The following is a 72,089-nucleotide window of genomic DNA, read 5'->3' on the forward strand; positions in this document are numbered from 1 at the left end:
GGAGAAAAACAGGGACTGCCCACCCCCCCAGGCAAACCCCGGCTGGGGTCTGGGAGGAGCTTTAATCCCCTCTTCCTCTGCTCAGTGTGCTGGCCAGCAGATGAGGGTCCCAGACTGCTTGGGTGGTGTGACCAAAGAAAGCAGAGACCTACATTTACATTATAAAGCAGAACTTGTAAAAGGTGGAGACTGGAATACCTAAGAAGAGACAAAAAAAAATGCGTGAGAGTCCTGCCAAAGGTGCTATAGGTGACAAGCATACTAATGTCAAGGCACCCAAGGAGGAGCAGAAGTGCAAGTGCACCTGTAAAAACCCAAATAGAGATGAGGCTTGTGGGATCTCCACTCCAATGCCTAAGACCAATTTTTTTTTTTTGAGATTTCTTAGTTGGTCTAATAAAAGGTATCATCTCTGAACCAAGAGTTCTAGTTTTGCATTTCTTTTTGTCTCAGACCAACATGGCTACCAAAAAACCCCCTGAAATGTGGGAGATCCCAAATTTTAGCCAATTTTGGATTTAAACTTAATTGCTGAACAACAAGAAAGATTTCTACACCCTCCCTGCCTATCTGACACCACCAGGGAAGGAAACCTGTCTCATCTGCACATCAAAGAGCAACTCACAAAGACACTCCCATGGACCCAGAGGAAGAGACTTCCACCTTCAGCTTCCTCTGTGCAAAAATGAAATTTATTTTCTACCTACGGGGTAGAAAACACCATCTTTAATTTTCCCTGAGCCTGAGGAAGGGCATGTGTGCCTGAAAGCTTTCAGAAAAAGATATATATTTTTTGCAATTTTTTAGTTGGTCTAATAAAAGGTATCATCTCTCAACAAAGAGTTCTAGAGTTTTGCATTCCTTCGGGCTGTAAGGAGACACCCCGCCCCCAGGATTACATAAGATTTATGCAAGGCTTTCTCTTGTCTTTTTGGTTATTACATCCCATTTTACGATAGACTAAGTTGCATGTGCTCTCACTGTGGTTTACTGAGCTGGATCTTAGCTTAGGCAAAGATTTTGGGTTGTTCTTTTTTGTGTGCTTGAGGCTGCAAATTGCTGTGTTCAATACATGCTAACTTCAGAGTGAAGACTATTCTTGTTCAAGCTTCTATGATTTCAGTGCCACTACCTTTTTTCCCCATGCATCCCCTCCTCAGCCTGGCAGGAGCTACCCCCCCGCCCCAGCAGGCAGCAGCAGGGGGGAGCAGGGCAGAAGTCTGGCATATACTCCCATCCCCAACCCAGGAAGACCTGTCCTGGGGTCTCATGCAGGCCACAGTGGGTTCAAGGCACCCCTCCCCTGACCTCAGCCCCTGGGCTGGGGCCTGGCCATGCCCCTCCACTCAAGCAGGGATGGGGGGAAAAGCCTTGGAGCTATAGTCTCTTCCCTTTAGCAGTGGCTGGCAGGCTGGGAGGGGTGCTGTAGCATACCCCAGCTTCTGGCCTGAGCCATTGCAGGCATGTGGCTGCATTTCCTAAATCAAAAGTGAATGTCTGTTTGCTTGCTTCTTGGTTTCATCTCTGCAATTTAGTCTAACCTGCAAAGACTGAATCAATTCAGCTTCTGGCTTTTTGGCTGTCTGTATTTAGCCTAGGACACCATTATTGCTGGCATTAGGATAAAGCAATTCTCAGGCTACTTCAACGTGTTCTGGAGACCTTTAACCCTACTTCAGACATAAAACTGCATCTTAGAGCATCTCAGGATTTCAGGTTGTGCACATGCATGCATATGTATGTGCATGCACACATGTTATGACTTAGAACTAGCAGCCAGTTATACACATGAAAATCTAAATGTCCATACACTCACACCAACAATATACAGATGCAAAGCAGATGCAAGTATTGCCAAGTATAGTCACCTTATAATGCTCAGTCAAGCACGATAATGTCTAAGATGGGCCTCTGGAAAATAATTGATATTTTCAAATCCAATTGGACCGAACACATCCTACGGGCACACACTGTAATGCCTCTGCATCTGTGTTCAAGTACTGGCTTTGTCAACACCTTCAAAATATTTGTCAAGTACTTTCGTGCTAAAATACATAGACAGCACTGGGCATGTCCTAAGCAGGCAAATATCTAAGGATTTATTTCTATTCTTTACACATGCATTGTGTGCAGTAAGAAGTTATAGTTAGCACACTACAGTTTGCCTGCATGATTAACCATTGCCATTGTTTTGGGATGTCTAACCAGATTATATTGGACTTCTGTACAATTTCCTAAGTAGGCCAACTGATAGATTGATCAAGGGTAGATGAGATCTGACAGCAGAATATTATGGCAGAATTCTTCTGGTGATAGATGGGCCCACCTTGACACAAACTCCAAAGCTTTGCCTCGTAGTAATAAATCTCAGCACGAAGTCATCTGTCTCTGACCTGAAGCTCAAAATCAACAACTCGGGATACTGAAGTTTCATCGTCTTTATGAACATTTAAGTTGGCTCAGTGGCATAAATACACACCTCCTGCATTCAATCTCTTTAATAGTGGCAGGTCTTATAATATTGTTTTTGTATTTATTTATTTTTATAAAAGGAAGTGATTCACAACTGATTTTCTAGTCATCCAAAAAGATCTCTGCTAATAGATTACATTCTGTAAGATGCTTAATGGGCCATGATTGGAAATGGAGATGGAAAACAGCACTTAGAACTGATTTAGCAATGACTTGAGATAGACAGGGCCTCAACACCAGACGGTAACAAGCATTCATTCCTTAGTATCTCCACGTTATAGAACAAGCTTCTTGAGTAAAAATTTGCTAAAGGGTCTAAGTGACTTAGGACTCTGTTTAAGGTCACTTTTGAAAAGCAAAGTTAGTTTCAGAAGTCTGGCCTAAGTACCTCATGGTACAGAGAGTTGCCCCAGGGGGGTTTCAAAAGTACTGACATATATACATATATAACTCACCAAGGGAGTTATTCACATGTCAAATATTCAAAGTTATTTAGATACATATAGAAATTTAGTAGATTTTTTATAAAGCCTCAGTGCCTATTTTGCATCTGCAATCATATACACAGTATAAGATGCTGGAGTATAGTATAAAGGAGCTGTTCTGGCACATCAGAACAACTAGCCTAATTCACATGTAGCTGGATCCAAAAGCTATTCAAGCATTAAAGTGACATCCTCAGAAATATTTAGACTCATAACTCCTACTTCCCCCCTGCCTTCCAATTTCAATAGGAGTTAGATGTCTAAAAAGTTTGGGCCTACAGATCCTCCCATTATCCCAATCTATAATCCCAATCTATAAACGAGGCCCTAATTCTTAGCATATCACAAGATACGAACTCATTGCAAAATCACATCAACAAACACTTAATTCTATAAGGGGGGGGGTGTGCGTGTGTGTGTGTGTGCATGTGCATGTGCAGACTTGCAGCATGTGTGTAGTTACTCTAATAAAAGAATGTGGTTTGTGTGTGTGTGTGTGTGTATACATCTCTGTCTGTATACATCTATATTCATAGTGTGTGTGTATATATAGAAATATAAATACACACACACACACACACCCCCCCCATATATATATATATACATATAGATATAGATATAGATAGATATATAGATATAGATATATAAAGCTCCCTGAACTTGGCTTACATCTTGGCCACACATTGCCGCTCACTGAATTAATCAAGTAATGCTATCAGATGACCTACTGTAGACATTTTCATTTGATGAAGCCAGGAAATGGGGTAGCTAATAGACCATTTTGGAGTATTGTAACATCACAGACATCCCATATTTAAGGAGGTTAATATAACACTAATTGGGGACTAGGTGAAGAGTTCATGAGACAAATGAACCTACCTGAATTTTGAGAGTTTGAACAGCCTGAGCCTTAACCCATATTCATTGCTGCTTCTGAATTTTTGCTTTTTAACTAAGAAGGAAAAGACCATTACAATAATTATCAGACTTTTCTGGCTAACATCCATGGCTATATCTTCATTTCAGGGCAGCAGTGGTTGATAATGTACCAGTGTCATGGCCAATGAGAAAAAATCAACATCCTGGACCAAATTCACCTCTGCTCTGGCTCAGGGAGACCTGCTGCACTCCGGGCTTCCAGTCCCACTCATATCAAAGCCTAGAAACCGACAAAGCTTTATTATTGTCAGCCCCTGTAGTGAGGCTGGGAAACTAGAAATAACATTTAAGTAGGAGCCGAGTGAATAATTCATAGGGGATAATTTGTTTGATTAATTGACCTCCTATTTCTTTTCCTGTTCACAGCACTGTCCACAAGCAGCATATGATTTGCTCGTCTTCGTTGTTCCTCAAATTGAAAATATCTGTTGAATAATTTCTAAGAGCAGTTCTTGTTCATTAGATTTGTCCCTGAGAAGTTTACTGTCAAACTTGTGGTATCACTTCTTTTCCCTTTGGCGAGGGAGGGGGCCTAGCTCTAAGCAGTGCATTTCCATTGTGAATATTTGTATCTATGAGTCCATCCGTGTAGACTGCAAGTTCGATGGGATAGACAAGATTTATATAGTTGCCTAGTTCAACAGGGCCCCAATCCTGATAGCTCTGAGTGTCACTACAGGATTAACAACAATCACAATAAAAAGAATGGCATTAATGGCATTTCCTGTGCACATGCTCTAATAATAAAAAAAAATATGTTGCTGCCAGGAAAGGTCCTGCCCACAGATCTGTCTGGTAGACTATTTGCCAGATGCGGGCACAAAAGGGATGTCAGTTTAGGTGAGGCAAATTCAGATTTTAGATACAAATTCATGTGCTGAGCAGGGCTACAAAAATGCCTAGAAATACAGAATCCACCTAGATCCAAATTAAGTCTTAAGAGCTTGATCCTATTAATTGCTTAGCACTCTGGACCGTACCCAGGAAGGCACTTAATACATGCCTGACTTTAAGCCTGTGAGCAGTCTCCTTGCTAGATAGGTCTAAACACTTGCTTAAAGCTATATCCCACACGCTTAAAGCATTGCCCTAATACTAAGGGGGAAACGGTGCACAAGACTTCCGAAAGTCTGCCTGTTCCTACTCTTCCTGGTTATTCTGCAAACCCCATGCTGGTTTCTGAATGCTCCAGTGATCATTTGTCTCCCTGTGGCTCTCATTATCCTGCACTTACATACGGTGGCTAAAGGGATGCACATCAGCTTTGAGAAGGATAAAAAAAAAAGGAGTTAAAAAGTTTCAGGTCTAAAAGCTTTAGACACGTCTCTCTGTCTCTCTCACTTCATGCAATCAATCTTCGAAGTTTCCAGGACCGGCTGAGATTTTTAAAAACAGCTGTAATCTGTGGTCATTGATGGTGGAGTAGATTGTTTGCCAAACTATTACCATAACTGTCAACCGAAATCAGAAAAATAATCTCATTGTGCTGGACAGATGCCTTTCCTGCATTATTGATATAGTCGCTCCAGAGTAATAGAGAAATATAAAGCATTGTTCTATTTACAAAAGGAGATTGGCCAAGTCCTTGAGAGCGAGCATGAGGGACAGGCACTTACAGGAAGTGAGATATAGTCAACTCAGTAAAAGTTATGTGTCAGGGTCATGTGACCTCCATAGTCAGCAGTAGAATCTCATAGTTTTCAATTGCCTTCCCTCTCCTTTCTCACTTTCAGATTTAGTTCCAGAGCTTAATCTCATCCTAAATGAGATCTTCAGGGTTTAAGTGCAGCAGCATGAAATTTGCTGTGCTCCCCCCAACAACCCCATCCTCTCCCCTGCCCACCATCAGGTCCCCAGAATATGCAAAAAGCAAACTGTGCTAACCATGCCCTGCTCTATAGTGCGAATAAATCACTTCAGCTCACCGCATTACAACACACTTGAATAGAATTTGTTTTGTTCATAGGCAAGGTATCTCAAAAAACACTTTGCAAGGCAATGTACTAAATTGCTGGCATTGCAGCAAATCTGTAGGCAAATAGAACAGCTAGTCTCACTTAGCTATAGCACACACAGTCCTTGTGCTTACAAATATTTGTGTATGGAGTCAGGTCCAATCTTGGCATCTGAATCTGCTATCGCAGACCCTTGCACCTATGTGAAGCCCCCCATTTATAATGCTTCATAGAAAAATACATATATACATATTCATACAGCTGAAAGGGGATGCAATTTGCTTTTACTGGAGCACTGAGCCAGGCTGCTGCACAGTAAAAGTTCTGTGTTTAAATGAAGGGAATAGGCATCGACATACTTTGTTTTCCCTTTTTATTTCCAACGTTTTTTAATTTTTTATCATTGACCATGGGCTTTCATAAAACGCAAGAGGAAGGGAGGACTTATTGATATTTGGAAAAATAAAGAATGGGAACATCCTTTTAAAAAGAGGATGTTTGGAGGTACAAGTAAAGCCAACAATAATAATAACATAAAAAGAGAAATGAAAATAAGCAGTTTCACATGGCTATAGGTGCCATCGGTTTAGATTTTTGCCTCAAAAGGCAAACCCTGTAGGGTCAGATTAGTTTTTTGCTTTATCCAAATGAATGGATATGAAATGTGTATATCAAAATTGATGCTATGGAAGTAGGTTTTCATCTTGTCAAGTGAAAAAGAAAAGAAAAGGGAAGAAAAAAAAGAAGACTATTTCACCCGGGTTTAGACAAGAGTCTAAAGTGAAGGAAGCTATTGTAAATGCAAGCAAATGAATGCTCTCTGTTTAATTATGAGAATCAGGAGTAAGTTAAAGGGGGGTTAATTTAAGGACAAATTCCTCCTGCATGAACGTAGGTCAGTCTGTTGATAGCTCACACACATCACTCTAAACCTGAAATATTTGTAGCTTCCAAATGAGAACAAATTATTGCAGGAAAAATTTCCAACTGCTTTCATTCTGAAGGACACACTAACTGGTCAGGAAATGAATTCATAAAGCAGACCCAATGTCCCTGACACTGTATATGTCTTGACACATGCTATCCTTCTCCAAATGTCTGCTACGTTCTGTTCTACGCAAGCCTCCAAGACACTTTAAATCTATTAGAGCAAACTGTGGACCAGCTTTCTGCCCCAGTCCTATTGAACATTACAGCCCCGCTGTACACCTACATGTTCTACGCACGAGTGCGCACACATGCACACACACGCACAAGCAGACACCAAGCCCAATAGCATTTTTAATTGAAAAGCATAAATTTGGCCTGCTAAATCTATTAACGATTTGTTTTAATTAGGAACCCAGCTGCTTCCTGAGATTTTGCAGGCTGAGTTTCAGAACTTTAGCCATACTGAAAATGAGTCTCAAGTGACTTGCTTGAAGTCTTTCAGATCAGCATTTTTACAGACTTGTTGGAAGGGAGATGCTTTTAAAACTTTCCACATTGTGCCTGTTACCCCTCCTCTCTGTCCTTGGATGATACCGACTTACTTGGAGAATGTAAAACTGGCTCTCTCCATCTTCAAGCACATCTTAAATCCAGATGAAGTTCATCTCTCTCAATGCAATCTGTAGCATTTGACCAATTTCTCTCAAACATATTTCAGAGAGAGCCTCCAATGAGTGCAAATTTAGCTTTGCTACCACAAAGGGTACCCATCTTTCTGCCTCAGAGGAAGCACGTAATTAATGGACTTCCCAGCAAATAGCGTTGCTGTTCCTTTTTAAAACCGCTGCATGTTAAGCTCAGAGCTGAACCAACCAAGTTGCAGGATTGTCCCTGGGGACTCGCAGGTCACTGCTAATTCAACTTTTTCGTTGAAAGATTTTATTTTAATATGATGAATTAATGAACATTGGGGCCAATATGACAGCCTCCCTTGCTGTGATTGTCTATCTCCAGCCAAAGGGAAGTTGGTTGTAGGCTAACCTTTCTGTGGATTGTATTTGCCAGGCCTGGTCAATAGGCCACTAAGGTGACTAGTTCCCTACAGCCCGAAGGAGATGAATTTCCCTAATGAAATTACTAAGGACACAGAAGAGCAATGTGTTGTCAAAAAGACTTGTGAGGGTTTTTAGGAAAAAAAAAACAACAGATAAAATCCAGATAGCTAAAGTTTAGAGGACTATGTCATTTTCTTTTAACATTTCTCTGGACCGGGGCCTATGATTTCTAATTACCTGGGTGGGAAAAGCAATACCTTAAGGCTAAATAGTCTGTGCATCTTCCCCTTCTGCTCTAACTTCCACTGGTTTCTCTCACTGTTTCTACTTTTTTCTCTCTTCACTTCTCCTTTAGTATTTTTACTTATCACTCCTTTTCCATTCTGCTGCCTCCTCTGGTGTTTCCCCTACTCCATTTCTCTCTTTCACCTCCAATGATCCCTGTGGAGTAGGGACTCTGGGCGATGAAACTGTTTCCAAGGGTTGAAAGCAGGCAGCAACTTGCTAGTCACTCTTAAAATGTGGGTGAGTTAGCAGACTTGGGGCCTTCTTTATTCAACTATAAGGTGAAAATTGAGGTGATAGCATATGAAGGTTTTTGGGGGATGGAGTTGTTTTCTTGGTTTCTGCTACTCAGAGCTTTTCAAACAGCCGAGAACACTCGGAAGACGGAATTCCTTTCTTTTTCCAATTAGAAAATGTACCCAAATTAGAAGATGTACCCATCAAGCAATTGTTTACAAGATTCATAACTATATATATATAATGTTTAAGGACATATATAAGGATACATATATAGTTATGAATCTTGTAAACAATTGCTTGTGTGTGTGTGTGTGTATATATATCTCAGATAAAATAATATTAACTACCAGAGAAACAAGATAACTCTCAAAGAAAGCTGGTAAGAAATGGGGCACATTTTGTTGTAAAAAAAAGTCAATTAACTTTTCTATTTGACTGAAAAAACTTTTCTTTTTGATGGGAAAACAGAACATTTTTCAATTATCTCTACATCCCACTTGACAAAAAAAAAATCCATCATCCTTGGGTAAGCCATCTAAACATGGGTGACTGCTGCCTCCTAATACTGGAGAGGCACCAGCGGCCGATCACCAACTGGGGTGGAGGGTCCCTCAAGTAGCTAATCGCAGACCGGGGACAGGGGAGGGTCCCCCAATGGTCGATCACTGCCGGAAGTGTTGTCGACACTTCACTCAAGGGGTGCATGACCAATGTCAGGGGGTGCATATACACCAACGTGTACCCGCTTCGCGTTGCCAATGCATCTAAGCCTGGTTAAGCAGATAGGACTAAGGATTAAGCACTAAAAATGAACAAGTTCAGAGTTTGTTAAACAAAAGGAGGCAATGAATCCAGGCCCTTCAAAGAAAATTCCCCAGGCGCATCCACATCCACCGTTGCAGGATCTGTTCGTTCCAACAAGAATTTAAAGCTGTGTAAATGTTCTTTAGGGCAAAGTGAATGGATGAGTAGTGTTCCCAGGTCTCATTTTGTCATCACGATTCTCAGGTTGTTTAACGTTGTACTTGAAGTCCCACCTGCTTCACTTATGTTACTAGATCACATCTGTGATTCTCATTCAAAGGTTTGAAACCAGACAAAGAGGGACACTTTAACGGTTGAAACCTAAGGTTAAGAAAGACAAGTAGAAATATCATAATTAAAAAAATCAGCATTTAAAAAAAAATTGTTGTTTTAAACCAGTCTCTGGATTTCTAGGGACCTGATTTATCATTTTGAATGATGGCACAGATACTGAGGTATGCACATTTCATTTTACATTGTGGCTTTATTTTACTCTGTGCTCATCAACATTTTCCAAATTTTAATTTTTGATAAAGTTGTTATTGATATTTCAAGTTCTAACCAAAATAATGTTGGGGGGGGGGGGGGGGAGAGAACGTAACCATTCTTTCATGATTTTTCCCTTCATTGTTTTACTTATGCTAGATCCTGTAAAAAACTGAAAATCTCGAGCAGGAGGAAATTTCCTAAGTTTGTGATTTCTCCCGTGCATCAGTGATATGACTGGATCTGGTTACAACCCAGAATGGTCCAGGTGAAACTTAGATGACAGCTTCATTAAACTCTTTGCTCTGCTTTCTGTATGGTTTCTTGAAGTTTTGCTTAGGTTCATGAAAATTTGTTCAACCCTGGAGAATAGCTGGGATAGCTGTCAAAAGTTTCCCTGTATACCCAAAACCATAAAAGTCCCAGTCATGGAAAGCTTGGGCCCTCAAGAGAGGCAACAAATCATTTCACTTCTAAGTCCTGACAAAACTGTCCCAAGCCCAAGAAAGTTTTGAATGAACCTATACTGTTTTTGCTGCCCTATTTCAACTGGAAAGCACCTGCACGTTGCAAGCAGTTCACTTTTGTTGTGAAAATTTGGCAGCACCACATTGTTTATACACTGTCTTTCAAGCATATAGCAATTTTAGCAGTTCAGTTCACATGGAGTTTTGTAGTGGTCTGGCTGGAAAAGAGTCTATAAAAAAAATAATAAATCTGAAGATTGCAGTCTAAAGCAAACTTGGAACCAGTTATTTCCTGTGTGGGAACAAGAGTTGGACATGAAGAGATGTCAGAAACCCAAGACTGAGTCCCCAGTTCTAATGGTTAGTCTCGGCCACCACACTACCCTCCAGCTCGGTCCTGCCTGACTACAATAACTGATGCTACTGATGGCACAGTTCAGATCCCTTACCCGTAAAGGAACAAGGGGGGTGAGGGGCAGGGAGGCTAGGTCACGTGGGTACATGGGTGATTTATAAGCCCAATCTTTGCCTTGAACAAGCTGCTGCAGCACAGGCAGGAAAGCAACTAGCCTAATTCTAGTCGACTGGGCACAAGAGGTTTTCGTTTTTCTGGCCATGCGTTTCTTCATTGCCCCTGTTGTATGTTGCTGTTTGAAGACCAGTGCTCCGATCTGGATTGATGACCTCCAGGAGGGACAGTCGCGAGCGATATCTAAGGCTAGGTACCACGAGTGAGACTGGTGCCTCCTGAGTCTGGGGGGGCACCAGCAGCTGGTCACCGATGGGGTGGCCCAGCGGTCAATCGCCAACACCAGAAGAACCGGTGGCAAAACTGGAAGTGCTGCCAGCACGTCTTGCGGCAACCCCACTCCCCAGCTGGCACCAATCTCAGGGGGAGAACTGGCCAGCACTTCTCTCGGTGCCCCCACTCCCCGGCCGGCGAGGGCCAATCTCGGCAGGGGGGGGGGCACATGCCCCACCATAGTGCCCTCTCTACGTGTCACCTGTGCTAGGTACAAACCTTCAAAAAGCCTGAAGCAGAATCAATCTAATTTATGCAGTGTTTTGCAAGCAGCACAGTAGCAAACAGAACACATATTTGCTCTTTGGTCAGGAGGACAAATCTTAGACCAGGTTCCCCCATTTTTAAAACTGTCTGTGTGTGTCGACCTGTTCTGCTACTGGTATGGACCAGTTTCCAATCACTTATTCTGGTAAAAGTGTAATGTCTGTACCTGGCTTAATAGCAAATTGTCCTTCTCTGGGGAATTGTGGCTGACTGGTGGCTAATGTATGCCCCCCTTGTTCCATCTTCCTACAGGAGGGTACTTGTGGAACAGTGAGTGCCTGGTTTATAATGGGTGTGCTTATTTGAGTGGGGCTGTAGGAAGGTACTTTTTGCTTATTACTGACTATGTTGTTGAGTGTTTTGCCTCATGTTATGCATTTTTTTTTTCCCCTGGCTTCTCAGGAACCTTATCTTGAGTCTTTTCTGACTTGTTTACTAAATCTTCCCTCTGCCAGCTCAGGGTTAAGGACTCTCAACTTAGGTATGATCTTCCACTGCGTGCTTTGATTCCAGGGGTGAGTCATAAGTAGAAAACTCCTTAAGCCTCAACAAGCAGATTGAAAATTCAGTAAACAAACTGAAGAGGAGAAACTCAAGATAAGAGGTCCAAGTCCCCAGCAACACAGACAAACAAAGCCCTTTATATAATACACATTTATAGGGAAGTTTTTAGTAACATTTTGATGATTTATGGTGTGTGGTGGTGTATTCTTTTTATCCTCTCTCCCCAATCAGGGCTTGTTTTATTGACTATTCACTTGGGAGCCAATATTTCGCCTGCAAACTTTCTTTCTTAAATATGGTATGAGGCCCTGAGAAACAGTATATGTCACTGTTTGTTGTCCTAAAAGGAAATGCTATTGAGCCACTTGAGAGCCCAAATGTATTAGGAAATTAGCAAAGCAAATATGATTTCCTACAGGCCATCAATATAAACGATCTGCTTCGATCTATTTAAACCTTTTTGAGGAGACGGTTTATTTTTCAAAGGAATCGTGCTCCCCTGACGTTTACAGCTCACGCCGTGTAACATCCTGCTGATGTATGGGAAGCAGGAGGTGAAAGTGATGCTCAACAAAAAAACGAGTCCCTGCTTTCCATATCCAAATAAGAAGGGAGGGCTCAGAGGAAAATTCTTCCCAGCTTACTAATTACGGGTGCTGTTAGTGAAACAGATGAGGCGACTCTTAAAATATCTGACTGAAAACCAGCCAGCGTCCCCTTTGAGGAGCCATTCTGGTGACGCTCAGTGAAACAAACACGCTGGACCCCAGCTCCCCCACCGAGAGGAGACTTATGCCATGTTTCTCAGGAATAAGCTGCTCTTCTAATAAACACAGTTAGATACTTGGGAGAACTCAGATCCCGCAGACACAATGCGGCGGTCCTCCGGCCGCAGGCCTCCTCCGAAGTTGGAGTCTCGGTACTCCTGCAATTCTTCCTCCATTCTTGGAGCACCTCGTCTAAGGGAAGAGGGGATGTTTTCTGCTCCAGCTTGACCTCCCTCCCTCCATCCTTCCTTTAACCGCTGGAAACAGTACAATGTCAGGAGCTGTAAGCTGTCACTGTGTTTCCAGCTTCCAGCAATGGGGAGTCAAAACCGTACCGCCATGTAAACCTCAGAAATGAGCTCTCGTGGCTGGCTGATTGGACAATATTTCCCATTTACCACTCCCCTTCCCCCCCCGATAATTCTAGGGTTAATCCACTGCACCACCTCCCCAGCCCAGCCCCTCTCATATTGACACTTAAGAAACACAGAGCTGTTTATATTTCATTGGAGAGCTCATACTATCAATTTTCACATTAGTGAGTCCAGCTATTGCTCTCTTCTATCGGGATCTATTGAGTGGTGGCAGTAGAGATATCCGCTGTAGTGAAGGAAAAAAAAATACTTAGCTGTCTGATGAAATGTTTTAAATGCATAGGGTTCACCTTGGGGTTGGCTGCTGCTCAGATTTTATCCATTAATAACACACAGGGCTGCCACACTACTCTCCAGGGCTGATAGGAAAAATAGTACCACTTACAGATCTCTTGGTTTGCCTGAGGGAGCATGCACCAAATACAGCACATATCATATATTTTGGGGCTGAAATTTACTCTACAAGAAAAAAAAAAATTTTTATATTAAAAAACAAAGCATCATACTGCTAGAGCAAAGACAAAGGGAAGATACTATGTAGGCCAGTGGCTTTTGCCGACCTGCAGTGCTTTGCTTGTGCCGTCAAATGCCTCTGGGTTAAGGGGGTAAGATTTTGATGTAAAAGGGCCTTTTTTAACCTCTTGAACCTCAGGTTGACATCTGACCTTGCAGAGAGGAAAATTAGAATTGTTACAAGGAGCCAACTGCAAAGGAATGAACTCTCTTGCCTGGCCTTCATGTTTCCAGCAAAAGGCAGCTCGTTATTTATTTATATTTCTCCCTCCACCGTTGAAAGAATTCACAGGAAAATGATCATCAAAATGAGAATTGTTAACTGATTAGATTATTGTCGGCGGTCGGTACATGAATGCAGCCAAGTGCTCAAGGGTAAGTATTATTTTCATCCAGTGATGAGGCTAAGAAAGGAGTCTGTACCCAATTCCCTGAGCATTAATGATCTGAAGATATTTGGGTTGGGTTGCATTGTTTTCCCCGCTTTCAAAGCGAGCCACAGAGCGGTTTGCTGCCAGGAAGTGTTTTTTAAGAATATGAGTCCTTTTTGTAAAGGGAAGGGCATAATTAGATGGTGAGAGTTGATTATTGTATTGTTCTCCATAGAAATTTGCAAAGGAACTGCATTTGAAGAAAAGAAAAGAATGTGTTGTGTTTGGAAAGTGAGAGGTATTTGGCTGAAATATGTTCCCTACCCCCATGTCTGAAACTTTTAAGACAAATGAAAAATAACCAGGCTTTCCATAGCAGAGTGATTCTGAACCCAGGATGTATTTACCCCAACTCTGTAAATTCAATGGGGTGCCATGTTGACAATAGTATTATTTAGATTCATAGATGTTAGGGGCTGGAAGGGACCTCATGAGATCATCAGGTCCAGCCCCCCTGCTCTTAACCGGGAAAGAAATGACTGCTGTAGTCAGATGACCCCAGCAAGGTGCACGTCTAGTTGTCTTTTGAAGATCTCCAGGGTAGGTGACTGTACCACCTCTGGGGGGAGTTTATTTCAGACTCTGGACAGGCAAACCATTAGAAGTTTTTCCTTATGTCCGATGTGAGGCTATTTTCTAGCAGTTTATGTCCATTATTCCTTGTCGTCCCCTTGGGTGCCTTGGAGAACAGATGCTGTCCCAGCCCCTGATCTTCACCTCTTATATACTCATAGGCTGCCACCAAGTACCCCCTAAGTCTTCTCTTCTCCAGGCTGAACAGTCCCATGTCCTTCAGCCTCTCCTCCTATGGCCTGTCCTCCAGACCTTTAATCATATGTGTGGCCCTCCTTTGGACTCTTTCAAACTTCTCCACATCCTTCTTGAAGAGTGGTGCCCAGAACTGGATGCAGTACTCCAGATGTGGTCTCACCAGTGCTGAGTAGAGCATGAGGATGAAGCCCTTAGTCTTGCTTGAGATGCATCAGTTGAGGCATGCTAGTGTATAGTTCACTCTGCCAGCTATAGCATTGCATTGGTGGCTCATCTTCGTTCTGGGGCCCATGCGGCTTGACGCCTACCTGGCTGGGGTCATTTGAGCCCAGTTTTCTTCCTGCCCAGGCAGGGGGTCGGACTTGAAGATCTACAAGGCCCCTTCCGACCCTACTTCTATGATATGATGACCCCAAGGTCTCTTTTAGTTGTGGGTCTGGCTAGTGTAGCACCGCCAAGCCTGTGTGTTGCAGATTATTTCTCCTCAGATGGAGCACTTTACATTTCTCAGTGTTAAACATCATCAGGTTTTGATCCACCCACCTTACAAGCCTGTCCAGATCAGACTGTATCCTCAGCCTGTCCTCCAGTGTGACCGCACTCCCCCATAACTTGGTGTCATCTACAACTTTGCCAGTACGCTTTTCACACCTGTATCCAAATCAGTGATGAATATGTTGAAAAGCACTGGCCTGAGTATGACTGTGATTTAGGAGGAAGGACAGGCATTTACACTTTCACGTGAAATCACTTCTATTGAATGTAAGCAAGTCAGAGGCTCCAAACATGCTCAGAACAAAAGAGCAAGCAGAATTTGACCCCAATGGCAAGTATACGGAGGACAGGAACTTGGTACAAGCTAACAGTACAATACTACTTCCTAAAGACAAGGAGAAGCGTTGGAGCTCAGAAGGGCCACTGGTTGCTTATGTATCAACCCTGGCTTGGAGTTGCTCCTAAAGACACACTTCTGCCCAAAGTATAACCATTGCAGGTGTTCATGATGCTTTTACTGGTAGAAAAAAAAAATCACAACCCAAAAGGCACTCTTGTTTGCACTCACAGGAGAAATGTTAAGCTAACCTGTTTAGCTTCCACTGCGTGGAGTGGGGAATCTCCCTGAGCTTTCCGTTTTTTATGACGTCCTGACTGTGACAAGTGACCCAACCGTGGTTAACGTGTTCTGAATTTCCCTTACCCACTACTACGCTTCTTCTTCCAATCTCCATGATATAAGGCTGAGCTCATTGGTTAAATTGCTATTTATTTATTTAAAAAAAAAAGAAAAAAGAACAGAGAAACGGATGGGACTACCTGAGTTATTCAGTTCAGCTTTTTGCTTTCACTGCCAATCATATCACACCGACCCAATGGAAAAGTATCAAGGTCTGGTTTAAACCTAGCTTTTTTGGTTGCCCCACAACTCTGACTGGAAGGCTGCTCCAGAGCTTCTGATGCAAACCGAAAAGCAATCCCTCTGCCCTTGAAACCCGTCTGTCTGAAGATGCAGAGGTCCTATACCCATCATGGCAATCCCTAAGCAGGTGCACCAAATCTATCATCATTGGCTCCATTTAAACCTGTGAAGAGCCCGACTAGAAGAAAGCCTCCCCATCCCTGACCACAGGCAAACTGACTTAGCCCCGGCTCAGTCTTTTATACCCCTTTCTCCCATCAACCACTGCTTCAGCTGAAGGAGGAAAAAAGTATTATTAACTCTTGGTGTACTAGAAGTGAAGATATTTTACAGATCCTTCATTACAAACCCTTAGCATAGCTAAACCCTCCCTTTTAGTGAAACTCTTAGTTGAAACTGGGACTGACACTAAGGCATCTGTTTTATTCCGTGCTTAACTTGTCACAAGTCAACTACTACCAGCTATTAGTCTTCTCATATTTAACATACTGCATTCACATAAGTATAACTATTCAATTCATACTTGAAGCATCACAAGCTTTTAAAGAGCCCAGGGTGGGTCGTGGGGGAGAGAGACAGAGAGGGAAAGAGAGAGTCTAATTTGCCTGGGCTGTCCTCACTGCTACTGCTTTAGCAGCAAGGGCTGCTGCAACTGAGGGACAGATAGCTGCTCCTGCAGCCCTTCCTGGTGCCCTGTTTGCCCCACTAACTCCCGAAAGCAGGGCTGAGCCTCCCATGGCAAACCCCTCTGGAGGAAATGGGCATCTTTCCACCCCCTACCCCCTCCAGGTACAATACTGGGCATGGTGCTGCCCCTGATCATCTGCACCTCCCTGACTCCCTATGGCTGGGATCTGCAGGGCTCTGGGTGCTGGGGAGAGACTCCTGGGGGCAGCAGGGCATACTGGCAAACCCTCTAAGTCAGTGCCTGGGGCTGGTGCCTCTGTCACCCCACCCTGGGCTCAGTATTTGCTGTTCATTTCTACTTCCAGAGTTTGAGGAGAAGACTCAATGTTCATTGAGGAGCTTCCGAGAAAACCAGGAACAGGGAAAGAAGGGAGACTAAGAGCAATATGACAAACATCCCTCCACAAAACATGGTGCTTCTTTCCCTTCTTAGATCATGCTTTGGCCACTTTCCTAGGAAATGACCAGTAAAGCCACTCCCTTAGCTGTGATCATGCTAATTAGTTGGGATTTAACCCAAACCACAGTTTGTTTAATAGTTTGTTTGAAAGCCTCACTTCACTTTATTGTTTTTTCTTTGATGCATCTTCATCCTTCATGGTTGATTTAGATTATGATGTAAACTAACTCAACGTGACACAGCTGCTCTGCTTAATAACTAAAGAGATGCCGGCTGCGACTCACCTTGGTGCTTTGGCGCGTCATAGTCGTGTCTACTGGGTTTGACGGGGCCTTCTCTTCTGGCAGCTGCCTATATCATCCTCATGCAGTTTGCTGAAACAAAACCAACAATGTTAGTAGCATATGTGCAGGCAGACTAGAGGTCACTTACCTTATTTGCCAACAAAATAAAGGACATGGCCCACTGGAACAAGAATATGCACAGAGAAAGCTCACAGGGGCCTGGGGTTGGTTAGACAGCATCAGAAGACCTTGTCTTCCAAGCTGATCCCTGCTGATCGTATATCCAGTGGGGATCCACGAGACAACTTTGCCTTCAAGCCCCCATCTGCTTTGAACGGTTTAGGTTATGAGATCCGCATGGACTTTCTGAATATAAAAACCAGGTGGTAGAAGTTCAGATCAGCTGAGATATCAATGCCAAAATAAACTCTTCCAACTGACAGACAAACTAGGTCAAATACAAGAGCCAACTCCACAGTTTACTGAAAACTTAAAATGGGATGGGGGGGGGGGGAATTAATACTTTTGTATTTTCACATTAAAAGATTTTTGTTTTTCCATTCGTAAAGACTGGATCCAGAATTGGAGAAGCTGAAATCCTGGAAGGGAATCAGCTCTTTCTAACTTGATCAGAAGGAAGAATATTAGTAGTTGGAAGCATCACACAAAAGCAAGGTCTTCAAGGATTACCAGATTGATCCTCAGTAAGAGTTTACATTGTCTTATTTCTGGATAGTTTGGAGAGGGAGCAACTGGACATTAAAAAACTGAGTGCACCTCTCACTTCTGTTTACCAGAGCAAACTAACGGCAGATTCTGTTTCCTCATTTCTATTCCATATCATCTGTTGGCTTGATATCACAATGTTGGACATGTTGAAACATATATGCTGAAACGCAGAGAAATTGATGTTATTGGGTAGTGAGAAAATAATGCCCCTAAGTAGAATGATGCTCGCAGAAAACAGAGATGGCATACCTCCTGTTATAGTAAAAAAAAAATATATATATATATACTTGAATGGCACTGTGCATATTAAATATTGTCAAAAATACTGGTTATGGCTAAGAGTCTTTAAAAATGTCACTCCTTTTGTGCCTGGCAAATATTTTGCAAAACTAGACCTGAATTCTGTAAATGTATTGACGATATGCAGGGGTATAGGGTGTAGGTTTGACTATATGCAAATACTCTTTGAAAAAATGAGCTCTCTCCTTCTATACCCATGTTTGAAAAATCTTACCTGAGTATTACAAGTTGGCAAACCATTCCCTTTGACAATTCCCTATTGTTAATATTGATCGTCTAAAAGAGATGACATTTTCTGCTCCCCAATCAGCTGACTGAATCTTTCACATACTAATAATTCATGAACTTTTGGTACAAATGTACCCAAATACAGTGAAACTTTGGAGATCTGTGAATAATTTTATGTACACCTTCTGGCTGTTTAAATACTCATGAATAATAAAGAATGTGATCCCAATTCTAACACGTCGTTCTAGGAAAATTCACAATCCGGCTTTTTTGCAAGTGAGGCTCCACTACAAACATAAATTAAGACATGCTCTCTGTCCCAAAGAACATACACTCGAAATAAGTTGAGAGACCTCTGCGATGAAGTGACTGTGCATCTTCATTCAATACACCGCTTAGAGAATACTGTGAGTGTTAAAAAACAAACAGACGGCATCATCTCAGGGTAGGTGGGAGTTTTGCAATAAATGGAATTGGCCTTCTTTGCATTTCAATGTAAAGCTCCACTTTCCTTCTAAGTTAGAGCTAAATGCATAAAGGCTTTTTTTTTTTTGTCAGCTTCAGCACAGAGAAACATTAAAATTCATCTCACCCCAAACCTTTGTCGTGGAAAAAAAAAAAAAGATGTTAAATATCAGCAAATGGATCTGATAAGCTGCAGACTATTTCTGCTGTCAGAGAATGACTGTAGGACAAAAACACATGTTCAGGATTTGACATCCCTTGGCATCTTGTAAATAGCCTGCATGAATCCACACCTTAAAACTGCCAACACAAGCAAAATTGTGCCCAAGTTTCTAGTAAGTTAAGCAAGCAAAGCAGAGACATGAAACGTGGTTGGATTGAATATAGAAACCTAAAGACCCCGAAAACTGACCTTGAGATCATTTTAGCAAAAGATCTTCTCTGCACTTTTGCAGAGCTGGCCCGGTTTTCTCTCTCTAAAGAGCTCTGCAGTTTGTGCATGTGTGCGTCTGGGTATGTAAGACTGTGAGTAATAAACACTTTATGAGGGGGGAAAAAAAAAAAAAAGAACTTTTCATAAAAGAAGAGGAGAAAAAAGAACTGCTGAAGAATACAAAATAGAATTTTCTCTTTTTGAAAGTTTCATGCGTTAGAAGCAATGTGAAGTAATCCTTTGGCCTGGATTTCCTCTGCTTCCACCTCCTCATTCGAAGGGAAAAAAAAAAGTCTTTCCATGTAATTTACAATTCAAAAGGAGTGTTCTTCACTTGATGTTTGGAAATGTTTCCTTCTTTTTCTCCCCTTTCTGCAAGAAAAGGGTAAAAGAAAGGAAAAAGGAGATGTTTATGAAAAGAGGGGATCTGGTGAGAGATTGGCAGAGATAAATGACAGCATTGCAGCCACCCCTTCCCTCCCGGCAGACCCAAAATGCATTGTAAAGGTATCCATCTTCCTTCGTAGGATCCTGTATTGGCCACTGGCAAAGGAAGAAACTTGAGTCTGTTGGACCCATCGTCTGATACAAGAGGACAAATTGTATGCTCCTAAAAGGCTAGGGATTATCAGAACTAACTTCAGACCTGCGGGATAATAGCAGCATTTTCAGGACCATCTTATAACCAGTAATAACATCTGTTGTCATGAAAGCCACAAGCTCGATAGAAGTCAGAGCCATGCTGGCAGAGTCACTTGTCCAAAGCCAATTTCCAAAACCGTTCTGCCTCCAGAACAAACCTGACCCTACTCTCCTTTGTGGGGAATCAGCATGTGTTTCCTCCATGCTAGCTTTAGCCCATCACTTGATGCAGAAGTAGGTCAGGCCCATCATGCACATCCCAACCCCGTCCCCATGGGAGTGCTGATGAGGCTTACGCTCCCTTGAGCTGAGCATTCAGGGCACACAGACAGTGGTCTTATCACAGTCCTACAGTCAGATGGGCAAGATGGCCTCTGAGGATAAAATCAAGTGTCATGCTTCAGAGGCTAAGCTGATCACTGCAGGGTCAAGAAGGTGACCCCCTCCAAAGTAGGGCATTATACAAATGGCTAGGTGGACTCTCCTTTTCCATTTCTTTCTCTGAAACATCCGGTGCTGTATTCACTACTGGACAACCAGATATCAGTGTAGTCTGTATGAATATGGTAACTCCAGCGTTTCTCTGTGGGGTTGATTTAAGACACATTCTTTTTTTCCCTTTCACCTTCTTACCAGTTGTAGGTGTCTTATTCCACCATCTCCTGTCTGCTTTGCAAGAAAGCAGGGGCCAGTAAGTCCTGGTGCCATCCAGACTGCTATAAAACTGCTCAGTGTGAAACATAAAGTTGGCCTTTTTGCTTTTTGGCACACTATGGAAAAGGCCTGTTTCCTGGCACGAGAAATAGCCAGCCTTGGCTTCAAACGGCCACTGACAATTCCCAGCATATGGTAAGAGAGGGAGCTTCCGCCTACCCCATCAGGTAAGTGCCATCTTCCTGACTTCAGCAATGATCGATGTCATGCTTGGAGAGCACTGACTGCTGGGAAAGGAGCCAACCAGCCAACTGGCCAAGACAAGTGAACAGGTCAGAATGGACAAGGCCTCTGGGTGAGGCAGGCATACCAGAAGCGATCGTGCAACCAGGAAACGTGGTATCTTAATGCACAATCATGTGCTTTGTATTTCTGGCTGCAGAGCAGCGTTTGAAAGGTTTGGTTTGCTTAAATTAACACCTAAGTTACAATCTTTGTGAACAGGAGATGGAGCTTTTCAGTACATGCATGTCAGTGTGGAAGGGATTTATTCTTCAGGATTCTTTTTTCCCCCCCCTTTCATTTATCCCGTCCTTTCTTCCTTTTTTAAATTCTCTCTGTCTCTTCCTTTTTGTTTCAAAGCAAAGATTATTGAATGGTATTGTTCCTAAGAAATGAAATCCTGATAGTGTCCCTTAGCTAGCACCTAGAAGAAAGCCAGGTTCAAAGCCATCAGACTCACAGTGTCTTTCTCTTGACTTCTCTCCGCTTTGGATCAGGCCAGTAATGGGAACAAGCACCAGGGAATTTTCCCTTGGCAGAAACAAGGATATATCCATGTGCCAATTTGCTGTAACACCCTCTGTCATCCCAGTAGGGGGGCTTCCACTTGAGGATTTTGCCTCCAGTTGACAAAAAAGGATTTTCTTATTTATATTAACAATATTGATTGCTCTTTCTGTTGCGCATGATGCTTGCCCCTGCTTGTCCTATGCCGATAGAAGATATACCTGCTTGCAGAGAGTCCCGTGGAAATCAGATGGTTTGTTATTTAGTTAATCCCCTGCATTCTTTGAGAGTTAAGGTTTCACTAGATGTAGCTTCTGATGTTCTGCAGTGGATTCACATGGCTAGCAGGGATGTGGCTGGTTGAATGCTACAATTCACTGCAAAGAAGTCGAAATGACATGGCGTCACAGCAGCCACTGGGTAGCTGTGAAAATGAAACATGCCTTTATTATGTAACTATACATCTTTTTACCTCTTCTATCATTTTTAAGTGAATTACAGGCATGGTAGAGGTGAACTCCCTGCTCAGAGCAGAACTTGGATAATTTTCTTTCTATTCGTGTTCCTTAAAGAGAAGGAGAAAGCTAAGACTACGTGCCATAGAATGGTCTATGTATAGCAAAGGAAGCAAGCTGAATATATACTGGGAGTTAGAAACGCATTCCAGGGAAAGTCTTTTTTTACTGCTAAAAGCTTGCAAATGTGCAGGGGATGCTTGCCCTCTCCCTGGGGAGACATGGTGGCCCTACGCCTACTCTGGGATAGGGGCAGACCCAGATAAAGGCATGGGCGAACTGGGTGGCCACCTGGGGCTCAGACAAAAAGAGGGCCTGAAAATGTTGTGTTTTGTTTTTTTTCCCCGCTGTCTGATTATTATTATCATTATCTCTGCCAAGGGGGGCCCAATACTAACAGTTCACCCAGGGCCACCAGGAATCTAGGTCTGGTACTGGGTAGGGGTGTGTGGTAGACGGTGAGGTGTAGGAAGGGGATGTTACATTGCAAAACGAATAAAAGGTCACAATTCTAGGCCAAAAGATTGGTCCTTCAGGCCTTGACCCAGGAAGTTAGAACAGCCTTTTGGTTCTTCTAGTGCATACAGTGGGGCTGGTCCAGCAACCTCCTTCACAAGTCTCACATCCCAAGGTATGTTGCACATTAACCTGGTGCAGCTGATTCTGGGACAGACTGCTCAAAGCAAGTTGGTGCCTACCTAAGGCCCATTTACTATCCACAGCCCTGACATATGCCATATGAACACTACACAGTCACTACGGCAAGATACTTGGCTGCACAATCAGCATAACTCTATTGACACATTCCCTCATGCTGGTCCCTTGTGGTGCCTAAGCCCTGACCTATGGGGTATACACATAGTGGCAAGAAGCTTATTTATTCAGCAGAGCTTCTGGGCCAAGGACTCCAGTTATTGCTAACTGGGATAGTGTTTTTACCCTAGTGGCAGGACTGAGGGACCACAAGCCCATTTTATGTAGAAAAGTGGGTGGCCTTTGGCTGGTAAGAATCGTTCTGATATGTACCGAATTGCGCTGAGCAGCACATATCCGAATGAGGACTATGCACTTTGCATTTGTTCTCCAACACAGAAATCAGCCCCTTCTTTTTCTGCCACAGATTGATTTAATAGAACTGCCTCAATGCACTCTGCTTACACAGAGGGTCCCGATGCAAATTACTGTCATTTCTGATGCCCTAAAAGCTCTGCCTTCTCCCTCCCGTGCTCTTAAGTGCCACCATACATTTACGGGTGATGGGGCAAGGGGCACACACTGTATCTATGCATGTCAAGAAATGCAAACAACCTATTCCCATCTCTGAGAGGGAAGAAAATCCCAATTTTTGCTTTCTCTATGCCATATCATGGGCTATTACTACTGGCATGCTGTGAAACAATGGTAATATTACAATAATAATAATAAAAAAAAAACCATAACAATGACGGGTTTTTTTCCCCCCTGAATTTTTAAAAACAAAATCCTAATCATTTTCAAAAATGAAAAAAAAAATTAATTTGTGGGAGAAGGTGGGGAATTCTCTGTCCAAATGTAACTTTTAATTTGATTGCATTCCAATTGGCTTGCAGCATTCATACCACCCTCCACCCCCCCCAGTATTTCAGAATATTTGCAAAAAAAGCTCTAAATATTGAACCAGAACCTATTGGCATAGGTGAACGTTTTCATAAATACGAGAAGTGATATAAACTTCAGAGTGCATGACTATTCAGCTGAAGAGACGAGCTGAAATATATATTACACACTGGATGCATCTATATGTGTGCTTTACTGTGGAGTTGAGTAGTTAGCTCCACAGTAAAGCATCACTATCTACATGTGCACCCATATTACAGCATAGTAAATTAATTAACTGCAGCATAGGATACTGCTGTCCAGGACAATTACTATGCTATGGTGGACTAATTTACACCACAACAAACACGTGTGTAGACGGTGACCGGGGATGCCTAGGGCACAAGGGTGCTACAGTGTGGGGGCTAATTGCACATGTACAAGCCTGACAGTCCTGCACAATAGCACCCTTGTGCCTCAGCCAGTCCCTCTTCCACCCAACACCGCGACCCAGAGCCCAGGGCTGAGACCTGAGCCTGTTGCCAGCTCAGGGTTGCTCCAGCTCAACTTGCGTGTGTGTGTGTAAATGCCTCACCTGAAAGAAATAAACACCGGTGCAAACTGCGCTGGAGTTTATTTCTTTGACCACACATAGATGCACACACCCACGTTGCACATTATTGTTTCCCTATTTAAAAACGTTGTTGTTTAACCAGGGAATAGAAAGAATTACAAATGACTTACGTGTCAGAGGATAATTAGCTATATCTATCCCCGACGAGGAGTTCCCTTGAAAATCTTGCTATGTTTTCCATGCTTCGTATTCCCTTTTCTCCAAATATGACAATTCCGATGATCCTGCCCCAAATACATGCTTCCACTGCAGCACTACCTACAGAGAGATCATCAAATGCCTCTTCTTCTTTTCTTCCCCAGCTAGGGTAAAACTTAAGCACGTCCAGGTGTTTTCACTTCAGAGGCTCCAATGGCAACAACAAGTTCAGTGCTTGGAAGCTAACAAATTTGTTGTGTCACAATTGATAATCAACTCTAGTAAAAGAATGTCCAAATCAATTGAGCTTTAGCAAGGGCAAACTGACTGGACACAGCCAGGCTCCCAGCAAAAGTAGGCCAAGCTTGATAAATTTGCCCTTATTATAGCTATTGATGTTTAAATTTCTTCAGGGATGTTGTTACATGGGTGCCTAGTGGTGACAGAAGTACGATGACCTCCTTCGATCCTTAATCTACACCTGTTAGTTGGCTCCCTAGTTGCTTGTGAGTATACTCAAGCTTAAAGGTTAACAAAAGAAAAACAGGCCAAGTTTACGCGACTGCAGCAACGGATCAATGCAGAGTAAATAACCTTCTCTGTCTTATTTCCCCAAGCATTATTGATCCAAGTTCTTTGTTCTTTGTCATGTTTCTGTCTTCTAATCCCAGGGGACACTAAACGATCGGCTCATATTGGACATGTTAACTGGCACATTATGACAGCTACCATTTTGTCACTCAATGTGGTGCAATATATAAAGAACCCTCTGTGCAGGGCTCTCTGAGCTTTGCTCTTTGAAATGAGCCTCTAGACCTCTGCTTTCTTCCTTCAGCTTCCTTTATTCGCTCTCCCCTTTCCTCCCCGGGTCTTTTATCTAGACATCTGCAATGACAGCAAACTTTTTTTTATTATTATTATTAATTGCCTCTCCTAAAAATCTCCCATCCTTAAAGATGGACAATAACCCAGCAGTTAAAAATAATAGACACTCTTGCATTGCTCAATGCTCTGCAGGAGTTTCAGGCAGCAGCAAATGCTGGTATCAATTCCGACCTGTCGGGGCTTGTTGTTTTTTTATTTAGGAATGGGAGCCCTTTCCTTTCATTACCAAGGTTACGTTTAAAGGATATTGCACTTTCATAAGTGTTCTCAATGGATTTCTATGGGATATTACAGATATCACTCTGGCTGTACTGTGCCTAAGCTCAATCTTCAGCTGCATGGATGCTCCTAGTGCTTTAACAGCTCTATAAACTTGCAGATTTGCAGTTGGAGTGAGTGTTCACTTGGAGACTATTGGATTTCTAACAAAATTAATTGGATTTCCTTCCTTATGAATGCTGCTTCTACATGCCTATCTCCGAATAAAGACTTGCCAATAATAACTCCCAGAATAAGAAAAAAAGTGAACTTGGGAGGCATGGCAACCCACTTTTGCTTATTTAGCCTCCATCACACTTTATCTAGGACACAAAAAAAAGGCTATTTGAAAAGAAAACTTTTCCCTCCTGTGCCAAAAAAGCTCCCAGTGAGTGATCCAATCGATGGAAGTAAGTGTTACATGCCGGTCTCTTGCAATGATGCACATGCCATTGGCTTGAGTGATATCTTATGGATTTTTGGACCTGAAACTTAACAAAGCATAATTTGAGTCTGTCTGACAATTAATTGACAGCCTCGTATGTATTGGGATCAGGAGTAAATATAAAAAACAAAGCAAGATGGGAGCTGGGGGACAAATCTTTTAGGTCCTTCTCCATGTGTCTTTATGCAGTTTTCTACTGCATTGTCTTTACTAAGTGGTTGCTGCTGACTGTTCATGTGCATAGGGAAATGTACCCTGTGCAATGGAGAGTAACACCAGGATTATTTTGCTGTTTAGGCATTCTTACCTTTTTTAAGCCACAGGTGAGACAATCTGTTCTTTTTAACTTGTGTGTTTGTTGATTTGAAGGCATCCATAAAATGCTATTGTATATTTAATTTAATTCAAGTTCCTTCAGGTCTCCGTAGCTGATAATTAAACCAACTGACCTGCTTCTGCTTTGAAGCCTACGGGAAATTAACCAGATAATACTCATTAGGTAGTCAGGCTTTGGGGGATAGAAAGGAAAGAAGGAAGGAAAGAAATAAAGAAAGAAGAAAAAAAAAAAAAAGAAAGAGCAGCCAGCCAACCACATAACATGGAACTGTTTGTGCGCCAGATATTAATCTGACCAGTCTGCTTGAACTGCTCTATAGCCTGCCTCTGTTAGTAAAAGAGCCGGGTGAAGTATATTAGTGAAAAAAGTACATTTGGCTGTGCCAAAACAATTCCTTGATTCATCTCTATGTTGCTTTAAAAAAAAAAAAAAGTTGGCCTATTTCACTTTGCCATTTTTTCAAAATAAAATATTTTGATTTTTTTTATTTGAAGCAACTTCTTATTTTGATTTTTTCCTTCTGTTTTTCTTCAATTAAAATACATTTTGTTTGATTCAAAATTATTTATTTCCCCTTTTTGATCCATCAAAATGTTTGTTTGTTTTAAAAAGTTTTTATTTATTAATTTTTTTTTAATTGCTAGTGAACCAAAATATCCGTCATTCACAGAGCTCTAATTGTTAATGCACCTGATATCGTTCTGAAGATAATCACTATGGATTAGAGAACATATTTCTGTGTTTAGACGGTACCTAACAAGCAGTCCATATAATGAATTAATACTAATAATTAATAACGTGTATGTAGTTATGATGGATCTTGAAAATGATTAACTTGGAACCACATTTCTGATATTTTTCTTGAAAGCTTCTGATACGTAAACTTAACTCAAGGAAACATCCTTCAGGCTTAGCCAAATAATTGTATTTTACTGAGTAATGAAGAGACTAGAAGTCAGAAAAGAAACTGGCCCATTATTATTTGTACTATAGTGCTCGAATGAACTATGCATGCATTGATAAATCTACCTGGAGTCATATTAAAGTCAAAATAGGTCCATTGGGCTCTCATGGTTAAAAGACATCAACTTCTCTAGGCAATGGTACACAAGGGGGCAGCAATGTGATTAGTATTGCATCCAGCCATCCTCGACTCCCTAGTTCAAGTGACCAGGTACCCATTTACAGCTAGGTTGACTAAGGCAGTCTAAGGCATGAGTCGGGAGTGGTATCACAGTAAAACTCCTTACCCATAATGCGCTTGCATACATAGCATACATTTGGGTCTGGATAGAACAGAGACTTTCTTAAGTATTGCATGAAAAGTACTTTCCTTCACAAAAAGCATTTTTTTTTGCATCAAAACAATTATCAGATGGTTTCCCTTTTTTTATTTATTACAAACCTCAGTTAACCTCCTCCCCACACACAATGAGAACTTTCTACGAATGTGGTGACGACAAGTTTGTTAAGAATGAGTAGTAGCGGCCTATGAGTGCTGAAAAATATTATTATTCAAAATAACATCATATTTCAACCCTACCAAACTCCCAGAGTGTTTGGTATATATATATATATATTATGGAAACAGCCCAAACCCACTGTCATCGATTGAGCTAAAAGACATATTTCACTAGGATAATTTTGTGTACTTGTAAAATGTGAGGCAAAAAAGAATCACAGGACATTTTTGTTCAGTCATTAGCTAACTTACTTAGTACTTCTCCTTTAAATCTGACAGAGAGTCATTGCCCTCTATCCCGCTCTAGTGCTGGTGGCCATGTTGAAGACGTTTCGAATCCAGGTCGGCCTATGAGAAACCGTGCTGGCACTTGGTCATTTATACATGAATTCAGGGGGTCAGGCTGTTTGCAACACTATGGGTGTGAACAAGTATTAGTTTAAGCTACCGAAAGCTGAATCAGGACCACCAGGGGCCCTTGTACACGATGTGTGTTGTTGAGATACACGTTATGAAACAGCACCAAAAAGCACTGTTTCGCTAGGTTAGTTGCATGTGAAAGTACACATTGACTTTTTATCATGGTAGGTTTTGATTTATCATGGCAAGTTAGACCACCTACAACATGTTTTATTTTTACCGTGGCCAATTGTTCCACCAGGTTTAATTTTATCGTGAAGCTTTCATTAGGTGTATGCTCGCCCACAGCTAAAATCGCCATTTTCCATGTTCCGACACGATTTATCCACCGGGTGCCCTCTAGCGTTTTTTACTGTAATAGCACATTAACCAATTATGAGTGTTAAACAGGTTACATGCAAAATAATAATGGGAATCATCGTGGTACATTGCAAGAGTGAAATAAACCTAGAGATTATCTTTAGCTAGAAAAAGCCAACTTTGTGTATAAGGACCCCATGTGCAGGTATTCACCACTTGCTGGGAGGAAGCACAGGCAGGACAAGGTAAGTCATTTCTGGAGGAAGGAGGGCTGATGGGTATCGGGGAGATGATGGGATCAGAGGGAGGCCACAGGTTTGGGGTAATTGTCAGGTGCAGGGAGAGGGATTAAGATAACTTGGTCAAGGCTGGGTAGGAGGAGAGGTGGTAAAAACAAAAGAGCCCCAGGGACTGTGGAGAGAAGTTGGGAACATGTGCAAGTGTTCATTAGGTTGGGTTAACCCATTTTAAGACAGATTAACCCATGATCTAAAGTTATTTCTGGTCTGATGAGACCTAGTTTTAGCTCAGATGCACCAATTTTAGAGCAACTTAAGTCCTGCAAATGCTTGCACGCCTGGGCATTTACATGTAATGCATTCTTGTACCCTCAGTGGGTGACATGTGGGACCCAACTTTTTTTAACAGTATTTCAGTGGGAATTAGGCACCCAATAACTTTTAAAAACCTGTGCTTTAGTGCCTTAACATACGTGCCTATGCTCAAAATGCTGGACAGGAGCCAATTGTGAAGCTTCAAGTGTTAGTGTATTGGTGGGAGAGCCTGCCTTACCAAAATGCTTAAGTGATTTAGGGGTCTAGTTTCTATTTCTAAAAGTGGCTCAGACAGGGCAGAGCCCAAGTCTTATAAAAAGACAAGGGGACTGAGGCTAAGTGTTTGAATTTAGGCTCTAATTCACTCGGACAGATTAAGGGGTAATCCATTTTAAAGTCATGAGAAGAGACTGAAGGATTCCCTGTGTTATTTCTGAAGTTTTAAAATCTCCCTTCTCACTACAGAAAGTCTATTTCAGGGTTTTCAATTCAACATGGGCTGCTTTCACTGAGGCAGAACCTTCAAATGCCTCCAAAATAGCCAAGGGGGACTCCTTCCTTCATTAGGAGGCAACCAACGTGAGCATCCCATTTACAACTCTTACCATTACCATGATGGGCCAGATCCTACACTAGTTTAAGTTGGCGGCGGTGTCACCCTGATCGATGCAAGCTGAGAAAATGGCCCGGTGCCTCCATTCCACTTTGTGTGTGCATACAAAGGCTTAAGTGCTCAGCTGAACTGGAGTCGCACAGATTCCTGCCTTGTAATTATTATTCTTTATGACTCTGTTTTTTAAAAGCATGTTTTCCTAAATAAGGCCCCAAGGCTCCATAACATGGTTTCCCCTTATCATCATATTATAACCTCTTCAAATAATACAAATAACAAAAGTTATTGCTGGCCTTGACATCAGGAGATTGTGCATCGCATTCTGGATCAACGTCCAATGCAAAAAAAGAAATCAGGGCCACGTTCAGGGTGAGTCTAATTGAGCCTGAAAAGATGTTTCTTTCACATTTAAATATGAATTAGGTGAGGTAAAAAAAAAACCCATATGAATAGCTACAATACACAACACAAAGAGCACTTAAATCTCTCAGGTACATCTGGAAACAAATGCCAACTTTCCATCGTTTATTAAATTTACTCTTTTGCCTGTGGAGAGCATTTCATTGTAGGATTTCAAAACATTTTGCAGCTGTTTATTAACTGTGCCTCATACCTTCCTCAGAACGTATGGTGGGTTGTGTGTGTATATATATATATATATATATATATATATATATATATATAAGGTGCATCTCTACCATGTCGTCTGTCTGGGTTAGGAATGGAAGAGGAATCCCGATTTCTCTAACCATCACTGAGTGAAATACTAGATCTTTACTTTATCACTTCTTAATTATAGTCACCAGCTTTGTCCCGGGTTGATCTTCCACGGAGGAATTATTTGTCTTAATAAAAGAGGCTCCATTTGAAGAGCTAGAAAGCCTCCTTGGCTTCTTTATCTAAATCTTTTGCTGATGGGCACTTTTGGCCCGTTCATTTGAACACTATTTTTAAAAGCGTTTTTAACAACATACAGTAACAGCTAACTGTAGCAATTATATAAATCAGTGGCTGAACATCATATTATGTTGGACCAGCTCTGGACTAAACTGATCTGATAATTAGTTGCAGGGCATATGTTTCCAGTTCCCATCAGCCAAAATGAACAACCAGCCAACAGACATGTAAAAACATTGGGACCAATGGAAATTATGGCTGCGTGAGGACTTGGGCTGCAGGCTTTGTCCTTTCGACATTTATTCATTTATACCTAGGCAGGAATCAGGAAAATAAAATTCTGGATAAAGTGAAAAGGTGACTCAAGAGGAAGGAAGAGCAAAGTATGTGAAGGGCAAAGACATAAACATCTGCGCTGCTAGCTCTGTGTTACTAGGCAAGGACCTTCTATTGATTTCTCTGGGCATGATTGTAGTCCCTTCCTTCAGTGACTAATGATACTCCCGTGGGGTTATGATGACACTGCATTTCATGGGCCTGTGGGTCGGATGCTTGATATATTCTCTGCTTAGCTCCCACTTTAAGTCACTGTCCTAGCTCAAACAGGGCTATTCTAAAAATGGATGCAAAGGAGGGAAAGGAATAATTTATGTCCGTTTGTCCCAGGATAGAGAACAACACAAAACACTCAGGACATGTACACAAATCCAGGCAGCTTGCTGGGAAGTGAATTCACCTGCTGGGTGGTGGGAGGCTCAGAGCCTGCCTGCATGAGCCCTGGCAAACCCTCCAAGGAGGCTGCCAGACTGCACCTCTACCCAGCCTCACTCCACCTCCTGCCACCTGGAAAGCAGCAGCTGGGATGCACAGGGGGCAGAGTCCTCCTTGCTATGTATGCCCCACCAGCTACCCCTGCTGGGGTCTTGGGGGGAGTCAAGCTGGGCTGGGCCTATGAGGTGGGGAAGCTCCCTTCCCCTGCTCCCATCTCCAAAAGAGTGCCTTGACAAGCTGGAGATATGCTGGAGGGTAGGGCTAGGATTCAGAGTGACCTAGACAAATTGGAGGATTGGGCCAACAGGAATCTCATGAGGTTCAACAAGGACAAGTGCAAAGTCCTGCATTTAGGACAGAGCAATCCCATGCACCGGGACAGGCTGGGGACCAACTGGCTGGGCAGCAGCTCTGCAGAAAAGGACCTGGGGTTGACAGTGGACGATAAGCTGAATATGAGCCATCAGCATGCCCTTGTTGCCAAGAAGGCTAATGGCATACTGGGCTGCATTGGTAGGACAGTTGCCAGCAGGTCAAGGGAAGTAATTGATTATTCCCCTCTATTCAGCACTGGGGAGGCCACATCTGGAGTGCTGTGTCCAGCTTTGGGACCCCCACTACAGAAAGGATGTGGAAAAATTGGAGAGAGTCCAGCAGAGGGCAATGAAAATGGTGAGGGGATGACTTATGAGGAGAGGCTGAGGGAACTGGACTTATTTAGTCTAGAGAAAGACTGAGAGGGGACTGAGAGGGGACTTAATAGCAGCCTTTAACTCCCGGCAGGGGGGGTCCAAAGAGGATGGAGCTGGACTGTTCTCAGTGGTGGCAGATGGCAGAATAAGGAGCAATGGTCTCAAGTTGGAGCAAGGGAAGTTTAGGTTAGATATAAGGAAAAAAATTCTCACTAGGAAGCTAGTAAAATACTGGAACAAGTTAACTAGAGAAGTTGTGGATTCTTCATTCTTGGAGCTTTCTAAGACCTGGCTAGACAAAGTCTTGGCTGGGATGATCTAGTTGAGGCTGGTCCTGCTTTGAGCAGGGGGTAGACTAGATGACCTCCTGAGTTCCCTTCCAACACTAGTTTTCTATAATTATATGGTCAGTCACAAAATCTAAGAGGAAGTTGTTATAAGCAATCTCTAAAAAAATCACCAAGGCCAGACACTTGATCGCATGAGTGAGAACGGATGGAGATTTTCCCAGACATAAAGTAGGTGCGCCTATTGATTTTCAGGAGGTGTTTATCCCCTCACAACATTTTATGCCTTTGAAAATATCACTATATATTATACAAGTATCCTAACTTTTTACTGGTGGAACTGAAATAAACTACGTGAACTTCACCTGTAAGTAAATGGAGGTATAAGGTCCAAGCACTGAGAAATGCAGTATTTACAGGGCAGTCTAACACATGCTGGGGAGTATTAATTTGATAAATTGGCCTTTCTTTTTTCTTCCCACATTGTTCAACATTGCCATTACTGTTCTGGGTGGTTAATTCTTTGCCGAGGCTGCCGATTCTCTCACCTTAGATAAGGAATCCAAGATGTCCCCAATGTCTACCTGCTATCTCCTAGGGCATAACAGATTTGGAGCCAGTTCTTGAGCACCTGTTGAAATCAATAGTGGTTACAAGCCCAATGAATGAATTTGCAGGTCTGCATTGTTTAAATTTCTGAAGAGGCTACTCTTATTTTTTTAGGAATTTGCCCGAAGGAAGTTGAAGAGAACATATTACATCTTTTCCACTAGCGCCGAGCTCACTTTAACCTAAGTATGAACACCCTGTCCCTACTTCACTTTCATTTAGTTCCAATTCTGGCCACAAGATTAATATTTATGTTTTAGAGACCATGACCAAAGAGACGTCTCTTACTCGACACAAGACCACAGGCATCTTTCGCATTGCACAGTATTCATGTTGTAATATTGCCAGCTGGTGATATGCAAGGCTGATACTGTCAGTGCTAATGTAACACCCACACACACTTGGGTTGTGTATAGTAAAGTGTATGCTTTTGGGTGTTGTGTATTGTATTTTATTTGTGCGTGTGTGCTTTTATGTGGGCAAGATGGCCCCTGTTTTGGCCATGCACTCTGCGTATGGAAAGCTGGGGCCTGTATCTGGGCAAAATATGTCAAATCAGAAGATTCTCCAGGCAGATTGAGCATGAGAAAGGCTGGAGCCTGGCTCTCCCTAACTGGACAAGGCTTGGGTGATGTCACACCAAGTTATATAAGAACAACTCAAACAAGGTTTTTCACATTTTCTCTTGGGGCTGCCAGGAGCTGCACAGCTGAATTGGAAGTCATAAAAACTGCTCCCCATGGGGGGAGGGAGGGCAGGGGGGGTGTCACTGGAGAGGCAAGCAAATGCTGTTGGAAGGGCAAGCCTCAAGCACAGAGAGATAAAGTCTGTCTCGGATTTTGAGACCCCTATTTCCTCCCTCTTCCCCCCCTCTTTTCTTTGAGAGGGATAATACCATGGGGGTATTAATCCCTGGTGCAGATTGACCAGGAATGGGGTCCTGGCAGTTACTGGCCACATGGGCCTGGCCCTCTCTGTTGTGTAATTGTAGTGTGCCAGCATAGTGTATAGCTGAGACTGGATGTCCAGGCTGCAGCCATAGTTTCATAGTTTTAGGGTCGGAAGGGACCTAATAGATCTTCTAGCCCGACCCCACACCAGGGCGGGAGAACAACAAAAGAACCCTAAAAACAAAAAACGGGACTCAAATGAGTCCAGCCAGGTAGGTATCCAGCCTCTTCTTAAAGACCCCCAGGGTAGGGGCCAGCACCACCTCCCTTGGAAGTTGGTTCCAGCTCCTAGCCGCCCTAACTGTGAAGTAGTTTTTTCGGATGTCCAATCTGTACCTCCTCTCCATCAACTTGTGCCCATTACTCCTTGTTATGCCAGCGGGGGCTAGGGGAAACAGCGTCTCCCCCAAACCCTTCTGGTTCCCCCTAGTGAGTTTATAGACGGTCACCAGGTCCCCCCTCAGCCTTCTCTTGTGGAGGCTGAATAGGTTCAGGTCCCGCAGTCTCTCACTGTAGGGTCTGCCCTGTTGTCCCCGGATCATGCGGGTGGCCCTCCTCTGGACCCTCTCCATGTTGTCCACATCCCTCCTGAAATGGGGCGCACAGAACTGGACACAATACTCCAGCTGCGGCCTGACCAGCGTCGCATAGAGGGGGAGGATCACCTCCCTGGCTCTACTCGAGATGCACCTGTGGATGCACGACAAGGTCCGGTTAGCCCTGCCAACCATGACCTCGCATTGTCGGCCCATGTTCATCTTGGAGTCAATAATGACACCAAGATCCCTTTCCGCCTCCGTGCTCTCAAGTAGGGAGTTCCCCATCGTATAAGTGTGCTGCTGGTTCCTACTACCCAAGTGCAGCACCCTGCACTTGTCCGTATTGAAACACATCCTGTTCCTGTTTGCCCACCCCTGTAACCTATCCAGATCCTTCTGCAATCTCTCTCTCCCTGCTAGCGTGCTCACCTCCCCCCAAATTTTGGTGTCATCAGCGAATTTAAACAGGTTGCTTTCCACCCCAACATCAAGATCGCTGATGAAGAAATTGAACAGCGCAGGCCCCAGGACCGAGCCCTGGGGGACTCCACTACCCACCTCCCCCCAAGTCGAGTATGATCCATCCACCACCACCCTCTGAGTGCGACCCTTCAGCCAATCTGCAATCCATCTGACTGTGTAGGCATCTATGCCACAGTCGCCTAGTTTATTAATTAGGATGGGGTGAGAGATGGTGTCAAAGGCCTTGCTGAAGTCCAGAAAGACTACATCCACCGCGACACCTGCGTCCATGGCCTTTGTGACCTGATCATAAAAGGCAATCAGGTTGGTCTGACATGATCTCCCCCTAATAAATCCATAGGCCTGGGCCCTTTTTGCTGTTTCACAGCGATTATGTTTCAGCCTTGCTCCCCAGCCATACGTTTGGCTGGCAGATTTGGGCCAAAGTAAAGCCTGGCATGGTTAGAGTCAGGGTGAAACCTGGCTCTTCTTGTTGCAGTACAGGCCTGGCCGGCTTCTGCTGCCCAGTTCAGGCCCAAGCCAAGCCAAGATAAGCCTGGCCTTTCCTCTGAGCTCTTTTTGCAGTTTTCTGCCCAGCATAGCTGGGATTGGGACCTGGAATTTTGGGATGCAGTACACTGACAAAAGCCGAAATTAACCCCTCAAAGCCACCATGTGGAAGTGGAGATCGGTACTCTACCACTTCTCTGGGAACAACAGAGCCCCTTGCAATGCAGAAGGACCCATACTCTCAAGAATCACTCCGTAGTGCAGTGAACCCACAGGGAAGCTCATAGGACTCGCCAGCATAGGCGATGCATGCCTATGCCTCCTGAAACTGGGGGCACATGGTGACTGCCCACAGGTGGTGGTGATGGTATTGGTGGCGGGGGATGGCGGCAGCGAGTGGGGACTGCCCACAGGTGGCTGTGCTGATGTTGGCAGCAAGGGTGGGCCGCGCAGGGACCAACCACATATGGCCTCAGTGGTGATGGGGTGTTGGCGGTGATGGTATCAGAGGCAGGGTGGAGGGGGGTGGCGGCAAGAGGGGACAACACGCAGGCTGCTGCACTAATGTCGGCAGCAAGGGTGGGTCAAGTGGGGACTGTCTGCAGGTGGCTGCAGTGGTGTCGGGGTATCAGTGGTGTGTGTGTGAGTGGGGGGTCCTTCTGTGGCCGATTGCTGACCGGGGGGGTGGTTCCCCCATGGCTAGACACCAAATGCGGAAGTGCCAGTGGCACTTCTCGTGGCGGGGGCAGAGGCACCAGCGCTCTGCCTGCCACTCCCCGCCCATTGCCTAAGCTGAAAGCGCTCACTCTCAGGGCGGGCACCAGTGCTCTCAGGGAGTGCATGTGCACCCCTCGTGCACCCCCTCTGTATTGCCCAGGCTCACCAGTGTGGGTCCCCCTCTCCAGCCCATAGCTGCCCATAGGGGTGCAGGCCCCCAAAACTAGCTGTCAGGCAGCCCCAAGTCCCAGACTGCCTGGGTATGGGTGAAGCCTTCCCCAAGAGTGTGCCACCTATCGACTTTGCTTTGTAGTAACAGCATTTTAAAATTATATTTAGTGTTTTCTTTTGTTTTGCTTTTATTCTCTATAACAATTTTGGGTGTTTGTGTTTAGACTGCTTGCAAGGAGGGGGTTTTGTTTTTATGGGACACCCCAGCAGACTTAGTGTTCCCAGATTTCTGGGTGGGGGCTCAAGCCACTGGTATAATTTGTGGGGTACTCCAAAATGTGAACCTGGCCCTTTTTGCTGCCAACCAGTGCCCAGCAGAACCTTCTCTCCTTCTCCAGCTCCCATAACCAGCCAGACAACAGAGCAGTTGGGTGCAAGGAAGAAAAAGAGGTACTGTGCATTTCTTGGAACAACTCATTAATTGCATGTGGTGTGAATAAATCTAAATTTGGCTGGGTGCCACAAAGTCGGGTCTTAGGGCAGATGGAATAGCAGAGTCAGGGACAGAAAGAGAGCAGGGAACTTTCCACACGCTATTCTGGACACTGAAATAGAGTTTATAGAGACTCATAATGGGGAGCACCTGCCCATGTCCAACTCCATTTACATCCCTGGCATTGCTGGAATGTGCAGAGTTATTTTGAGTTGCAATGAGCCATTGCTGGGGATCTAAAGCAAACACAAAGTCTGTCCTGTCCTCTGCCAGCTAGTCCGTTCGTTGCATCAAAGTAACTGCAGCCTCCTAAGAAGCTTATGCAACTGTGCTTGAGAACGAGAAGGTAGCAGGTGCTGAAATCTCAGGCAAAAATGAAATTGCTTTTTAAAAGGCAAGGAAATGGCTTCTTTCTTGTGACTAAGTAAGGTAGATATTGGTTATTTAAATGGTATATACCTTCACTTTCCGATTACAAGCAAAGTGACTCAGCAGCTCCCAAGCAAACACTTTGGGGTATCAGGCCCAGGCTGTTTCTAAGGGTCTTGAAAACCTCTTTACTTTGAAGCACCAATTTTTCTCACGTGAGATCCCAATTCCACCCTTTTGCTCCACTCCAGCCACTAAGAGGTGCTAGATAGATGGTTTAAAAGTGGCACTGTAGTACATACAAGCACTGTGGCAGAGGACTGAGGAGTGCAGTTCGTGACAAGGAAGACTGCCTTGCACTGAAATCCAATTCTGTGATCCGCAATGGAACAAAACTCCCATGAAAGTCAACAGAAATTTTGCTCTGTTAAGGATCACATTTGAACCAATATGCCATCTCAGCAGTATCCAACATACTCTTCAGATATCTGGTTTGGGGTTTCCAGGGGGAAAATATTCCAAAAAAGAAAAAGTTTAACCCACTTCCTTTTAACTTCACCGCCTTAATTCCTGTGATGTTGGCTGTGCACTGTGCTGGACAGTTGAATATGGACCTAACAGCTTAGCTTTGGCTCGAACTGGATCACACGTCCTCCACCTTCCTATAAGCAGGCTAAACTGAGCAAGAATGACCTTTGGTCATATGGTAATTGTACCATATGCACAGGAAAAGGACTTCAGCAGCATGCTCTTTAAAATCACAGCACACTCCTCATTCTGAGCTGGCTGAATAATTAGAGATTTTAATTGCAAAAGTGTTGCTGCTATTGTCACATTTCACAGATTGGAATCAAACAGCCCCGTCGTCTACATGCAGTTCTCTTTCCTCACTATGGGGCTGATCCTGGGAGAGGGGGGACGGGAAGCTGTCACTGGGCCCAATCCTTAGCTGGTGTCAATCAGCAGAGCTTCCCTGAGATTTATACCGGTGGCCTGAGGATCTGCATTGCTCAGGATCAGGCTTTAGCTGTGCCGCATTGTGGTGGAGGGTTGCTATATGTTATAGCTGTTTATAGAAATGGCTGCCTTTCACAGGCAAGTGTGAAAAGCGATTCCTATTTCTATACAGTAATCTGTTAAGTTTCCAAAGAGCTTTCCAGTCCTTCAGGGTGAAAGGTGCCATATAAATGCAAGATGCCATTATTATTTATTGTTTCAACTTGACAGAAAGATGGAGGGTTTCATTTTGACTTTTATATTTCCATTCACTCTACGCTTCTCCTTTGTTTCATAACTTTCTGACATGCAGAGGTTTCCTTCGTGCTCCTTCAGAGGAAAGCAAAGAGAAAAGGTTGGAATTGAGAGCCAGAAAATGCTGGAATTGTTGCCGCATCAAGCCAAGCATTTAGAAGAAAAACAAAACAAAACAGCGCAACATGAGATAATTTTAATTATTATTGCTTGTATTCTTGGCATACTAAGGATCACTATTGTCCTTGGAGTCCTGTATCCTGTGTCTGACAGTGGTGGGTACTGGATGTTTTAAAGGAAGGAACAGGAAATCCTTTAGTGACCAATTATGAAACAACATGCCCACAAGGGAAACCTCTTTCACAAAACCTGTCAATTAATGGTTAGGTTTTGCTGTGAAGCACGATGGCTTGTTTCACTTTTAGCGTTTGTTTCTGTGCAAAGTATTCCAGTAGTAGATGTTCCTCGAACCCAAGTATCTAACTTTCCTTGACTCTTATTCACTAGCGTATTGTGGCAGGGAGTTCCACTGGATAAATATTCAGCATGTAAAAAGAATATGTTCCTTTCCTGAATATTTCCTTTCCTAATATCCTGTTGAAATAACCTTTACTTGTTTACTCATTGGAGCATCCATGAACTTTGATAACATAGGAGGGGGAAAAAACTGCTTCTAAGACAATCTTCTTACCCAGACTGATTTATATCCTATGTAAACCAGGTCAACAACCCTCTACTAGTCAAGAGCGGGTATTTAAAAACAAGGATGGAACAGGAGAAGTGCAGTGTTGTGCCTTGCAGGGGACTGGAAGGCTATCCTCATGAAGCCAAAATCAGCCTTGCTGTAATTTCTTACCATACTACTCATTTCAGAGGCATTACACACACTTACTTAGTGCAGGGGAACAGGCTGGCTAAGTGAGCCATGCCCCTCTAGTGAATGGCCCGCATAAGAGATAAAAGCCTATTACTGCTCCCATCTACTGAAGTGACTTCTTTAGCACAGTTGGTGGAGACTGATTCTTACATTCTCCTCTTTAATCTCCATTGACGCCTATACATCCTGAATTATAAATGCATTTGTCCTGTACTATTATATTTTTAACCTAAAGCACTTCTGATGTTATACAAATGATTATATTCATTTGAACACTGATGATAAGACAGAGTTAAGACAAACGTCTAACAGGCAAACCACAGTGCATTATAGTCTCTAATACTTGTGACTCTAATACTTCCAGAAGACAATATGAATCCTTCACAGCTAAAAAGACTCATGGATATGGATTTTCCTCTGTTGAGTTTCTTCTTTGGAATGCATTAAATCATTAAAAAAATTTCATCTCAAATTCTTTCAGTTATGCCATGTAGTCAGCCTAAATCTTTCCATGGCCATTGCCTCCCCCAGTCTCACTCTGGTTTCTTCTGCCCACATGAGAATCTCATGGGGTGAAAATTCAGCAGTACGCAGGGGCGTGATCAGGTTTATTGTAACAAAAGGAAAAGTCTCCCAAAATAAAAAAAAAAAACCAGGATATTGCAAATGTGAAGAGAGTAAAAGGAAAGTATCCATACAAAAGAGACACATCAGAAATTGCAGACTAAGTCTCCTGGAATGCTCCCAAGATTTTTTTTCCTTTGTAAATAATTATTTTGAATGTTATGTACAAAATACATCCCTGCCTCCTCAGTGATTAGACCACTGGACTTGTAGCACCATGTTGAGTGGTTAGAGCACTGGAGTAGGAGACTGGAGACCCCCAGATTCCTCCTCAGTCATCCATCAAGCTATTATGTGATTTGAGCAAATTATTCCCCCTAGCTTGTGCCTCAGCTTCCCTCCCTACCCTCCATTCATAATGTATAAGGCACGTAAAATCAGTTTCCAGCTCAAATTTGGGGTGCAGTTCCCCCCAAACCCCTGCACTATATCATGTGTGTGGTATATATTTAGTCTACAATGTCTAAGTCAATTATTGACCCATATACCTGTTTTTGCATTATACAGTATACGAGATGAGAGTCTACAGTCTTCGATGAGTTTTTGATTATAGAGTAAGTATCCAAGCTTTTGGAAGCACATCCAAAAGGACCATGAATTCCAAACATCTTGAATTTTCTGCCATTATGGATCTGGCAGAGTTGAAAGATGTACCAAATCTTAGAAGGAAATAACTAGACCACAGCTGAAGTGTGTGGGGCAGCAGCTGGGGCTCACATGTATTATATGTTCATGGTTCAAGAGGCCAATTCTTAATAGAGCGTGTTCGTGTTGCTATATGTGTGTGCATGTGTTGTACATGTGCATATGCAGATGATGACTGCAGAGATATTTTCATGTCAAGATTGGGCAAAGATGCTTAAATAACCATTTGCCATTGTTGTGTACTAACTCATTTGCTGTGAGTCACCACACAAACCCACCCCAGGGAAAATATTTGGACACAACTCACTGAGTTAGCATGTCCACTACTATACCCCTTTACAGGGTAAAATGACCCCTCTGCTTGCTTGCTGGCCAGCCAGTGAAAACATGATTTTTTCTCTTCTGCCCAGTTCTGGGTGTCACATAGTCCTGGGAAAAGAGAGACGGGAACAATCTCAGAAGTTGCACTTCTGTTTGACCCCTTCTAAACAAGGGCTTGTGGGTATCCCCGCATCCCCCATGCACTTGTGTAAAATCAGCAGCACAGCAAATGGCACAAAAAAGTCACAGGGAGCCAGAGAGGAGATGCCAAGAAGAAAGTAAGAAAAGGAAAGAAAAGAGAAAATGACGGGAAAAAATGAATAACGGGTCCAGCTGCTGGTATAAAGCTCCCCAGGGAAAGGTGCCATAGTGCTTTTAGGAAGAGGCATGCTACATACCAACCCCCCTGGTTCCCGATGCTGCTCCCTCTGCTGCTCGTGTCGGAGTTTGAGGGAGCTTGGGAAATCCGTACCGTCTCTCTAACGCCGTCCAGGTGGGGTCTACATTCCTCTTCCCTGGCTCCACGCTCACCATTAGAGATTCCGACAGTTACTAGATAAAGTTAAAGACTCATGTAGTGATCTTCACACTAATTGGACTGTAATGTATAGCCTCGGTCAAGCAAATCTCTCCCAGCACTCCTCTCCACAGACGGCAATCAAGCCATTTACAGAAGATGCATCGGCTGCTGGGACCCTGGAGTAACCTTAAGCTGCACTGGCCTTTTAGCAGAAAACACAATTAATTTTGATACTGAAGGGCAATTAGGACTCGGGTTAAAATAAAAAATCTTCTGAACAGAGAATGTCAAAGACTGGGAAGGAAACTATTTCCCTCGTATGCAGTGTGGTGAAGGTCTGTATGCATAGCAACTGTCAGCTCATGTTCATCCAGATCACTTTATACAGCCCCTTCTCATTTGAACAAATGCAAATTCAGATTAACAAGACCAGCACCACAAACACCTCTAAGACTGAGTGCCATTTCCCTTAACTCTTTACTGCTGGAAGAAGCATCCATTTTTAATGACTATGTTTGCTGGGAAGACTGGCTTTAAATCCCAGAATTTAAAGAAATGACTGAGTGTATTTGCTCTATTTTGCTTCACTTTCAAAAGAAAATGTTATTTCCACTGACACTATATATATCATGTCTTAATGCTATCATTTCAGACATTTTATGCACTCCTCCTTAGAAACATATTGGAGGGTTTTTTTTTCCTCTAAATCATATCTGCATACACCCACGCACTGACACACATGCAAGACTTGGCTAAAAGTTTGACCTTCCATCTGTACAGTGCCTATGAAATGGATGTAATTCTCTGGAAATATACTTTTTATATATAAAACAAATGTGCCAGTTATCTTTTCTCCCCATAAAATAGATAAATCAATACATAAGTTAACGCTAATCATAGCTATCAGCCCAGCTCTAAAAGTACAAGGACAGCCATGTGACATGGCACGGAAAGCAAAGCATCTCCTCCTTGGGAAAAAAAAAACCCAAACCAAACCAGCAGCAGTAGGTAAAAGTAAACAATTGTCAACTAGAATCATAGAAAATTAGGGTTGGAAGAGACCCATTTAATCCACCCCACTGCTCAAAGCAAGACCATCCTCAACTGGAACATCCCATCTGAGGCTTTTGTCTAGCCTGGTCTTAAAATCCTCCGAGGATGGAGATTCCACCACCTCTCTGGGTAACCTGTTCTGGTATATTCAATACTGTGACGATGATGCTATTTAATGCTGAGGAATAATGGGGGAAATCTAAATTCAATTCAGACTGATATCAAGACTTCCATTGACTTCAGTGGGTCCAGAATGCCATCTATTACTTTTGAGTGTCCTGTGTAGAGAAGAAATATTGTGCGTTCACACATCAAACAACAATCGTATTCTGAGTGGATCTATGCACAGGCTTGTGCAAAAAATAATGGCCAGCTTTGACACAGAAAAACAAGAGTTGTCTACTAGCTCTGTCAAAACATTAGAGAGAAGACATAGTGCAGGCATTTTTGGAAATAAACAGAGGGAAGTATTTAGAGTGTGGCCTTCGGCTTAAAAGATTCATACAGTTTTGGCCCAGATTCAACAATTACCTTTGGCAGCAGCCCTCTGTGATGGTCCCAGCTCTTAGCAAGACGAGACCATGTCTGCAGACATACAAAGTAATCTTAATGCACTTGACTTCAAGGCAGCTTGAGCAGCCTGCATCTGCCTGCCACCAATTCTACCACGTCTATTGAGATACTGCCATAGTTGTCACAAGATTCACTTGAACAACATTTCCATTGATATTAAAGAGAAGGGGTTGCATCACATTGTGCTCCTTGAGGGGCCTATGCCTTTGGAAGTCACTTGTTACACTGGTCTGTAGCTGATTGACCCTTCTACAGGGCCCATCTTTCCTCCAAGGCTTCCCAAAAAATGGAAGATGCCTGCAGCAAAGGATTTTGGTAGTGGGTTTTTTTGGTAGGATGCATTACATTTTTTGTTCTATTCCCATTGCCATCAGTGGGTAACTGAGAAAGTCTATTTGGGTACAAGCTGCCGTTTTAAGTTTATCCAAGCACCTGGAGCTTGTGTTAGATTTTTTTTTTTTATGCTGTTAGAACAAATCTTGATCTATAAGTAAATAATAAATACTAGGAGAAACAGTTCCACCGTTATGGCCTCATATTGGGTAAGAGCAGGGGAGAAAGGAGAAAAGGGGACCTTTACACAGATGGAAAATCAAGAAGTTATTTCCCTTGTTACTGCTAAAAAGACTCATTTTTCTTTGTCTTCCCAGGTTCTCTTTTCTATTTGCAGAGCTCTCTACACTGCAGTAACTGTTTTCTTGTCTGTGGCGTATACAGCAGTCCCACAAGTTGTACTTGGGAAACCACTAACTGATGTTAGATTTACACAGTGGGTAGTTTTTATATATGTTTTTCTTAAAAGCAACATCCTAGGGGAATCCCTTGGAGGCATACACAGCATAAGAAGCACTAGCAACCGATCAAGCATGTTAGAGGTTCCCAGGGTTAAATCTATTGTTTTCAAGGATTGATTCAATTTCTTTTTTGTCAACCAGTTTAAGTGTAGACTTTTATAAGTTCCAAGGTTCCTTTCACATCAGCTGTAAGGGAGGGAGGAGCAGCCTCGGGCAGGGGAACTTGAGACCTTTAAGTATAAACACCAAAAGTATGTGTATTGGTGTGCCGCCTCTACCGTGGGCTGTGGACTAACTCCACTAAGTGAGTCCATGCCTTCTTTTTAGTTTTGCATTCCCTCAAGATAAGTGGAGATGATGTAGCACATTGAATCACCATGCTTATGGGCTGGAAGACTTGGTTCGGATATAGTAGTACCTCGAGGGAAGTGGAGACGACCTAGCACATTGAATCACCATGCTTATGGGCTGGAAGACTTGGTTCAGATATAATAATAGCTCATTCGAACTTTGAATCCACAATCAAACTCATAAACAGGTGACATTCACAGATGATATAGCAACTTCTTTTCCTTTATTTTGTATGCTGTCTTTCCTAGGCTGGCCCTATAAACTGATAAAAATCAATCCCCGTTCACCTTTCTTATATGAACAAGTAAGACTACTTGCGCGAGAAAAGGGAACATGCTTGGTGTCTGACTAAACACTTGGAAGGATCTAGCAGAGATTAAATTCAAGATGTGAAAAGCACACAGATAGCTAGAACCTGGAAGTACTGGCAAAGTAAGAGTTGCAGCAAGCATAGCTTTTCCCCTAGGCATTTCTTCATTACTATTTTGGGGAGGGACCAGGAATTGCAAACTGAGGATTTGCCAGACTAGATTAGAGCAGCGGTTTATGTAGTTCAGTATCCTATCTGACCATTTCCACTGCCAGATACTAGTGTCAAAAGAAGAATCCCTTTGGTAGGCATTGAGGAGATTACCTAGTGCCAGGGATTGTTTCTCTCCAGCCTCCAATATTTAAAAGGTGTTTTATGCCCTGAAGCATGTTTAATAAACCTTCCTTTTTCATTTAGTGGATACTTCAAAACTTCATACTGCCATGACAACTCTACATGCTCTGGTCATATGCCCCAAAACTTCATACTCACCAAGCCCTTTACTCAAAACTTCCTACTGCCTCATTTCACAGGAAACTCAACATGCCCCAAAATTTCAGAAGTTCAAAAGAAATCAGTTGGCCTTGAAAAACAACCACCACAACAGCAGCAGCTGCTAAGAAAAAGGAAGAAATCTTCACACCAAAAAAGTCACACGAAGTCCCTTTGTATCCCCCTGACAATTTTCAGAATTCAAAATTTCCAACCAACTCTGTTGATACTTTGTACTTTTATCCAACTTTCCACCCGAGGAAGTAAAACACCTTAGAACACTATTTAATTAACCTTTACAGCCCCCTTGTGTGCAGGGTATTATTGTCTCCATTTTACAAATGGGAGGACTAAAGCAGAGGGAATTTAAGTGACTTCCCTAAAGTAACACTACACAGTAGGTCTGTGGCAGAATGAGGAATAGAACCCAGATCTCCTTAGTCCCAGGCCTTGGCTTGAAATAGTATAAACCTCCATCCTTTTCAAAGGGTGAAGAGTCAGGTCATTTTTACTATTACCATTATTTTACTTAAACTGATGGTATGCGGCCTGCACTACTAAGCACATCTAAAAAAATCCTATATAATTGGAGCTTGTGTAGGAGTGTACAAGAGGGCTGAAAAATCAGCTCTTTCATTTTGTTTAAGGGCTGTACACAAATGTCTCTGGTGGAAAATAAGGAGTCTTTAAGAATGATGTGTGACTTCTAGTGATGGAGCCTGGATTAGCGAGGGTATTTATTTTTCCCTTCATTAAGAAACAACTTATCATTCCAGTAAAGGAGCTGTTAATGAGTTTGTTCACACTAGCTGAGAAATGACTGCAGGATACTCCTCAGAGAACTTACTCTGAATGCATACATAAACCAGAGTCGGAGCACTAGGTATACAGAACAACCTGCAGAGAAAAGGGATTTTTCTTCCTCTATCAGTTCAGCATTAGTTCAACAGGTTCTGGAAGGAATATGCAGATTTAGAGCATGCAGGGTATAATGTGCACTTTGGAGCCATTACCTGACTTTTGTTAAAGGGATATATGTCAGCATAAAACTCCTCTATTTAGGCTTCTGATGGGAAGTGAAGGAAGAGGAAGTACTTTGTCTGCACTCCACCAGCAGATCCAAGACCCACCCATTCTCCAAGAATAGCTGCTTGCGTCCGCTAAAATGATCAGAAGCATAGGTTGGCATTTACAAAGGAGCCTAAGGGAATTAGACACCCATTCTCTCATTGAATTGCTGGCCTTTGGCCCCACCTTGTACTATAGAAATGCACCCCTTGCTGATTAAAAGGAAGCAAATTGAAGTGTTCTATCTCTACCTGTGCAACGGCCACTCGGGTCATGACAAAAAACATTGCATGCTACACTCTATTTTTTCTGCAGACTACTTCTTTGGTATAAAGATGGGGGCAGTTTAAATCTTTTTTTATTTTTTTGCCTACACTCAGTGTGGCCTCGGTCGACTGGCCTAGTGCCAGTGCAACCCTGACCTGGACAAAGTTTGGGATTCCCTCGTGCTGGAAAACATTCCCTTGGCACCATGTCAGATGCTTACCCTTTCAACATTGGAGGTTTTGCTTATGTGGGTTAGGACACTATTAGGCCGTGCAAAGCTACAAGAGAACTACTTAAACAAGGCTTCCTCACTGCACTTTAGGTGGCTCAGAGGTGAACCCGTGACTCTTCCCAACAATTTTGTTTTGCTTCTAACAGTATTGGTTATTTATTTATATAGTTGACATATGTGCATGTATATTTAAATGCCCTCACTGTCAGCCTATTGTCCTCCTATTAATGTTTTCAGCTGTTTTGAAAAGCAGTTTCCGATTCAACGGCATGAGGAATTGTCAGGTTTTTGTTTGCTTAAAAAAATAACAAATGGTTGCACTTGCTCTTAAAAACTCCACTCTTACCCTGAAAAGACCCACCCTGACCTCCAAAATCAAATCAGTAACTTCACTCCTCTTCATTTCCTCATCCTGTGTCTAAAGTCAGAGGAAGCGGGTTGCGACCTTTTGCACATAATCTGACATACGGCACGCAGGGACGGAAGGCAGAAAATCATCTCAACAAAAGGCCGGAGCTCTGGGTTAGGTGAATTCAGGAAAAAGAGAGATAGGAAGCAGCAGTCATGTCGCCAATTGACTAAGGAGATTCTGGCACCAGCCTGGGTGTGAAATGTTAGGTCATTTCTAATAAGGGCTTGGTGAAAACCTTCAACTCACACTGAAAGATATGACACATAGACAGTTATCAAGGCAACTTTGGAAAGTAGTTAAGAAAGCATTCTTCTTAGAGAAAAGCAGGTTTCAGCTACATTCATCAGTGCTGAGTTCAGCCACCTAGTCCTTTAGCGATGTAGCACCAAAATCATGTGAACAGCTATGGTTATGTCCATTATTTTAACACTGAGGTTAAGTACAGACACTCCAAAAGCCCAAGACTGAGTTGATTCAATATTTGCAGGTAAATCTAACCTGCATAGATTGAACCGATAAGCAAGTGAACAGACATTCACTTTTGATTCCAGAAATGCAGCCACATACCTGCAGTGGCTCAGGCTGGAAGCTGGAAGGTGCTACAGCACACCTCCCTGTTTAGCTGGAGCAGACAGCTTGTGTCAAGTCTAGCCTGCCCACCCTGCAAGGAGGAGTTTGCAGTGGAGGTGCAAAGCACCCTGGGATGCTGGGGAACTGAGAGTTAACTTGAACCTAGAGGGGATCCAGGACATAAATTCAAATAAACCGTTTTAACTTAAATCAGCTGAGTCTAGTACTACATCCATCCAGGTTTGCCTTAAACCAGTTTTGGCTATTTTGAAAGCAGTTTATGTTCACCGAACTTCTGTTGTGTTAAATTTGAACTGGTTTCTGATCATTATACCAGTTTATGTTGAATTTCTGTCCCTAGCCCCAGTGCTCATCTGTCTAGAGAAAGTATGCACATGGTCACTATAATCTGAAAATCTGAGTACCGCACAACCATAAATGCATTGTTTTTCTCTTCTGTGATGTGGGGAAAGGCTCCTGTCCTCACTTTACAGATGGGTAGTCCAGATAAATAGTGACTGAATGGCTTGCCCACATCACCCACAATGTCTGTACAGGAGACTGGGAACTGAAAACCAGATCCTCCAAATACTAAGCTAGTATGCTGATCCTAAGCCACAGTGTGTAGGTGCATGAACCACCAACACCTGTGTCAGACGGGTCACACCTCAAAAAGAGCCGCAAGTTTGGACGAACACTTGCAAATCTGCCTAGCTTCTCCAAACTGCTCAGCCCTCATAGGCAGAATGTTGCTTTTGAGACAAACAGGCCCTCTCCTGTGATTTCTATTTTGCCTTTTTTCACTTTAGGCTGCAAATACCACAATATCCTTTTTCCAGGTACTTTGCAGTTCCTTTAAGTGTCCTAACTTAATTAAGGAGTGCAGAGGCAGACAATATGTGACTATATATAGATATATAAACATAGATATGGCTAATAAACATATCTTCTCAAAATGTTCACACCTTTAAAAATAGATATGTTTGTTAGCCATATCTTCTCAACATGTTCACACTTTAAAATGGCTTTAATGGGGCTTGAGTTATTGATAAATGGTTCACTGTAGCTCCTATATTATTCTACCTTTTAGTTGATGTGTTGTTGTTGACTTCATGGACAGCCGAGTCAAGCTCTCTCACCCACGCTCCCCTATTGACAAACCCCCATAATTTGACAGATTATATTTGCCTTTCAATGGTATTAAAAATTTTGTTACATTGTCCTTGGACCCTGCCTGCGTCCTCTGCCTGAATTAAAAACTAAACCCTCCTCTTTCATCCTCCCACTGACTTCATTCCCACTCACCATCTATTCAGCTGATTACGTTTAACACTGAGTGTATTTTATTTCTTTTATGACTTTGTCTTGCACAAGAAATTCCCGAGTCCTTCCAACCTCGTGCCACATATGACTGTCTGTCCCTCAGAAAAATCAGACCATGCCTTCAGAATAAGAATTGGCATCGAGTCAAAGTCCTGGAGATGAAAGGAAGGGTTAAGTTTACTTTCAATATTGGAGGAGGATTCGGAAATAAATGTCGAGGTTAAAAAGTCCAGATGGTAATTCAACTGTATCCTCACTATAAACATGATTTGATTTATGGGAACCACTAATGGTATCTCAGTTTAGATCTGGATAGCTTTGCTTTCTCTCATCTGTAGCTTTAAATTCATCAGATTCTTTCACTCCCACCATCAATCCTTCACTACAAAGAGATACTACTATCAAGAATTTGGGAGTTCTTTAAAACTCAGCAATTGATAAATGTTAACAATCCTAATCCATGCAAATTACTGTCTGATGCCTTTATTTATAATACCAAACGGATGTGCTTATTCAAAGCATTCAAAAAAGAGCTTTGATAAGTTCAGGGCTCACAAAACTGTATCTCCTTTTTGCTTGCTTCCCCTCTCTCCTGTGAGGATCAAACTGAATCAGTTTTCACTTTTTTCTGATGTTGCGATTATTAGGTTTCTCAGCTTTGTCAGAAAAATCCATCAGAAATGTTTATCTCATGGGGCAAATAGCAACAGAACAGCATGTTTATCACTTCAAGGGCCATAATCCACAGGCAATGGTGGCCCCAATCCGGTTTGTTTTAAAACACAAACACTAAAAAAGAAAAATGTCCAGACTTAAAATGTGCGATAGAGATGTGCAGAACTCTGCCAGCTCTAATTTCCATTGCTTTATGTCTCTATATGTTGAACTACAATTATCATGCATATACTCTCAAATCCCAAGGTCCTTACTCACATTTTAATAATTCTATAGTCAGGAAAAAACTCCAGTGGCTTCCAATATTGAAACCCTCATGGGGCCAAATTTTGCAGAGGCCTTAGCATAATTTTGTACCCTCATATGAGTTGCACTAAATTGCAACTGCAGTGTACAGCTGGAAATTAGAGGCCAGATTTGGGAGTTGCTGACTGACCACTTTTGAGACCCCAGCCAGAAATGATCCCTAGTACTCCAGTTATGTTATTGCTCTATGGTGTTAGACTGTAAGTAATCTAAAGGTACCTGGAACATATAAGTAAAGGCCCCTTTTATGTGCGCCGCTGAAACTCAAACAGAGAAAACATACGCACACAAAATTCAATGGAAAGGCATCTATAAGACGTGCATTGTTCACCATACCACAAAGACAAACGCAGAGAATGGCAAATAACTTGCTTGTATTCCTTAGATTTACAAACCCAGGTACAGAAAGCCCGAAGTGTTTCCGATGCGCTTATCAGTTGCTTCAATGCATGGGGGGAAAAGCCTGATTACCAGGACCTGAGCTTTAGAGGGATTTATAGACCAGTTGATTAGCCAATGTCAACTCTGAATTGTACACGTCTAAAACCCACCGGTTGTTTCCAGCAGCCTATCAGCATCTCTCCTACCTTCCCTGGATGGAGAAAGAGAGAGAGATGGGAAAAAGCAAATGAACCTTACATGACAGATGTCAGCTATGTTGTTTACTGCGGTGCTGCTGAGATTATGGTGATTCGGGTGCTACAGGAGAGAAGAAAGCAGCGTTAGTCAGCTCATTCTTATTACATTCTTTATCTCGGAGATCACTGTACAAAAATAATGTGTGGAATGGAAGCGGCTCTTCGTCGCTTTCGCTGCACGGAGTAAAACTCCCCTCGTTAGTTTCTACGGAGCATTACGTTTCATTGGCTGAGGAGCGGGAGTCCGCTCTCGCACTGGCTTGCTATGCGATGATGGTTAAGTCAGTGAGCTTTTCCGTGCCGGTTGGAGGGGACTGTTCTGCATACCAACACTCAAAAGGTTTGAATTCAAGCCAATTTCACTATGTTGGTACCAACCTGTATTTGGACACCGCTTATTTGGGAACAAAAGAAACTAAAAAAACTAAGTGTAACGCTTAGCTAAGCCAATTTCTATGCAAAATAAGAGAGTTTATACACATATTTTGACCAACCTAAGTACATTTTTTTTTAAGGAAATTAAAATCAGTATCAATTTATGGGCAGAAAAGTCATGGGATTATGCAAGTTACCCACCAATGAAAATTTGCTTTGAGGTTGATAGTGGAATATTCTAATATTACTATTAAGGTATCTGTTATGAAAATAATTGCCTTTTGCTACATATATGTGCTGATGGACTGAATCTCATTTAACTTACGAAACACTGAGGCCTGGTCTGCACACACACAAATCACTCTGCTTTAGTTAAATTAGTGCAGAGTTATAGATGGACACCTTTTAAACTGTGCTAGTGACTCATTTAAAACTAGGTTTATGCTGAACTAGTACAAATCGGATTTGAACCCAACTAAGAGTATCCCATCCTCATTTGTTCTGGTTTTTCTAAATCAATTTAAATCTCACCTTCATTTAAACTGTGTGTAGCCCAAAAGTAAAGCAGTTAAATTCACACTTTAAAAAAAAAATAAAACTGCAGTTTCAAATCCATGCAGTTGCATTCTTATTGCTTCTCTTGTAAAGTCGCTGGGATCAGCTCTGACCGCATCACCTATATTTTCCATGATATGTGCGGCATATTTGCAGAAATAAATGGGAAGATGTTTTTCCCATATGTGCATGAACTCTGAACTCCAGGAGTTCAAGTGGGTTCAGTTGTTCTCCTCAAACTGTCATTCTAGTCCTAATTAGTACATGGTGCCGTGAGCAATTTAAATGGAATATATTAATAGAGGAGAATTCAGAGGAGAGGGGAAGAAATCTCCCTTACACCCCTGCCTGCAAAAACTCTTAAATAAACAGGGGATTTCTTCAGGGTGCCCCACAGCCTCCTCTCCTCCCTTCCCTATTCTTAACAATAAAGATTGAGGGTGGGAGACGCAGAAGGTCCGGATGCTGTTTGAAAGGGAGGGTTTCCCACAGGAGAAGACAGCTGGAGACTCCTACTGCTTGCAAGGAATGGTGGGGGATGGGGAGATGTTGAAACTGAGCCATGGTGGTTCAGGAAAGTGCTGTTTTATTTAAACCCTCAAATGGCTTGACATGCCCCTGGTACTTTCACTGCCTAATTATAAATGAAAGGAAAACGGCAAGAGAATCCCCTCCTGTTGACCATCTCCCACTTAACAAGGCAGCACATGTCTCAGTCTCTACCTTTTTAGCTCTGTCCTTGCTTTTATCCTTGTGCAATTTAATCCTAACTCAATTATATTATTACAGCGTGTCACTTTGAGTCACTTTCCCCCTTATTGGCATATGGCTCTTTTCAGTTTCACTGCTAATTCTTTTCCAGTGGACTTGTTTAAAACGTACTCATTTTCTGCTTAGACTCTGTGTTATTCACGCATCACATTTCTGCAATGTCTGGCTAGCTTCCTCAGGAGGAGGAGAACGGGAGCCGGGGATCTTTGCGCTATGCATACATTTGCTAGAGTTTCCATGCAGGATTGTCAAAACACAAACTAGATGGCAGGAAAGGTGAGCAACATGCCCCATCTGTCAGAAATGTGCAGAAGAGGCTGGCCTCACTTGGGTCTATTCCAAAGCTGTGGGCTTGGAGTGACGAGAAGTGCTGAGTGAATACTGAAAACAATTTTCTATCAATATCTTTTTTTCAATTTGTAAATGTATTTTGCTCCAACTGGGTTTAAGGCCTTTTTGTGTTTGCTTTCTGGTCTGTGCTAACAAAAGACGATGGCTGGCAAGAATTTTCCTTCCATTTTACCCTTCTTGTTGGCAGCTGTATTTGTCCTGAAAGTCTGATTCCAACGTGCCTTTCCAGTCCAAGGTTACAAACCCACCACATGATCTGCCTATCCAATAAAAACATCACTTTTGGATATTGAGGACTTCCCACAGCATGAATGAACAAGTGAATAAACTACAGAAGTAATAATTGAGTGAATCAAACTGGAAAGCAAATGAACTTGAGAAAAAAAAAATCACTCTGAAACAATTCTGCTGAAGGAGGTATTTGTTACCTATCATTTCTCCAGCTATAGTGAAGAGAAAGATATGCAAAGTAAGAGCAAAGCAACAACAATGCTGTCAGAGACCCACCCCTTGAAATGTATCTTTCTGAAAGATTCATAGATTCATGGGTGTTAGGGTCGGAAGGGACCTCAGTAGGTCATCGAGCCCAGTCTGTTAAAAACTCACTAAAATGCTATCCTAAGATGATTTTCCCCAGAATATTTTCTTATAAGTTCCTAGGTGAATGGTTTTTTTTTGCATTTAGCAAAATGGATTAAACTAATTTAGGAAATGCAGTTCTAGATTATTTCCCTCCCTAAATTTCCATGTAGGTGAGCCCAAACAGTTATTTCCTGTTTTTAAAAATCAGTACAGAATCACACTAAGAACACCCCAGTTGGACACAGGCATACAAACACATGCATATCCAGGGCAAGGGCCTGCACAATCAAAGACTGCTTTGCTTGAAATACTTAAGAAGTTGAGACTAAACCAAAAGTCAGTCTGTTCAGAGTTGGCCATTCTCAGATGCTAAAAGTCAAGCTTTTGACTGCACACTCTCAAGCTGACCTCTGATTTCCTCACCTTATCTGTTGAGAACAAATAGCTGGGTTTGCAAAAGCAGGTTTGTGGCTGTTTTTGCACAGGAAAGATCTCATAGCTGTATGCATATTTCCGGCAGATAGGCAATGAGTAGTTTGGTTTGTATAGGCAAATGTCTGTTTATGCGTACAAAATGACCACATACCTGCTTTTATGGCCAGTCCTGGCAAGCCCCAATGTTGGGATGGGGACTCAGTATCCAGTATCACTTATACAAGTGACCTGATGGTTCATATGGTATAGATGGATGGTGACGACTTAAAAAAGCAGAATTGTAGTATAAGTTTTGGCTCTCTACAGGCACTCTGGGTAAGCTCATCACTTAAAACATCCTTCCAAATCCATGTTGCTGGGTTTTTGGTTGTAGCCACGTTGGTCTGAGGACATAGGCAGGCAAGGTTCTTTGAGTAGATGCGATATCTTTTATTAAACCAACTGAGTAGTTGGAAAAAAGTTCTTTGCAAGCTTTTGGGTGCAATCACCCTTCTTTGGAGCCTTAGAACAGCAGAGATTTCCTATGCCTGAAGACAAGAGATTGCACCCAAAACTTGCAATAAACTTTTTTCCGGGTACTCAGTTGGTTTAACAAAAGATATCACATCTACCCAAAGAACCTTGCCTGTCTACCAAGTCCATGCTATTTTCCCCTCAAAATGTGCATGAAAACTAAATACAAAAAAAGAGGAGCAAACGCAGCCAAAACAAATCCTTTAAAGACGTATATAAATATTGGGGGATCATTTCTGAATAGTGTCCTACCCTAATGCAATTATTCAGTGTTTCAATGCTTGAGGGAAGACCACTTTTATTTCTCTACCTAGCACCTCCAAGACAGACAAAACTGGGCTAAAAACGAGAAGCTCTGTTCTAGCATGAGAACTGAGAAAGACTCTTAGGATTTGTCCACTAGAAATGATGTCCTTGGAGTTTGAAAACTGTGTCTGAAAGTCTGGGAACAGCTATGTACTCTTCGGTCTTTCAGTTTTCCACTCTCTCGATTACTTCTATTTTAACTTGGTAGCTATATTACTTAGTTCTAATGTCTTGGTGATTATAGCTTGCCATAAAGCTTGCATTTTTATATTCAGAAATCAAGTCCATTTGGGTATCTGCCATATAGGATTCTCCATATTCCTTCCTCAGTGCATTCAGACTTCACCTTTGGAACTGGGCACCGTTAATTCTCTCTTTCAAAGCCTGATGATTGGGCCAAATGGACTAGGACCAACAAACTCCTTAATTCCTCAGGCAACTCCTTTGTGAGAGGTAAGGCACATAGCAGAAAGGAAGCCCTCTAGCCTCCTTTCTCTTCAGGTTGAATAGCTCTCTATTCACAGCACACTACTTCGCACCCCTCCATAAATAAAAACTTTTGAGAGACAGACTTATTTCATTTTCTGACATGTTTGAATTAGGAGACCTGCCTCTCAGCAGATAGTTCAATGAGGCAGATTTCTAAGCGCCGCAGTGAAGTCACATCTCTCTAAAAATGTAAACTGGGAACCAAATCAGAAACATAAACACGAGAGAGATCTGTTGATGTGTTTTTTTCTCACAAAGGTACAAATTAAAAATCAAGTCCTTATGCCAGACGAACTGCTATGTTAAATAATGTATACATTTATTGGAAGAGCTCTCTTAAGGTAGCTAGATCTTAATGATCATTAAACAAACAGGCAAAACAGCAGCCGCTCTGGTAGCTGTCCTTAGAAAGAAAGCACTGAGGGGAGGTAAAAATCTTAAAAAAAAAAAAGTTACATTTGAAATGGATTTTGAAGAAGCATATGCTCTCGTGCAGCAGATTTTTCAGCCTCATGAGGAATATGGTACAGAAATAAGAATACTGATTAAAAAAATGGGTTTGGGTTTGGTTTTTTTTTTTAATGCAACTCCCTACAAATCAGCATCTGAATATTTACTTTTCTCCATGAAAATTTTTGTCTTCCTGATTGGGGTAATGTAGGAAACCTATATTCTCCTCCCAGTTCTGCAACTGGCTCACTGTATAACCCCAGGCAATGCCTTGGATGTACCACCAATGTTTTGTCAGTGATAACACAGTGGGCAGACCAGTGATCAACCTCACTTTGCAGAGGTATGTTGAGGCTCCGTGCATGAGGCTGTCTGATGAAATGCTCAAATGAATGCAAAGTCTGCTTGCAGCTTTAAAGGATGGATAGCCCACAAAATGCCACTTAGATATTTCAAGTGGCCAGCATTTGTTTAACAGCACAGAGCTCAATTTAAGAGAGACATTCAAATTCCTACTGGAGAGGATCTGCTTGACAAAAGCTCCAGTATCAGGAGAAGCTCTGCTATGAAAAGAACTATCGCTCTCCACTGCCTTTGCCATTTACAGGAAGGATGGGTGCCAGCAATTTGATTTTCATCAGCAATAAAACAGGGGAGGGAAAATAAAAAGAGTTGCAAATGATTCTATAATGTCCTTGAAATTAAATTAAAAATAGCCATCACTGCCAACATTCGGAGACGGACTCACAGCTTTTTTACAATGCCTACTACAATGTGGATTTATGATTGCCGGAATACTGCCTACTGTATAACAAGTGTAGTATTAAGTGCCATATTGGACTACCATATGGCTACTAACCTCAGAGGTTGGTAGCAACTATCAGTGTAGAAATTAGTGAGCAGAATGAGCCTGAGGATAAAACCAGTTATCACTCAAGCATGCTATATAATTGGCTGTAGCAAGAAACTAAAAAATGTCTCGGAAACCAGATGGATTTGAAATGTTCCATTATTCATAAACACTTTTTTTTTTCCTTTTGCAGCAATACTTGCTCCTTTCCCAAATATTCTGTTGTTAAAAAATAATTACCATGCAGAAACAAAAAAGTAAAAAAAAAAAAAAAAAATAGGCAAAACCCTTTGCCCTTTTTTTTTCCGGCCGCAGAGGCCATCCTGTAACACTAGCGCACTGGTTATAGGAAACGTGTTTTTGCCAATTTGTTCAGGGACTTTTCTGGGCTGTTTGGGGGTTTGTGTGCATGTGTGTGGTGTTGTTATTCACAGCTCTTCACAGCTGTGGAACCTCATCCTTTCCACCGCGCTTCCCTCTTTTTTGATCATTCGAATGACAACCATTGTAATCTCCCTGGCAGGAACTGCCTCCCTGGAGGACACAGCCCCCCCACTCTTCCTCTCACTCCTTTTCACCCCCCACTTCAGTCCCTTTTCCTACTTCTTTTCCAGCTGGACCCACAATGAAGACAGGCAAAAAAAAAAAAATAAAATAAAAAAACAAATTGGGAGGCCCCTTTGGTTGGAGATGGGAGAGAGATATCTCTCCGCATATATCAAAGGGCAGCGGCAAGCAGAAACTGAGTGGAGGATAAGGATAATGTCAAAACTACTCCAGGAAGATCAGTGCAGGGCTGGAGGGTGTCTAGACTGGAAGAGAGTCATATATGAAAGCAATTATATGAACAGTCATAGATATGAATAGTCATATATTAAATATATGGACAGTCATATATGAAAGTCATATATGAAAGCAATTCCCTTCTCCATGCTCCTCTCCATGCAGCTCCTGGTAAAAGGCATTTGCCAGTCAGATGCACATAGAGGAGAAAATCCAGATCTGGTTGCTAAGTTGTGAAACGTAGGACAAGGAAACTTCTGCTTCCCATCAAGCATGCAGGATTGTTTTTTTCTTTAATTTTAATAAATCATACAAAGTGAATCCCTGAGGTCCTTGCTTAGGTGGGAAATCAATGGAGAGTTTGGAGAGAGAAGACACAATATGGTAGAGTAAGGAGCTCAGGGTTTAACCCAATTTGGAAACATATACCCAGCTTCAAAGGGGAAAATACATTTGCAAAAGACAAACCCTTATGATTTAGGATGTAAGCAGAGCTTGAGGAGACTGAAATTCAGCTTTAGGAAAGATTTTGATATAAAATGTGTCCGACTTGCTCTGCTTGTGTTCATACATGAGTCATGAACATAGGGCTGGGTTTATCCCTGGTGCAAATGTGCTGCAGTCATAACAGGGATGCCTTTGATGAACGGTGTCCAGTTTAATTAGTGCATTCATTCAGGGCAGTATTGGTTTGTGTTATTGCACCAAAAATCAAAATGAATGTAGAACTAGCAGCAGGTCATACAGTATAAACAATCATTGACTTCTTTAAACAAAACACTTACTGCCTGGAGAATGCTTCAGCTGTAAGGCCAGGTTTTGGTTGCAGTCGTGTTCAGCTGTAAAGCAGACTTTTAAGAAGGCCTGAAAGAAAAAGAAAAAAAAAAAAAAAACTAAGGGAAAAGAGAGAAGAAAAACCATATCATTTTCCAGGGTTGGGTGGTTTCAGAGATGATAGCTGAAATACCTGCTACTCACACATTCATTTCTCCTCGTGGTATACATACAGAATAGGCATGCAGACTGGCTGCACATTCACCTGATTTTTTCATAAGACTCTGGAGAATCAGTGCATCCTGAATTAGTGTTATTATAGTCCAAAGGCTACTCAGCTTTCAGACACAGGTAGCTTCCTTTGGCCCAGTATCAGCTTCCTTCAACCAGTAAAGAGCCTCACAAGGTGTGATGGGTCAGGGCTCCCCTGCAACTAGTTGAACAACTACTGTTCACAATCTGGGTATTATTTGCCATTTGGAATTAAACCTCTACTGCAAGCTTGCAGAAGTGGGAGAGGAAGGGTTGGGTTTTCTGGTCATTTGTAACTGGGTTTTTGGCTATTTCTATTGGGTTTGTGTGGGGTAGGGGCAGGGAGGGTTTAAGGAGAATTTGCATCCCATTTTGTGTTTCATTCAGAAAATGCATACACACTGTTATGCTATGGAGGTGCCACCTTAGTGGGCACAATTGTATAAAAATGTGTATTTGGATACTTCTGTGTATCCAGTCAAATGGTGGATAAAATATGGGGCACTTTTACATGCAATGTAAATCAGATGGGTAGAGGCCTCATCAGCAACTCATTTTGTAAGCCCTAAAAAAGTGACTCCGGTGCATATTCCTAAATATACAAGCCCTGGATTGGCAGCTTAGATTCAGAGGCTATTAATTATTCAAAATAAAAACTGCATGCTCTCTGGAAAAATTAATGTCCAACCACTGAACAGAAGTATTAACTGAGATTTGAAGGATTCAGTCTTGGGTGATAAAGGGAAAAAAAAGTTATGCTCATCCTTAAATGAGTTGAGAAGGGTTGTAGAGCTTAATTGTTATGAAAAGATGAATCACATAATGATGATAGCTGAGTTTATGGTAGTTGTAGTAAATGTATACACACCCACATTATGTACCTATTATTAATCATAGTTATTATGGTAATGCCTAAAGGCCAACGGAGACTGGGGGTCCCACTGTGCTAGGTACTGTACAAGGAGAGTTACATTTCTATATATAATCTTCAGTTAGTATTTTAAACTCAAGTCATGGCATTTCAACATACAGTACATTTATTTTATGCATTGCCAGCAATACTAGTGTAGCGTAAAACACTTATTTTATGGTGTACTGGGTATGCTGGAAAGTTGCATGAATCCACTAACTCCAGGTCAGTAAGAGAGTTTAAAAGCTTCCATGATCAGCCTGTAACTGACCTTTTAACTCTCGAATGAAATATGCTTTTATGAACACAAACTATCCTGCAAATTAAAAAAAAAAATCTAAACTTGTTGGGCTGAAAAGGTGGGTTGGAGAAAATACCTTTAAAAAAAACTCCAAAAATAACCCTTCACTCTTTCTTATTTTAAATACTTCAAGCAATTTTTTTAATGAATAAAGGATACCAGGATCCTTCAGCCCTGCTGTAGAGAAAATTATTTCATTTCCAAAGACAACGTCCATCACGGCATTAAAACATTTTGTTCCTTGCAACCACTGCAAGAAGCTATTAACAGAAGTTTATGAGAGAGGGCCTGGAACTGAAGAGCAACATTCAGAGCAAAAGAGTCTAGTAAACCCATTGATTACTAGACATTAATCATTTGATCCATGAAGAGAGGTGATGTGATAATTAACTGTCAAATCAGGTTGGGTAATTTCCCCATTATTTCTGAGTGATGGAAGAGTTCATCCTAGCAAGCCTGCTGATTTTTAAATAACATTATTAATAATAACAATAATAACAAACAGAGAAGTATCGACATGCCTAGTTTTGCTAAGCCTCTAGGGTGGGAAATGATGCCAAGGTCCCCAGCCAGCATTGTAGCACCCCAAACTAGTAATAGGCTGGTACTAGGATAAATCATGCCAACTTGTGTAGTTTGTCAAGGTGAAGAAAGAGCCCACGAGGGGAAGAAGAACATATGAGACAGGGTGCTTACAGATTAAAGATATGACGGGTCAGTTGGTTTGGGTTTTTTACTTCTTGTCTTCCTTCTCTATTCTATTTATTCACTTTACTGCAAAACCTCCTAGAATAACCAAATCTGAAGGACCTATTGTATAAGGATCTGTTGACTATACCTTGACTACAGAGAGCTCAGAGTTTTATTTTTTTTTTATCCACTGGGTTTCTCTGGGACAACATATCGGAGGTGCTACTTATCTTTCAGACTTGATGCAAAACTGGTGTTCTGACTCTGTCCACCTTCAGTCATTATCCCGTGAACATGTTCTAATAATAGAGATGTTAAATTAACCTTGCATCACTGGCAAAAATATTTTTTTTAAGTAATTTCCCGTCCTACTTTTCTCAAAGCCAAATAATTCCACTAAGGTTGAATTGAAGAGAGGAAAAAAACCCAAACCTTTAGACCTAACTAGAAAATGTATCAGCCATTAATATTTCATAGATTTCATAGACATTAGGGCTGGAAGGGACCTCAGAAGATCATCGAGTCCAGCCCCCTGCCCAAAGGGCAGGAAGTCAGCTGGGGTCATAGGATCCCAGCAAGATAAGCATCCAATTTACTCTTGAAGGTGTTCAATGTAGGTGCTTGGACCACCTCCAGTGGCAGGCTGTTCCAGAACTTGGGGGCTCGGACAGTAAAGAAATTCTTCCTTATGTCCAGCCTGAAACAGGTTTGCAGTAGTTTGTAACCATTCAACCTCGTCATCCCTTGGGGCGCTCTGGTGAACAAATGTCCGTCCGTCCATATAGTCCGTCCGTCCACTTGGAAAGCCATTAAATCCATGGGGCTATATTGGGTTACACCAGCTGTCCTGAGGATAGAATTTGGCCTCCATTTCTAGTCCTGAATGTTCATAAATGAGTGTCACTAGTCCAGAACTGAACATTGCCTACCCTTTATCTCATACCAGCATCACTTTGATCAGGACCATTGCAATGTTGGGGAGAGACAAAAAGAAAAGGTTACTGCGGCAGTTATGTTTTTTAAAATGAAAACACTTTGAAGGTGTTCAGTGTTTTGGAATCACCAAATTCAACCTAGGAAGACAGCTTAGTAGCCAGGGCTTTGGTGAGGCACTGGAAGTTATCAGATGCCCTAACTTTTTCCAAAACTTTCACATGGCTACCGCTGCTCCATGCGGGTCTATATAAAAATAAGCATACACACATGAATCAACACACACACAAACATGTGTAGCAGTGTGTATGTACACACACATATACGCACACTTAAAAAAAATCAGAATGTACATCAGATACTGTGCAAGACCAGTCGAGATGCCAGGTTTTATTCATTTCTTAAAACAGGAAACACCTCTGGTAGGTTTTTGGCTCTTTTGGGCAAATTCTGACCACTGTACCATGTAGATGAAGTGTGTGTGTGTGTGTGTGTGTGTGTGTGTGTATGTGCAATACTCATAGATGTCACAATGAAAAGTTCATTCCCCACAGCCTGCACAATGCAGTTGACCACTAGCTCTCTATGGACTGAAATCAGATTTCCATCCTTCTTCCTTTCTAACAACAGGAAGCAGCAGAAGCTTCAGCATTACAGCCTTATAGTAAGGGTTGGGAATTTTAAAGATGGTCCTGAGAAATAAAATGCCACATTTTTAGCATCCTGGGCATCTGGATTAGAAAGGCAGCCATCATAATGCGGTCTTTTGTGATTTATGCAAAGGGCTCTAAATTGAAGAAATGTATTTCAACCCAAGAAACAAGCTAAGATTTTTTCTCCGTAGAACGTAGGTTAAAGGAACACAGACTTGTGGGGTAAAATACCTCATTATTTTGAGAACATGTGTTTAAGTAAATGGGATACTTAATCTGATATCTGGCAGACCATCGTATCTTGTAAAAAGCCATTCTTGCCTCAAAGAACTAACCCCAGTGGTAAAATCCCTTGTAGTAGCACCTGTCCACTAACTTTAACACTTTTTTATTTTCACCCATTAGGGTCACAAGCCCTTAGAAGAGAAGGCTTCTTGTGCCCTGTGTATGAACCGATGACCAGATTGGCCCTTGAATATAATATTCCTCCAACTGTAGTTTGCTTGAGAAAAAAAAAAGAAAGAGTGGGTTTTCTGCTCAAAGGGGAAAAAAGGAAAGAAAAAAAGAATGGCATTCGGAAAAAAGGACAACCCTGTCAAAACATGACAGCTGATCCGCTGCCTGTTTTATGCTATTCATAGAAAATGCCAAATTCTGCAAATAGTAACCACATGTACATCGGCTTCGCAGACTCAATGTTCTGCTGCAAAATGAGACATTCTGTATTTTAGTGTGTCATCAAAGGCGGCGAAAATATCACTCCAGCCTTCTAGGCTTAACCCTCTGGTCTCTCAACTGTTAAAAGTTTAATTCGACGGTGATGGGAGAGAAAAGCAATGCATCCAGCTTTGCGAGCGGTGTTAACGGAGCTGCCTAATGTATGCCAGTTGCACATAAAGTCAATTAACAAATCTGTTACCGCGCCATTTTTATTCATAGCCATGAGACCATTAAAGCGACAAGACTACATCTGACGTTTATGATCTTGTTCGCGTTGCCAAAGGAAAGGGAGGGGGGGATGGAGAAAAAAAACAACTTAGTGGCTCTCTAGCATGAGAGAAATAGCACCATTCAGAGACATAAGGGCTCTTGAGCAAATGCTGGAGCTTCTGAAGTCTTTTTCTCAGCTCAGTTTCTCCATCCCCCCCACGTCTTTCTTCCCCTTACCCCCTTGCTTGTGCCTTTCAGGTTTCATTTCAATGCAGAAAGATTGGCTTTTTAGTTCAAAACTATAATGTAATTGTCCTTTTTTGTGCCTGCCTGATATTCCCTTTCACTAGCATTTAAAAGAGTACTTATGCCGAATTGAATATGGGATGGGAACAGCTCCTGGTGCTTTTGTGTGGAGCAGGGCAGGCTGTGCGAAGCTCAGCTTGAGCCTCGGCTGGCTATGTTCTTGCCCAGGAATGCTTCCAAGATCTTCTAAGTGACCACTAGCTCTGAATAGGGTCTCCTGTTTAATCTTCTCCTCCTTAACAAATAGTCTTTGCAAGAGCTACAGTAAATCTCTTTCACTCTGGAAGTGCCAGCTCTTGGATATTTCTACCCTTTCTGCCTTGGGATTTCTAAGGCTTTCCACCCTCTGCTGGTGATCTTCTTCTGCCTGACAACTCTTTAGTGTTTTCACTGAAAGATAAATGGCCTATGTAATACTCTGAGACTTCCTTGTGTGTCCCTGGTTCTGTAGACTGCTTTCCAACGGGTCACCTCTACGGTATGCATTTGATATCGCCAACTGACATATCGCTTCTGTGGCACTTTGCTCTTTTCAGGAATGAACAAAGGGACCTTTAGGAAGGCACAGGAGCTCTTGGCTTGAGAAAGACGGGACTTTTAGTGCACTGATTGTCCCTTGTTTGAGCTCAGGCTCAGTTCCCAGGTGCAGGCCTGATGAGACGGGTGCTGAGGACGTGCGGATTTATTGCTGGGAGGACCTTGTTTAACATCATGAAAATCAAAAAGGCACATGTGTGGAAGAGAAAGGATTAAGCAGGCAGCATCTTAACAAAAGGCCATTGGTGGTCCTGTCAAGTATTGAGTATTTATCCTATCTAGCCCTAGTAATACTAGGGTGGCCTTTGGTTATGTCAGAGAACTGGTAATCAACACAGTCTGGTTTCATAATTGTCACCCTAATTCTGGCTGGTTTGGGAGAAGTCACTTAGCATTTTTCTGTCTCAATTTACCATGTGTGTGAAATGGGTTTTATAATATCTGCACTTTGTGTTAGGAGGCTTAATCAGTTGCCCATGAAGCACTTGGAATTCCTGAGATGAGATGATCATCATTATAATAATAATAATGATGGTTATTATTGTTGCTGAATTCTGCAAATCATCCACACCAGTGGATCCACACCAGATTCGGTGACTCGAATCACTGCCCTCCGAATCGGTTGAATCTGAATCAAATACTTTCCTATTTGCACAGGCCTAGTAAGTTCTCATATTGGCAAGAACAATTGTGGTGGCTGAGACTGTACAATTTCAACGCTCTATACTGGAAATCTCATGGCTAAATTCCTCATCAGCTCATGGGATGCCAATACTGGCTTGCACAGCAAAGGGAGAAGACTATGAGCTAACCTTATAGTCTTATAGGTGTCTTAAATCAAAATCCTTACAGATATTTCAGCATCTAACACCCATAGAAAGGATCCCTTTCAGAGTCTGGACTTTACCGTATTGTAAGTTTTAAAGCCCTTTGGGTCCCTCCTGCAACCGGTTCTACAGAAATGTCCACATAAGCCAGGGGCGGGCAATTATTTTGTGTGGAGGGCCACTTACTGAGTTTTGGCAAGCCATCGAGGGCTGCATGACAGGCAGCCAGGGGCAGATAAATATTAACTTTCCAAATTTTTTACAGGCCCCGCGGGTCAGATACAATGGCCTGGAGGGCCGCATCTGGCCCACAAGCCGCATTTTGCCCACCCCCGACATAAGCACACAAAAAGAAAGAGAAAGAGAAGCATCTTTTCTTATCTTCTTCTTTTCTTTTTCAGTTGCTCACTATTTTATTGCTGTTGCTCCTAAAAACCATAAAGCTTTTATAGAAAAGTTGTTAAGACCCATGTCTCCTAGTGCCTGACTCAAGATGGCTGTATCACATTGGGTCAGGACTGGGTGTTTTTTCAATCAGTCCCACATTGCCCTTCAGCCACAGAGAGAAAATAAATCCTACCAGAGCAAGAGCAGAGAGCTTATGCCAGCATTCTTCCATAGAGAAACGGGCAGCAGGCGAGATCCTGCAGCTGGTGTGCTTGCAGTACAGAACACCAGGGCCTTGAACTTTTCCCCTCTTCCAGTTCTTTTCCTGGACTTTATTTTTTTCTCGTCTCTTCTTGCCATCTTCCCCCAGAGCATCTGAGAGAGGAAGCAAAATTTATACCAGTGTGCCCTTAAAATGCTGACATTCCATGTTTACAGGGATTGTTTACACAGAAAATTAATCAGTTACGGTTTTAAATTTTAATTAAAGAATGCTTTCCAGTGTTATTGCAAAACAGACAAAAGCCCATAAAATGTATATTTGACTGCTGTGCTGTGTTGTCTTTGGATCGGCAAGCAGACTTGAGATCAATCATGCGTGCTATTTTTTGAACTTTTTTTTTTTTTAAACACAACACTCTTCACATAAGTTACATTATTTTTTTTAAAACACCCTTCAGAATAAAAGCCAGCCTGCACTGCAACATGGAATGCTTCCTTCCTGTATTCACCTTCAAGACCAGAGGTGAAATCTTTCTGGTAAGGCAGGCAACAGGGTATTTCAGCCATTATAAAACTGCAAGCACAGTCACAGCTTTCCCACTAGGGCCCCAAATTTGCTTCCTTTTAAGTTGAATGGTGTGACTGCAATGGGAGTGGTTACTGCTCGGCATAGGCCTGTACAGCTGGGGTGCCTACTTTGGAAATTCAAGGGTGACAGCTCCTCTTTATTGGTCTCATGACCACTCACACGGCCTCAAGATCCTGTCTGCATTTCTCCATTCATCCCAGGTCTTCTTCTCTATAGCGTTGATCCTTGGAATCTCCATGACCCTGAAAGACGCTGGTTGCAAAAGACTTACCTAAATTACAAGGTATTAAAATCTTTAGGAAAAGGTACCGACTGATCTGGTTAATACTTATTTGCTTATCCATTCATTTGAGTATCTGAACTATTTAACTCTCTAAAAGTGTCTGTAAGCTCCTATTTATTTGGATAAATACAAATGCACATTCATCATTTTACTGATCTTTTACTGCCACAGACCACTGAAAAGTTTCCTTTTACCTACAACAGTCTCTCTTAAAAAACAGAATATTTAGCTTTACTTGGATTTGACTTGCCTAATAAATATGTTTAGTCAACCCCCACACTGTCAAGTCCACAGGTGTAAATACCTAGGGGTTGCAAGCCATCACTCTACCTACCAATCTATCAAGACAGACAGACAATTTTGCGTTTTGAGATCCCAATACTGCAAAAGGTAACACCTGCAAAGCCAAAATCATTATACTGCTCAGTTGCCGCACCAGGGATGTACTGATGGATCTGCCATATCAGACTAGACCATTGGCCATTTTAATATTGTCCTGCCAATAGAAATAATAGCATGTGAGAGAACACAATTTTGCCTTTTGAGATCCCAATAGTGCAAAAGGTAACACCTGCAAAGCCAAATCATTATACTGCTCAGTTGCCACACCAGGGATGTACTGATGGATCTGCCATATCAGACTAGACCATTGGCCATTTTAATATTGTCCTGCCAATAGAAATAATAGCATGTGAGAGAACAGATGAAGAGCAAATTATCCCACCTTGGTCGCAGGAATTGCAATCCATAATTCTTCCATTTGTGCAACACTGTGGCAAAGAGGGAAAAGTCTTTCCAAACCTGCATATGCATGCATGCCATGAAGAATGATGATTCAGATATTTCCAAATATAATGATATTCATATATAAGGAAAAGGTGAAAAATGCTATGCAAGGATACCCATGGAAGGCGCAGGGGGAGGGGTGTGGGGAGAGGGATGGAAATCACACAAATCATCAGTTAAGCATGATCAGCAATAATGAACTTGTTTTCAGAATATATTTTGTGTTGGAAATAGCCTTGCTTTTCCAGACTTCCCATTGTCTACCAAAGGGCTGCAGACAGATCGTTACACCCCCAATGTTACATTGCCTTTTGACATAGAAGATCCTCCAAAGGTTCAGAAGTTTGTTTTGATACAGATAACATAAATCTCAGGATGTTTGTTTGACCTGCATCCAAAATATTTCAGTCTCTGTGGTCTACAAGACTGTCCTGGAAACCTTGCCAGAGAGATGAAGGAATTGTGGTATGAAAGTCAGTAGTACGGTGAAGAAAGTATTTGGACAAGCACAAAAAATACCTTCTGTTAGTGGAGATGTGCTTGAACAAGGAGCAATATGTATTAACTGTCATGTTTCTACTTCCAGGCGGGGAAGCAGAAACTTCACTTTGTAGTCTGGATTTAAAGACTACAGGGACCATTGTGATTATCTACTATGGTATAACACAACACACATGATTTTCCTGAATTAATTCTGGCTTCAAGTTTACTAGCTCACTTTAACCTGAAGCTATATTAATCTTCACATTTGGCCATATCTGGCTATAGATACCACATCCCTTGGTAAAAGTTGGTGCAATGGTTAATTATGCTCCATGCTAAAAATGCATATTTCTATTCAGAGCCTGTCTAGCTACACTTTCTTTGCTAGACTAAAGAGTCTTTATGATCAGTTCTTGTTCTCTTTATGTAGGTGCTCTAACAGTGGTCTAAGATGACTAGACATGTTGTGGCTTTTGAACTTGAATAGAAGTTTATGTTGTTTGCAGTCATCAATTTTTTAATTTTTATTTCACCGAACTGAATTTTTCAGTTTTGCAAAATTCACCTTTTAAAGAACCAAGTATCTATGCAGTTGTGTGCTTACAGTATTAACTCAAAGGTTTCTAGCTAAATTATCTCTGAACTTCTAGCTAAATTATCTCTGAACTTCCTAATGAAGTCCCAGTAGAAAAAAAAACTGAAGGGCTGAGGAGCCTATATGTTTGTTACTCAGTTAAGAAGAAATGACTCCCAGTCAAAACCAATGATCGAGGCAACACCACATGACCAAAAAGCAGAAAGCTCAACTGCCCTTTGCTCCTGAAAATTAGATGCAGCAAGTAATTTATTTAATGTAGAGAACTTGAAGTTAAGGTGAAGTCCATGAAATGGAGAGTTGCTGTTATCCTGTACTCAGATATTTTTGGAAACTCCTGTGATTTGGTGGAACTAAATCCATATTTTGAGTTCCAGGTCTACATAATTTCTGACAGCCATAACTATACGAGAGTCCAAAGCAAGCTATTGGGTTCAGGTAGACTTCTGACTTCTTTTTTTTTTTCAAAGGAAGAGAGAGTGCTACCAGCACCTAACACAAGACACTTTGCAAGTCACACTTGCCTATTGGTCCAGCCTCACCTGAACTTTCTGCACATTGCAGTAGCCCATCTGTGTCCTTTGGCAGTTATATTCTTAATGGCTCCAACTCCGTATGAGAAGCATATGAAGTATTCTTTAACCTTCTGCACAGAAGTCACCTTTGGGACTCCTAGAGATCCCGGTTAAATTCCCTTGGAAACATTTATGACTGGACACTTACAGATATGTCTGACCTTCAATTAAGATATGAAATATTGTCAGTTTCTTTACTGAAGTGTCTTCTAAGGCATTTCATGGACAGATAAAATCTTTGGCTATTATTTGGAGGAGTACTCGTGGTAGCGATTGAGCTCATGCACTAAGTGCATTTTTGTGCTAATTAAATATTCCAAACTTTTATCAAGATTATTGTCACCTATTTAATGGTTCATTGAGTTTATGGGCCATGCAAGCCTCTCTTTTATATTTCCAGTAGAATAGTTATACCGACTACTCTAGTAATGACAAATTAGGGAACACACAGAGGAGATGAAAGAATCTCTATGCATTAGGGCTGATGATCCTCTAACTTGTGCCAGTTTTATGATACTACAGTGGCATTGACTGACATGAATGGATTTACCCTTCATTTACTCTGTAGGTGAGGATCGGGCTCAGCGTACACCCGTATTTCAAAGAGAGTAAATGTTCTCGAATGGCCAAAAATCACAATGGAGGGGGTCCTTTCTATACCAATATTTCCCTTCCTGTGCAGAGACAGTAATGGGTAGGAGAAGTTCAGTCCATCTTTACCCTAATTATACCAGTATGGGTATTCATCCTTTGTCTTAAAGAGAATGATAGACATTCCTCAGAAGGGATGATGAACAGCAACTGCTGCAATAGCAACATTTTAATTATTTGGATATTAGAGAGGACAACAGTAGACAATTACTACCCAGTAATTTCCAAGAACTAGGGCTTGGTAGCAGTAGCTTCTCTGTAACAACAGGTTGGACCACCAACCATCACTAGCTACCTAATTTGATGGAACATGGTCTCAACACCAAAGCTGTTATGGTAGACATGTATTCTCCACCAAATTGTTTTGGGAAAACTGTGTCTTACTAATATACCTATGCTGGAACAGCAATAAATTATCAATGGACCTCTCATAACTGTTAGATGGAATTTCAAGTAGATACAAAGGTCTCATTTTGCCTTTCTTCACACAGGCGGACTTTACGTTCACTGAATTAATGCTAGTGCCACACATGCATTTGGGAAGCAACATTCTCTATATTTTACAGGTGGAAAAAGTGAAGAGACTTCCCCGACACTGTAGAGGTAGTCTTCAGCAACACTAAGGAGAGAATCTGCATTTCTTTACTCCTTGGTTCTGTGCCTTAATGGCAAGGCCTCCCTTTCAACCTGGATCTATGACAAAAATATGCAAAAGTCTCCACCTAGCCATCTAACTCTCCAAAGTGGATGGACCCAAAATGAAGGACCTGTTCTCTGTTACATATTACTGCCAAGTGAATAGGCAAACCTTTCCCCATCAGGGAGCTGCTCTGCTGGATTTCTTTCATGGACCAGGCATGAAAGTGTGATATCATCACTAGGTTTGTTTAGCCGGTTCCTCCCTGGTCTTATGATCACAGAGAAGAGCAGCAGAGGTCTGTCTGGCAGCTCCATGCAGGGTCCAGCTGTCTGGCACTTCTGCGCACAGTTTTTTTCCTGCTTGTTAAGTGACTGCTCTCTATTGATCTTCATGCCCCTTTATGCCTCTTGCCTCCCAGTTTTCCTTTGCACAATTTGCATCATGTAAAATTTTAATGAGAGATTTTAAGAGACAATACGTCTGATAAGCAAAAAGCCAGAGCTACAGATTGAAATTATTCTCAAAAAGTACAATGTCAAGAGCAGTGGAGAGAGCCTGGATTTTGTTCTCTTTCGCAGGGATTTTATTCGCATATTTTACTGTCAGTTCCTTGACATTTTTGTCAGCTTGGATCCGGAGGCCATAGATGCCGCCAGCAGGTCCTACCACATTTTTATTCTCCATTGTATTTGTAGGGAATAAATAAAAACAGAACAAGAGTGAAAGCAAGAGAGAGACATGGTGAGAAAGAGTCAGAGGTTACTGGAAGAGCTGATATATAAATATATATATATATATATATATACACACACACACACACACACGCACACGCACACACACCTATATTCCTGTTGGGGAAAAATAAAGCACCCACAGAACATAAAACCCCCAAACAACTGCAGAGTGATTTACTCTGAGAAAAATCGCATTCCTCAATTATGCAATGCAGACTTCAGGCAAACCAGTTAATACGTTTGCATAAGAAATTTCACTCATTGTCTCTCATTTCTTTGTCCTTTGCCGCCCGCCCCCCAAGTTTGCCTGTGCATTTCTGCATTTCCGGGATGCTGAGAGGTTTTTTTTTCCACAATGCATCCATTGTTTTCTAGTCACATCACTGTTGGCTATAATCAACTCTGTATTTTTTTCTTTCTTTCTTGGTGGTGGTTCTGGTTTTTGTTTTTTATAACCCTGAGATTTACACAGGAAACAAACAAAGGATACCTACTGTAACATTATACGGGAGTTGACTCTGCAAGTGTTTATTTTGCAAGACTTTAGCTTTTGCAAGCAAGAAGGAAGAACAAAAGCCCGCTTCTCACTCACAGACTTGTATGTTAAGTTATGATTCCCTAATTTTGTTTCCTGCTCCATCCGATCTGTTCACTTTTGTCACTTAGGATCACCTGTATCAAGTTGTGGGAGGTCATCAAGGCTAAATCTCAAGACTCTTTATGCCTCTGAATTTGATTCCAAATGTATATATGCAAAATGTCCGTCCTTCTGGGTCGTCCATCATCCAGGCCTCCATAATCTTAACCTTCCAAACCACTTTTTGTTGCATTAGTCCTGACATCTTTACTATCAATTGCCATAAGACTGGTGACCCTGAAATCTACTTGTCTTCAGAGTGTATTTGACATTTATGTCTCGAGTTAAAGTTTCCCCCCATACTAACCCTTTCAGTGTTCCTGAACCCTGATATGGATGAGCTACTTTCTCAGAGGAAGAAGGGTAATTCTATCTCCCTGTTCATCAAGTGATTGATCCAAGGCCCCTTGAAGTGAATGGAGTGTTTCCATTGACTTCACAAGCCTTTAGATCAGGTCCCAAATAACTGGCCTCATCTCAAGCTTCTGTATAGTTGTACCAAGTGTATTAGTTGGTGCTGAGATTTGGACCTCTGCTCACTAATAATCACACCAACATAACCACATTTGGTTTACAGAAACAGCCTAATAACCAACCAAATGATTTGCAGTCACTTATGACTTAGACCAGATCCACAGTGCCGCTGGAGAGGTTAGAAGGCTTTTTGCTTTTTGTCTCATTAGCTATCAAGATTCTCCAGCAGGTGCTTTCTGAAGTATAAAGACAAATCAAACTTTAAGAGTCAGTCATAAGAGTAAGTGCTGTATCTCTTGCTTTAGACAAAGGAAGTTTTGTATAGTCCCATCATCTACCCTTGTGAACTGGGAATTGGATATTAAAAGGGAAAAACAAAGAGATATTTGTCCTGCAGCTTAGGCCACCGATCAAAACACAGTGTGGGAGGGCAGCAGAGAGGTTAACCCTTCCTGTACCTCCAAAGCTGCTCCAACAATGACCTTTGTATGAAACAGAACAGGCTTTACAAACGCCAATGTTGTTGATCATTCTGGGTGGCGGAAAGGAGCCTACTGAGATGAGAAGTGGACATGGTTTGTCTCCCCTCTATAATGTTTTCCTGAGATTTTCCATTGATTTTCCTATGTATATAGAATTTCCGATCTATATATAAATACCCCACTAACATATAAATACATGGTTACTTGAACAAAAAGATGGGTGCACAAGGCAAAGATAAGTCTTGTGGTTTTCCTCCCCCTGGATAAAGGCAAATAGTAAATAGTGGAGCTTTAGTGGGACCCACATTATGCAGACCTTCTGAACTGGAGAACAAGGACGGTTGAAATCCACTACTTATCTTCCACTTAAATCATGTTGAAAACAATGGATTTCTACTGGTAAAACAAAGCCAAAAGCAAGTTACATGCAGGAGTAAACCAGTCCCTGTAGATTCCTTTAAGTGTGAGTTAATTGCAATACTTCTCTAAGATGAACTT

Source organism: Alligator sinensis, unplaced genomic scaffold (genome assembly GCF_000455745.1).
Source record: "Alligator sinensis unplaced genomic scaffold, ASM45574v1 scaffold857_2, whole genome shotgun sequence".
In the NCBI taxonomy this organism is placed as follows: Eukaryota; Metazoa; Chordata; order Crocodylia; family Alligatoridae; genus Alligator; species Alligator sinensis.